We start from the raw sequence: 72,089 nt of genomic DNA on the forward strand, positions 1-72,089 counted from the left end.
GAAAAACCTCCCCATCAGGGATGATTAATAAATTGCATACATTAATTGTCTACAGATGAATTCTCAATCTGATACTGTGTATGGAGTTTCCTGTTTCAGAAAGAGAGTCTGATTCTTATTTCAACAGAACCTACAAAACCTGCTTGTTAGTCTAATTTCACAGCATGGATTTATTATCAAGTTATATCTATCCTCAGCGATCAATGCAAGAACAAAAGAATGGGAAAGAATAGAGATCTCTTCAAGAAAATTAGAGATACCAAGGGAACATTTCATGCAAAGATGGGTTTGATAAAGGACAGAAATAGTATGGACCTAACAGAAGCAGAAGGTATTAAGAAGAGGTGGCAAGAATACACAGAAGAACTGTACAAAAAAGATCTTCACAACCAAGATAATCACCATGGTGTGATCACTCACCTAGAGCCAGACATCCTGGAATGTGAAGTCAAGTGGGCCTTAGGAAGCATCACTACGAACAAAGCTAGTAGAGGTGATGGAATTCCAGTTGAGCTATTTCAAGTCCTGAAAGATGATGCTGTGAAAGTGCTGCACTCAATATACCAACAAATTTGGAAAACTTAGCAGTGGCCACAGGACTGGAAAAGGTCAGTTTTCATTCCAATCTCAAAGAAAGGTGCCAAAGAATGCTCAAACTACCGCACAATTGCACTCATCTCACACGCTAGTAAAATAATGCTCAAAATTCTCCAAGCCAGGCTTCAGCAATACGTGAACTGTGAACTTCCCAATGTTCAAGCTGAATTTAGAAAAGGCAGAGGAACCAGAGATCAAATTGCCAACATCTGTTGGATCATCGAAAAAGCAAGAGAGTTCCAGAAAAACATCTTCTTCTGCTTTATTGACTATGCCAAAGCCTTTGACTGTGTGGATCACAATAAACTGTGAAAATTCTGAAAGAGATGGGAATACCAGACCACCTGCCCTGCCTCTTGAGAAACCTATATGCAGATCAGGAAGCAACAGTTAGAACTGGATATGGAACAACAAACTGGTTCCAAATAGGAAAAGGAGTATGTCAAGGCTGTATACTGTCACCCTGCTTATTTAACTTATATGCAGACTACATCATGAGAATTTAGACGTACACTGGGCTGGAAGAAGCACAAGCTGGAATCAAGATTGCCAGGAGAAATATCAATAACCTCAGATATGCAGATGACACCACCCTTATGGCAGAAAGTGAAGAGGAATTAAAAAGCCTCTTGGATGAAAGTGAAAGAGGAGAGTGAAAAAGTTGGCTTAAAGCTCAACATTCAGAAAACTAAGATCATGGCATCTGGTCCCATCACTTCATGGGAAATAGATGGGGAAACAGTGGAAACAGTGGCAGACTATTTTTTTTGCCTCCAAAATCACTGTAGATGGTGATTGAAGCCATGAAATTAAAAGATGTTTACTCCTTGGGAGGAAAGTTATGACCAACCTAGATAGCATATGGAAAAGCAGAGACATAGAGACATTACTTTGCCAACAAAGGTCCGTCTAGTCAAGGCTATGGTTTTTCCAGTAGTCATGTATAGATGTGAGAGTTGGACTGTGAAGAAAGCTGAGCTCTGAAGAATGGATGCTTTTGAACTGTGGTGTTGGAGAAGACTCTTGAGAGTCCCTTGGACTGCAAGGAGATCCAACCAGTCCATTCTAAAGATCAGTCCTGGGTGTTCTTTGGAAGGATTGATGCTAAAGCTGAAACTCCAATACTTTGGCTACCTGATACGAAGTGTTGACTCATTGGAAAAGACTCTGATGCTGGGAGGGATTAGGGGTGGGAGGAGAAGGGGATGACAGAGGATGAGATGGCTGGATGGCATCACCGACTCGATGGACATGAGTTTGAGTGAACTCCGGGAGTTGGTGATGGACAGGGAGGCCTGGCACACTGTGATTCATGAGGTTGCAAAGAGTCGGACATGACTGAGCAACCTAACTGAACTGAACTGAACTATATCTATCAAAAATGATTAAGTATGTTTATCACTTCTAAAGGTAGTGCTGTTAGCAGTGAATTTAGCATGACTGTTTTGTGTGGAAAGAGTTTCCCTATGAGAGTCTCTTAAGTTATAAGTCATTCTGGGGGAAGAAGGAGTGGGGTGCTATTATTTAATGGATATAGAGTTTCAGCTTTTCTCTATTCATCTGGAGATAGATGGTGATGATGATTGTACAACAGTATTTAATTACACTTAAACGTATTTAAAATGGTAAATTTTATGTATATGTTACCATAATAAAAAATGAAAAAATTCATTTTTTTGTGATAAAAATTACATAGCACAGAAGGATAAAACAATAAGGTTTGTCTTTCTGCCTTTTACCATCAATTCATCTTCCCACTCCTCTGAGGCAACCAGAGCTGATACCCTTTTAGAAATCTGTTGTATAGCAAGTGTATTTATATAGTACTATGTTACTGTTGTTTAAAACACATACTGTTTGGTCCCTTGCTTTTATTATTTAGAGCTTCCTGGGTGGCTCATGGAAAAAATCTGCCTGCCAAGCAGAAGACAGGATTTGATCCCTGGGTTGGGAAGATCCCCTGGAGAAGGGCATGGCAACCCACTCCAGTATTCTTGCCTGGGGAATCCCATGGACAGAGGAGCCTGGCAGACTGTTGTCCACAGGGTTGCAAAGAGTAGGACCTGACTGAACGACTAGCACTTTCACTTTCACTTCGCCTGCTTATGGAATGCTCAGGCTCCCTTGGATGCACCTGCAAACTGAACCCTTTTTGTCATAGTGTTTTTCAGTGAAAATGCATTCCAAATTCTCAGCAATTGAGTTGTCAATGTCTGTTTTGGAGTAGAGCCTGTTTGTGAGCTGAAAATAACTGCTGCTTTCCCTTTTAAAAAATTTCGTTGGAGTATAGTTGATTTGCAAAGTTGTGTTAGTTTCAAATGTTCCAGTTGTTCAGCCCCAGTGTTGTTGCTCAGTTGTGTCCTGCATAGTAATTCAGTTATACGTATATTCATTCTTTTTTAGATTCTTTTCTCATATAGATTATTCCAGTATACTGAGTAGAGTTCCTGTGCTGTACAGTATGTCCTTGTTGGTTATCCAAGTTCCTGATTTATCCCTCCTGCCTCCCCTGTTTCCTCTTAGGTAATCTTAAATTTGATTTCAACATCTGTGTAAGCCTGTTTCTGTTTTGTAAATAAGTTCATTTGTATCACTTTTTAATGATTAAATTCCATGTATGAGTGGTATCATATGGTGTTTGTCTTTCTCTGACTTACTTCACTTAGTGTAATAATCTGTAGGTCCATCCACGTTGCTGCAAATGGCATTATTTTGTTCTTTTTTATGATCGAGTAATACTCCATTGTATTTATGTACCACATCTTTATCCATTTCTCTGTTAATGCACACTTCTTTTTCTAAAATATGTATTATCTTTATTTTTCACACAAAATCTATAAAAGAAGTATCTTGGATGATATAACTCAAATTTTATTGATAAGAAATTTGAGGTGTAGATGTGGAATGAGTTCTTTAAGGCTACATAAACTAGTTAGTGTTTGAATGACTACATTTTGCTCTTGAATCATTAGCCAACCGATTCTGTAAAATAAAATACATAGATTCAGCTGATCTACATACACTGAGCTTCCATTTGGCTGCCTTTTGTAACGTGTATTTTGTAGTGGTTGGAATTGGAGGTGATAACAAAGTGGATGTTGTTATTGTTCAGTCGCTAGGTCCTGTCCAACTATTCGTGACTCCATGAACTGCAGCATGCCAGGCTTCCTTGTCCTCCACTGTCTCCTGGAGTTTGCTCAAGTTCATGTCCATTGAGTCCATCTCATCCTCTGCCGACAAAGTGGATGGGCCAGTAATAATGTTTCTTGCATTAATAGGAACTTTCTCTCTCGCTGTTTTAAAGTAAGAAATGATACTCAAGGAAAACTGTTGTGAAAGGAAGCTCATTTGCTATTGCTGGTGTGTGGTGATTGTATTGGCCTTATCTTGTTCTCTCCAACTAGACCTGCCCACATGGACGTCATCCAAAGCCATGGGAAAGATAAATATAGGAAGAAAAACCCAACTGGGAAAATTCTCCCTGGGGAATATATAAAAAGAAAACCACAAAAATGAATGTTCTAAAGAGTGTAAAACAGTAATTTTGGGGAATATCTCAGGATTAGGACTTGAGGTTCTGTTATCCGAGGACTAGTTTTGAAACTCAGACTTCCTCAATAAGTTGTTTTTACTGCCCCCACCCCCGCCTCCTCCTTCTTCTTTTCTTTTTGAAAACAAAAAACAATTTTTGAAGGTCTTCAATCAGGGTGGGGTGAGGTAGCTACAGTTTTTGGATGTCAGGGGCTGTACTTGTCAAGAGCGGATGTGTTATTTAGGTTGATGTGGAAAGGACAGTACACTGATTATAGGTGACACGCTGAGGATTACAGGCTGAATTGGCTCACACAAAATACAAAATCAAAAATATGTTGAAGTCTGAGCACCAGGCACTTCAGAGTATTATTGTAGTCAGAGACAGAGTCTTTACAGAGGTAATTCAGTTAAAATGAGGTCATTAGAAGGAACTCTAGTCCAATACAACTAGTGTTCTTATAAGAAAAGGAAATTTGAGACAGACACGTCCAAAGGGAAAGAGTTTGATGACACAAGGAGAAGGCAGCCATCCGAAAGTCAAGGTGATAGGTCAGGAACTGACCCTTCCCTTACAGGCCTCCAGAGGAGCTAACCCTGCAACACCTTGATCTTGGAATTTTAGTCTCCAGAACTATGAGAAAATACATTTCTGTTGTTTAAGCCACCCATTTCTGTGGGACCTGGTTATAACAGCCCCAGCAAACGAGTACACTGATAATACCCCAATCCTTAGAGCTGGGGAGAAAATGAAACAGGACATTCAGCTTTTTGGTGAGTTAAAAAGGAGCAGATGACAGTCGATAGGGAGATGTTCCTAGAAACCCAAAAGGCCGGTTACTAGTTCCAATGAATTTCTAATCTTAAACCCAAACCGGCCACTAAAGGAAGCAGCTGATGGGCATTATCTGAAGTTCTAGTCTGATATGCTGGTGTTCCAAGGGCACGAAAAGAACTAGGTGAAATAATTGAGCTCATTTTCAGATCAATTTGACATTTAAGTTTTACAAAGTACTCATCTGTGAAATAGACCATTTCCTTCCACATCCCTGGGAAGAAGTTTATAATTAAAACACCTTGGAGAACTTCTATTAATTGTTGCATACCTGGAATATCACAAAAGAGAGTGTAGGTAAAACATTTATTGAAATCATTGTCTTTGCCTTTGTTTGTTACACATAACTACAGGAATAAATTCAATATCAGAGTAATCCAAGTCTATGCCCCAACCAATAATGCTGAAGAAGCTGAAGTTGAATGTTCTATGAAGACCTACAAGACCTTCTAGAACAAACACCCAAAAAAGATGTCCTTTTCATTATAGGGGACTGGAATGCAAAAGTAGGAAGTTAAGAAATACCTGAAGTAACTGGCAAATTTGGCCTTGGAATACGGAATGAAGCAGGGCAAAGGCTAACAGAGTTTTGCCAAGAGAACAACACTGGTCATAGCAAACACCCTCTTCCAACAACACAAGAGAAGACTACACATGGACGTCATCAGATGGTCAATACTGAAATCAGATTGATTTTATTCTTTGCAGCCAACGATGGAGAAGCTCTATACAGTCAGCAAAAACAAGATGGGGAGCTGACTGTGGCTCAGATCATGAATTCCTTATTGCCAAATTCAGACTTAAATTGAAGAAAGTAGGGAAAACCACTAGACCATTCAGGTATGACCTAAATCATGTCCCTTAAGACTATACAGTGGAAATGAGAAATAGATTCAAGGGATTAGATCTGATAGAGTACCTGAAGAACTATGGACAGAGGTTTGTGCATTGTCCAGTAGGCAGTGATCAAGACCATCCCCAAGAAAAAGAAATGCAAAAAGGCAAAATGGTTGTCAGAGGAGGCCTTACAAACAGCTAGGAAAAGAAGAGAAGTGAAAAGCAAAGGGGAAAAGGAAAGATATACTCATTTGAATGCAGAGTTTCAAAGAATAGCAAGGAGAGATAAGAAAGCCTTCCTCAGTGATCAATGCAAAGAAATAGAGCAAAACAGTAGAATGGGAAAGACTAGAGATCTCTTCCAGAAAATTAGAGATAACAAGAGAAATTTTCATGCAAAGATGGACACAATAAAGGACAGATATGGTATGGGCCTAACAGAAGCAGAAGATATTCAGAAGAGGTGGCAAAAATACACAGAAGAACTATACAAAAAAGATCTTCACAACCCAGATAATCATGATGGTGTGATCACTCACCTAGAGCAAGACATCCTGGAATGTGAAGTCAAATGGGCCTTAGGAAGCATCACTACGAACAAAGCTAGTGGAGGTGATGGAATTCCAGTTGAGCTATTTCAAATCCTGAAAGATGATGCTGTGAAAGTGCTGCACTCAATATGCCAGCAAATTTGGAAAACTCAGCAGTGGCCACAGGACTGGAAAAGTCAGTTTTCATTCTAATCCCAAAGAAAGGCAATGCTAAAGAATTCTCAAACCACTGCACAATCGCACTCATCTCACATGCTAGCAAAGTAATGTTCAAAATTAAACTGTAAAAGATCAGTTTTCATTCCAATCCCAAAGAAGGGCAAGGTCAAAGAATGTTCAAACTACCATACAATTGCTCTCATTTCACATGCTAGCAAGGTAATGGCTCAAAATCCTTCAAGCTAGGCTTCAACTGTATGTGAACCGTGAGCTTCCAGATGTGTAAACTGAATTTAGAAAAAGTAGAGGAACTAGAGATCAAATTGTCAACATCTATCGGATCATAGAAAAGGCAAGGGAACTCCAAAAAAAATCTACTTCTGCCTCAATGACTACACTAAAGCCTTTGACTATGTGGATCATAACAAACTATGGAAAATTCTTAAAGAGATGGGAATACCAGACCACTTTACCCATCTCCTGAGAAACCTGTATGCAGAACAAGAAGCAACAGTTAGAGCCAGACATGGAACTATTGACTGGTTCAAAATTGGGAAAGGAACATGACAAGACTGTATATTGTCACCCTGCTAATCTAACTTATATGCAGAATGCATCATTGGAAATGCTGGGCTGGATGAATCATAAACTGTAATTAAGATTGCCAGGAGAAATATCAAAAACCGTGGATATGTAGATGACACCACCCTTATGGAAGAATGTGAAGAAGAACTAAAGAGCCTCTTGATGAAGGTGAAAAGAGAAGAGTGAAAAAGCTGGCTCAAAACTCAACATTTTAAAAACTAAGATCATGGCATCTGGTTCCATTACTTCATGGCAAATAGATGGAAACTGTGGAAACAGTGACAGATTTTATTTTCTTGGGCTCCCAAATCACTGCAGATGGTGACTGCAGCCATGAAATTAAAAGACACTTGCTCCTTGGAAGAAAAAGTGTAAAGTGTAGTTGCTCACTCATGTTGGACTCTTTGTGACCCCATGGTTGTAGCCCACCAGGCTCCTCTGTCCTTGGAATTTTCCTGGCAAGAGTGATGGAGTCGGTTGCCATTCCCTTCTCCAGGGGATCTTCCCAACCCAGGGATCAAACCCTGATCTCCAGCATTGCAGGCAGATTCTTTACCGTCTGAGCCATCAAAAACCTCACCCAATGTGGGACTCATACCCATGACCCTGAGAGACAAACCTAGACAGCAAATTAAAAAGTAAAGACATCACTTTGCTGACAAAAGGTTCATATAGTCAAAGCTATGGTTTTTCCAGTAGTCATGGGTGGTTATGAGAAAGTGAAAGTTGCTCAGTTGCATCCGAATCTTTGCAGCCCTATGGACTATACAGTTTATGGAATTCTGCAGGCCAGAATACTGGAATGGGTCCTTTCCCTTCTCCAGGGGAATCTTCCCAACCCAGGGATTGAACCCAGGTCTCCTGCACTGCAGGCACGTTCTTTACCAGCTGAGCCACAAGGGAAGCCCAAGAATACTGGAGTGGGTAACCTATCCCTTCTCCAGGGGGTCATCCCAACCCAGGAATCAAACCTGGGTCTCCTGCATTGCAGGTGGATTCTTTACCAACTGAGCTATCAGGGTTGTTAGACCATAAAGAAGTCTGAGTTTCAAAGAATTGATGGTTTCAACCTGTGGTGCTGGAGAAGACTCTTGAGAGTCCCTTGGACAGCAAGGAGATTTAGTCAGTCAGTCCTAAAGGAAATCAACCCTAAATATTCCGTGGAAGGACTGATCCTGAAACTGAAGCTCCAATATTTTGGCCTCCTGATGTGAAGAGCTGACTGATTGGAAAAGACCCTGATGCTGGGAAACATTGAGGGCAGGAAGAGAAAAGTGCAGCAGAGGATGAGCTGGCATCACCAATTCAATGGGTGAGCAAACTCTGGGCGATAATGAAGAACAGGGAAGCCTGGTGTGCTGCAGTTCATGGGGTCACAAAGAGTCGGACACAACTTGGAGACTGAACAACAACAATAGTTGATTTACAATGTTGTGTTAATTTCAGCTGTACAGCAAAGTGATTCACTTTGAAATCACTTTATGTACATTCATTTTCATATTCTTTTCCATCATGGTTTATCACAGTCTACTGACTATAGTTCCCTGTGCTGTACAGTAGGATATTGTTTGTCCATTCTATATAGAATAGTTTGCATCTGCTGATCCCAACCTAGACAGCATATTAAAAAGCAGAGACATTACTTTGCCAACAAAGGTCCATTTAGTCAAAGCTATGGTTTTTCCAGTGGTCATGTATGGATGTGAGAGTTGGACTATAAAGAAAGCTGAGTGCTGAAGAATTGATGCTTTTGAACTGTGGTGTTGGAGAAGACTCTTGAGAGTCCCTTGAGCTGCAAGGAGAGCCAACCAGTCCATCGTAAAGGAAATTAGTCCTGAATATTCAGTGGAAGGACTGATACTGAAGCTGAAACTCCAATACTTTGGCCACCTGATGAGAAGAACTGACTCATTAGAAAAGACCCTGATGCTGGGAAAGATTGAAGGCAGGAGGAGAAGGGGATGACAGAGGATGAGATGTTTGGATGGCATCACCGATTCAATGGACATGAGTTTGAGCAAGCTCCGGGAGATGGTGAAGGACAGGGAAGCCTGGCGTGCTGCAGTCCATGGAGTTGCAAAGTGTTGGACACGACTGAGTGACTGACCAACAGCAAAGAAAATCTTTTTAGTCTTTTTCTACAAAGTTCAGAGAAAAAAATACATTTCTTTCTTAAGACCATTTGACATGCTGATATTTACAAATATCAGCATTCTATATAGTTTCTATTTATATACATTTCATAGTTCATTATGTGATATACATTTCCATGTGTATAATAAGTAAGTATCAAACATGAATATGATATTTTAAAATAAGGTTACAATAAAATTAATATTAAAGTAACAAGCATCCTATTTTGCTCTTAATCTTATTTAACTTAATGCTGTTTTACGTTATATACTAAAGTGCAGAAAAGTTATAGCCATGTTAAATATGGGTCTGGACAACTCTTTTTTTAGCTACACACCAAACAGTTATTTCTGTTTTATTTACTCAAATGAATACATTCATATGCTCTTTATTTCCAATATAATATCCTATTTATTTATAACAGATCCTCAACAAGATTAAATATGTGTTTATGATGAAATAATTTTATTATACTTTTATGAAAGGGGAGAAATTATATTGCTTATGTGTTAACATGTACACCTGAGCTATCTGTAATTGGGAAGACTTGAGCTACTATTCTAACTGGCTTTCTTGTTTATGTATTTATTTTTGATAAACATGGGTTTTAAATCATCAGTTTTAACTAAACGAAGATAGATAGTCTTAAGAATAATTAGATTAAGAAAGTTTTAATTGAGTCTGCATTCCTTCTTTTCGAAAATATAAGTTTAATAATATCTATCATACACTTATTAAATAGTAGTGACAGGCAGAAGAAAATAAAGATAAATAAATCATTCAATCAAAAATATACTAAAAATTTAACAAAGGGGCTTCCCTGATAGCTCAGTTGGTAAGGAATCCATCTGCAATGCAGGAGACACTGGTTCAATTCCTGGGTGGGGAAGATCCCCTGGAGAAGGGATAGGCTATCCACTCCAGTATTCTTGGGCTTCCCCTGTGGCTCAGCTGGTAAATAACTTTGTTAATCATTCAACATAATAGCACCCTTAATACATTTGCTAATTGTTTCCTATTTTGGAATGTGTATTTGGCTACCACACTGTGTACCATATGATCCTTCATAAACTACCAATATTTCCAAGGTTAAGAAGAAATGAATTCAGTGCCTTCTGGTCCCATTAAAATGTAAACATTTAAAGTACACAAAGGGAAATAACATACCATAGCTTCTCTGTTTGGACTAATTTCATCCATCCATCCATAAACACATCTTTTTAAAAATTAATTTATTTTAATTAGAGGATAATTACTTTACAATATTGTGATGGCTTTGGCTATACATTGACATGAATCAGTGATGGGTGCACACCCATCCCCCCCATCCTGAACACCCCTCCCACCTCCCTCCCTACCTCATTCATCTGGATTGTCCCAGAGCACCAGCTATGAGTGCCCTTCATGCAACAGATTTGCACTGGTCATCTATCTTACATACAGTAATATACATGTTTCAGTGCTATTTTCTCAAATCATCCCACCTCCACATTCTCCCACAGAGTCCAAAAGCCTGTTCTTTACACCTGTGTCTTTTGCTGCCTTGCATATAGAATTGTCCTTACTGTCTTTATTCCATACATATGCATTAATATACAGTATTGGTGTTTCTCTTTCTGACTTACTTCACTTTGTGTAACAGACTCCAGTTTCATCCACCACATTAGAACTGACTCAAATGTGTTCTTTTTATAGCTGAATAATATTCCATTGTGTATATGTACCACAACTCCCTTATCCATTTGTCTGCTGATGGACATATAGATTGCTTCCATGTCCTAGCTATTGTAAACAGTGCTGCAATGAACATTGGGGTACATGTGTCTCTTTCAATTCTGGTTTCTTTGGTGTTGTATACACATCTTTTTATCAAATAGATATTTATGTGTTCTCTATGCTTTTCTTCCTCCAGATGTTACACTAACATTGGGGATACTAATATAAACAACAACAGTAATGACAATAACAATATGATTCCTCCTCTAAGTTGCTTTCAGGGGATAATTAATTCAGTGGAGCCAAGAGCACTGAGGCAAACAACCAAATTGGAGTTGGTTGACCAGTGCAGTGAGCATAGCCGTGTACCAGATCCTGTGGATCTGTCAGCATTTCCTCTCTGGTGTGTCTGGGGTGGTTTATTTTCTTACCTTTTATGACCTTTAATGGGCTCTTTTTGAGCTTTTACTTGGTTTGATAACAATAGCATTCTTCCTGGTAAAAAGTCATATCAGTCATATCATTGCTTTCACTCTTTGTAAAAGGCCATTTTGTTGTTGTAGCATTAGTATAACCTTTTGGGGGACCTTTTGATCTACACTCAATAACCCCTGGAGTACCCCTCAGTGGATATTCCACTGCTACTGTTTTCTAAATTGTCGACCCTCCTCCTAATCCACATGTTCTTTAAAGACTTTGGTAGTTTTAAAATTTGTCCACAAGTTATTTTATACTCATTCTTTCAAGAGGTGGGGCCTATTTCCTTTTCCCCTGAGAGTGATCTGTACTTAGTATCTCTTTTCTGATGAACAGAATATGGTGGAAGTGACTGTGCTACTTTGGAGACTAGGTCATAAAAGACATTGCAGCTTCCATGTTGGTTACTCTCTTCTATCACTTGCTCTGGGTGAGGAGGGGGGGAGGTCAGGTGACATACATGAGGAAAGCTAGTACATATGACAAGGAACAGAGGCCTCCAATCAATAATTATGTGAGTTAGCCATCTTGGAAGTGGCTTTTCCAGCGCTAGTCAAACCTTCAGATGCCTTGCAGCCCAGAAAAACATCATGACTACATGTTTCATGAGAAAGCCTGAGCCATAACAACCAAGCTGAGATGTTTCTTGATTCCTACCCCTTGTCAACTCTAATTTTTGTTTTCAACCAGTTTTGGGGGTAATTTGTAATATTGCAAAAGGTAACTAGTATAACAATTTGCCTCCTTTATTAGACTATGTTGTAAAAAGAGTCAGCTCCACACATAAATAGTCTCTATTTAAAATTTTTTTGTCCACATTGCACTTGTATGACACCATTCTCCTTTGCACCCCAGGAACAAAAATATTCTTTCATTTTTATCTACTTATACTTTGGACTCCATTCTCACTTATCTTCTCTAAGATGTTTGTCTCAGATTTTCACCTTTAGTTTCTCCTTGGTTTCAACAAACTCTAGTCTCCCCTATCATCAAAACAAAACTCCCTTTGATCATGCTGCTTTTTTTTTGGCATGTGTATTTGTTTGCAAAGTCTCGAAGTCCTATCTATTCTTTTCTTCTCAGGTCTTACCTGCTGGTTTCTGCCCTTAGTGGAGATATTTTTGCTTGGAGATTAATTACCACTCTCTTTTCCTCATTCCAACTATCCTGATCTCTGGCTCCTTCAGTTCTCAGAACCCTGGGATCCTGAGACCTGGCATAACCCCCCCAGAGGCCACTTGCAGATTATGATGTGGAGGTGAAAGATTTGTGACATTTGTCCCAGATCACAAAGTGAGCTTCTGGCAGAGCCAGTGTTCAAGTTCAGCTTCCCTCATTCTCAGATCTGAGTCCTCAGCATACCACAAACCACTCCCTGATAATTTTTTCACCACATCTTCTTAGTTCTTCTCTCTCTCTCTCTTTTTTTTTTGTTTGACTTTTTCTTCTCAGTCTCTTTTGCTTGTTCCCTTTCCTACCATACCTAAAGCTCTGCTCATTGTTCTCGTCTTCTCTCTTACGATCTCACTCACATGCTTGTCATTAGATTGCACCTCTAAGCTTCCATCTCTAGTACTGATTCTATCATGGACTGAATTGCTGACTGCCCGTTGAGCAGCTCTATGTGGAAGTCCCATTGGTAACTCAATCCCATGGTCAAATGCCATGTTTCTCCATCTTGTCACAGGTACTTCTCCATTTCTTAACTTTTGGAGTCAATACTTAGAGACATCCAATAGCTACTGAGCCTGTCACTTTTCTTCTTCTTCATCTTCTCATTCTCCATTCCATTTATTCAACAAAAATGTCTTGTGCACGGTGGTGCCAGAAACATGCAGCCCCAAGGGCACACAGTCTGGCAAGCCTTCATTTTGGTCCTTTCTTGACTTTTCTGTGACCACAGCTCTAGTCGAGTTCTTCGTCACCTAATTCTGGATTACTCTGACATTGTATTTTTTAAATTATTTATTTATTTGGCTGCCCCAGGTCTTAGTTGCGGCGTGTGGGATCTTCTTAGTTACAGCATTCAGACTTTTGGTTATGGTGTGTGGGATCTTAGTCCCCTGACCAGGGACTGAACCTGAGCCCCCTGCATTTAAAGCTGGAGCCTTAGCCCCTGGACCCCCAGGGAAGTCCCTGACATTGTACTGAATTTCTCTTTGCTTCTTTTTCCTCTCCTGTCTGTCTGTATACTACTTTCTTCATGTTTTATTTGGGTACTATCACTCTCTGTTATCACCACACCGAGACGTCAATTTCTTATAACCCATTTGGCTTTGATTGTCCATTTGTTTTCCTCAGGGACCCTGTATTCCATGCTGTGCTCCTCTACTCTGTGTCCCTGTCAGATGCGCTTTCTCACTTCCACTGAGCCTTGCTTCTCTTTTGCTCCTTTGGGTCATGTCTTGACACTTCTTCAGTTGGGATGGAGTACATCCAGGGCCATTATTCTCAGTGGCTTCTGAGGATTGTTATTAGACAGGGAACAAACATGTGCTATGGGACTCAAAAGGCTGAAATAAAAATGACTACCAAAATATATTATCATTTTGACCTGTTTTAATATTCTTATACTGAACTGTTATGACTCTATGACATAAAACCCCCTTGGGGTGAGGTAAGGTAGGAAGAGAAACAAGTGACATCAATGAGGAGAACTGAGCAGAATATTTGCTTTTCCTGTTAACACTTGATCAGACTAAATATCAATGACTATTGGTGAGGGCTTTAGGGCCTTGTGATCTGAGCTAAACAAGATTTCCCCACATTTCACAATCATTTCTTAATTTAGTATGCTTGGAAGGCAGTGGTCAATGGGGTCATTTAACAGAAACCCAACAAGGTGATCTTTCCAAAAGGAACGTTCCCTCACGGGTATGACAAATCTTGAGGGTGACTGAATCTCTTTATGAAACCAAACAGGTTTAGAAGTAAGGAAGTGAGTAATCTCTGCCATGTACTGCCTTTTTTCTTCACTTATCTATGATTGTATCTTTTATATTAGAGTTATAGATTACTGTGTTTTTTAATTGTTGTTATTGTGAGATGTGAATTCATAATAGAATTTCTAGACTGTCAGAGTTTCTGGATGTACATAAATTGGATAAAGAGACCTCAACATTTTTTGGATGGACAGCTGTTCCTTTAGTGTCAAATGACAGAGACAATAAACTCACTGCTTCTTTTACTTATTTATTCAATGGCAGTATAGTTGATTTTCTATAGTTTATTTCTTCTGCACAGCACAGTGATTCAGTTATATATATAATTGAAAAAAATATATATGTATAGACACACACATTCTTTTTAATATTCTTTTCCATTATGGTTTATCCCAGGATATTAAAGATAGTTCCCTGAGCTATACAGTAGGACCTTGTTGTTTATCAAAGTCACTGCTTCTTGGTCATTTTCTGGCTTATTCATTAATTAATCTATTCAACCAATTTTTTTTTAAGCGAGTGCCTATTATATTCTTGGTAGAGTGCCAAGTGCTATGTATACAATGGTGAACAAGATGGACAAGGTTTTGACTCTTTCCTCATAACTCACAGAACCATCAGGCCGTAAACAAAGTGAAAATGAGGTATTCTCAGTTTTTGTCGTCAACTCTTATTGGTTCTCTGAATCCTGTCCGCTCCTTTTATCTGTTTTCCTTCCCATAAAAGGCCCTTCTCAAGTGGCTTTAATGTCAGTGATGGTTGCATGTCTTTCATGGTGAAGGCCAAGGAAAGTGGTCCTTCTAGCTGGGCATCTGGTCTGGTTCATGTACGTGAAACTTCATCCAATCCTTTCATGTCAACACTTTTAATATTCTGACAGATTCTTTGTTGCTTTTTGGCTTAGTGCCTCATTGCCTTAGTTTGTGTCAGTAAAGTATTTTTTCCTTTTAATTAATAAAAGTAAATTAAGTTTGACTTATTCTATAGTAAAGGCAGAATATAAATGACTGGGTATGGCACACAATGGTGTTTAATAAATATTTGGAAAAAGTGGAAGTGAGGAAGAGGTAGTTTACAATGAATCGCTTTTACAAGGTGTTGGAGAAGACTCTTGAGAGTCCCTTGGACTGCAGGGAGATCCAACCAGTCCATTCTGAAGGAGATCAGCCCTGGGATTTCTTTGGAAGGAATGATGCTAAAGCTGAAACTCCAGTACTTTGGCCACTTCATTCAAAGAGTTGACTCATTAGAAAAGACTCTGATGCTGGGAGGGATTGGGGGCAGGAGGAGAAGGGGACGACAGAGGATGAAATGGCTGGATGGCATCACTGACTCGATGGACGTGAGTCTGAGTGAACTCCGGGAGTTGGTGATGGACAGGGAGGCCTGGCATGCTGCGATTCATGGGGTCCCAAATAGTCAGACACGACTGAGCGACTGAACTGAACTGAACTAAAGATATAAATACTTGCTCCTCTTTTTTAAAAAAAATTTTTACCAGAGGAAATGATACATGGAAGAAATGAAGAATGAAAAAAGTAAGCAAGAAGCAAAGAAATCATCCAGATTTGATGGGAAATATTTCATATATATAACTTTTAATGGCCTCTTTACAGTTTTCCCAACCTATATGTTAGACAAGTTTTTCTCCCTCTCCCTCCCTTTCTGCCTCCTCCTCCTCCCTTTCACCATTCTTCTCCCTCACTTTCTCACTGAATGTTCTGCGGGGTACTTGACTTTCGAAGATCACAGCCATCTCAGATGATGGTTAAAAGACCAGGCTCTGTCATCAGTCAGACTTGCATCCCAGTGTTGGCTGCACCACTTACTGACAGGTGACCTTGGGCAAGCATTTCTAAGCAACTATTTCTTCATCTATAAAATGGAAAGAATAACAATTCCTATCTTAATAGATTTTGTGAGGATCAGAGGTGATAATCCATATAAAGTGCTTACCCCTCTGCCCTAGACTGACAATGTCTATAATGTCTGGACTGCTCCATTCTTTATTTCTCTCCCAGAAGACTATGCTATAAAATGCCATCTATTGCGGGTGATTTTTCTACAAAAATTAAATACATATGTAAATCGTACTTTTTCATCCTTGAATAACTTAAACATAGCCAAGGATGTTTTCTCCAGGCTTTGTAAGAGCATTCTTTCTGAGATGAGGTCAAATTTGAAAGATGTTTCAGAAGCAGAAATTTTCAGTAAGTCATAAACAAGAGACTCTATGGGATTATTATGTGAATCTGCATTCTTCAGTATCTGCTCTCATATCCCTCAATAAATATAATAAGTGCATACTGTTGGTTGAATTCCCAGCTAATTTTCTGGAATTAAATTTGTATCATTTTCTGAAGGCATTGCATTTTAGTCCCAAGAAATAGATTCTTTTAGTAGACACTAGAGTCCAAATCAGTGTTTTGGCATCGTTTTCAGCAATCCTGATTCACATTCTTACTGTTCTTACTGCATCTTGGAGAATAGGAGAAGACTTTTTCTTTTATATTGGCAGTTTGCAGGCAATGCTTCTGCGAACTTTAGCATTCTTGCCAGGAATTGTTCAACACTCATTTCCAGTCTTTCTTTGCTTGGAATACAGACTGATGGGAAAAGATCCAACACCACAATTATTGCTTTTTCAGTAGAAATGCTTCAAGTTGATCAGAAGACCAAACTGAAATTATATCTCCTTAGATGTGTCCTTGTACTGATAGGGAAGGAGAAGGGAATCTTAACAGGAGAAGAAAATGATGTTGCTTAGTGCTGAGCTCAGCTGAGTTGAAATTCTAACATTCCTAACCTCATTTTATGAGTGAAAGTTACTTTTAAATTAAAGAACACGATGCCTCTCTCTTGTACCCAGTGGGATCTGTAGAGAGTCAAACAGTACATCTATATCAGGAAATTCTATTCTAGCTTTTTACTGTGCTGATGGAGAAAACATCTTTCCAGATGAATTTCTGTTTATATAGCCTTTAAAATTTTTACTTGCACCCAGTTTGTCCCATTGGCAGTACTTCCAGTTCTTTTTTTTTTTTTTTTTTAAGGCCACAATAGTGTTTATAGAACAGGGAGAGAAGTGGCCCTGTTAGTGAGAGAAAAGAAGCTATAAAACTCCTTACTAGGGATATCTTTTAAAAGCATATTAAATGGTGCTGATGGCTTGTCAATAGAATTTTTAGTATTTTATTATGAATTGTTGAAGGAATTACATAGCGAATGCCCACATACCTGCCATCTCTATTCTACATTAGTATTTTGCTATATTTATTACTTTATCATGTTTCTATCTACCTCACTCCATTCCTCTATCCATTTATCATTCTATCTTATTGTTTTGCAAGGGAGGGGGGCACCTTTCAAGGTGAGTTGTGGACATCTGAAACAATTTATTTTGAATCACAAATGATACCAGCTTGCTATTTGGCGAATGGTATATTGCATCTGGTAGGACTAGTAATAGCTAGTTAAAAACAAACAAACAAACCCAACAGAACAGCTTGCTGTGTTTAAAAAGAGTTTGCTTTCTCTGGTAAAAGAAGGTTGAATGTAGGAGTTCAGTGTTGGTATGGTGGTTCTAACATCATCCATGGCTTAAGCTCTTTCTCCCTGGTCTAGCATCCTAGCGTAAGGCATTCATCTGCAAGAACTTTCATGGCCTGAGATGCTGCTAGAGCTCCAGTCATCTCATTTTTCACAGTAGGAAGGAGGAAAGGGATAAAGTCTTCTTTTAATGACCAGTCCCAGAAGAACCAATAATTTTTTATAATCAACTTGTCTACTCTAGGGAAAATAAAATGAAGGAATTTTATAGGGACTATATTGTTTTTATAGATAAACTTTGGAAAAACTGAAGTATTTATAAAGTTTATACTGAAAATATAGTATTATGTATTCTTTTAATTACATAGGTGGTTTATTTATTTCAGCCATTTCATTTTCCTGGGAAAAATCAAATGAGTTGAGGTTTCCTTTCCTAGCACATCTGTGTGGGTCCTGAGTTACTGTTAAAGACATTTGTGAAGGCAGAGAAGGTGAGTTTGAATAACTTTTCATGTAACTTGGGTTCAACAACATGATTTATTCAGTAAATTAATGGATTCTTATATTGAAATAATATCAAAATGATACTTTTTTATTGGATGATCACATCACTGTGATCACAATGCAATGCCATCAAAGCAAGGTGGTTCAACAGTAAAGAACCAGATGTTATCCTCAGGGATGCAAGCCTTGAGAGCTGCATGGGTTGAGAATTTGGCCTAATGATGATAGAAGTCCTGAAGGGTATTTTTGATAGCATTTAAAGGTTTTATATTTGCAGAAGAAGCTTTATTTTCTGGTCTTAAACATGATTCACATCTGGGGAGGTCTTGGGCAGAAGAGTATTGAAGGTTGATGGTATGGGGTGCCCAGCAGCAATAGGAATGTTTGAGGACATCTGTGAGGTGGTCCATGTGCCAACTATGACTAAGACATTTTCATATTTATGACCAAGAAATTAAAATGACTATCACAGGTGAAAAAATTAATCCATACCTCCATCCTTTTCTACTTTTGATTAAAGAGTATCAGAAATGGGAATCTCTCCCTATTCTCAACTCTTTGTATTCCAAGAATTTGTTTTCTAAATAAGAATGTTTTAACTATAGATTATATTGAAAATCTTAGCTGCATTTACTTTATTTTCTGTCTCTTAATAAAAGTATTCTCCTTTAAATTTGCCTGCAATGTAAACGATCTTTTAGAGTTTTTTTTTTTTAATTTAAATTTATTTATTTTAATTAGAGGCTAATTACTTTACAATATTGTATTGGTTTTGCCATACATCAACATGAATCCGCCATGGGTATACACGTGTTCCCAATCCTGAACCCCCCTCCCACCTCAGTTTTAAAGCCTGAAGTAGAAAACAGAATAAAGCAGCAACCACCAGTTCAGAGAAGCCAAAGTCCTTTAGTGGGAGGATAGGGGTGGTGGGAGGAAGGGCAGACTAAGTTAGAAAATTAAGTATGAATGAAGACATTCTTACCCTTAGGCTTTAAGAAAAAAGAACGAGTTTTGAGGAAGTCCCTGGAAGGTGCCTAATAAACGCTGTTGTGGTACTCCTGATTGCAAAACTACTGGCCTCCACTGTGCTGCCAGTTCCCCATTATAGAACTTGGAATATTATAGAACTTAGCGCACTTGCTTTTTAAAATTTTTAATTTATTTATTTTTGGCCATGGATTTTAGTTTGCTGATCAGAGATTGATTCTCTTGGACCCATGGAACTTTATAGAACTTGGAACATTATAGGACTTACTGAGCTTTTCAAAATTTTAAAGTTTATTTATTTTTTGGCTGCACAGCACATGGGGATGGAACCTGTGCCTCCTGCAGTGGAAGCTCAGAGTCTTAACCATTGGACTGCCAGGGAAGTCCCCTAGACAGCCTGTTTTTGCCATGTACAAGCCCAGTGAGCCCAGGCACTGGGTATCCCCAGGTGCATCTGTGCTTCTAGGAGAGCTGGGGGATATGGCTCACATGCCGCCCAGCAGCATCCAGAACCTGACTCTGCTCAGCGTTCAGGCTCCAAAAGGCATTCTAGAGGGTATGTCTATTGCTAGTTTGTCAGAGAACTCTCCATTAGTAATGGTTAATTTTATTTTGATTTGTGTGTGTGTATGTGCATGGTGTGGGGAAGGGGGAGACTTGAAATTTGCCTTCTGTCCCTCTCATTCTTCATTTCCATTTCCCATCTACTCTGTCAAATCTCCCAGATATGTCTCTGATATCTGATGTGTAGTCATGGATATGGCTTGAGAGAGTCCTCAGGATTTTCATTGGTCCCCATGTAAATTAGGGCTGCAAATAGTACTTGGGTGGGTTTGGGTATTACCTAATTCCACAAACCAGTGATACACAAATTTTGGCTCTGGACCATGGGTTCCAATCCCCATTCTTACAAGGTATACACCTTATTGCTACAATTCTATGGACTCTATTGGTCACTTTGCAAATCAAGTTAAAGAAAATCTTTATGAATATATATTCGATTTAGAACTACATAACATTTTCTTCTAAATGTTAGATTATCCAAATTCAAAGAAGAAAAAAAGAGCATGTATTTTGACTTAATCACTAATAAGTCATCAGGTAGTGAAGTATCTTTTAAGTGTGTGTTAGCCAGGTCTTGGCAATCTCTTTGTGACATTAATAATAGGAGAAAATAACAAAATTTCAATATTCCTCTTGGTGCTGGAGAATTTGAGGCACAGGCAGCTTCAGAGAGAGCTTCATGCTTCTCCTTCATGCTTGACCTTGCATTAGAATAACCTGGCTGCTGCTGCTGCTAAGTTGCTTCAGTCATGTCTGACTCTGTGCGACCCCATAGACATCTGGCAGCCCACCAGGCTCCCCCGTCCCTGGGATTCTCCAGGCAAGAACACTGGAGTGGGTTGCCATTTCCTTCTCTAATACATGAAAGTGAAAAGTGAAAGTGAAGTTGCTCAGTCGTGTCTGACTCTTAGCGACCCCATGGACTGCAGCCCACCAGGCTCCTCCATCCATGGGATTTTCCAGGCAAGAGTACTGGAGTGGGGTGCCATTGCCTTGGAGGGCTTGTTAAAACACTGGGCCCCACTCCTACATATTCTGATTCAGTAGGTCTGGGACAGGGCTCAGGAATTTTTTATTTCTAACCATTTCCCTGGTGCAGCTGATGCTGCTGGTACAAGGACCACACTCTGAGAATTGATGGTCCAGTAGATAAAAATAATCTCAGGTTGAAGTCTGATGATTATTTTGAGTCCCTTCCTCCAGGCCAGAGCTTGTTTCATGGCCTCTTCCCTCATTAGCATTGGTGTTTAATATAGCTGATCATTTTCAACTACATTTTTTAACTGTGTGCTTTTTATATTAAGTAGATAAAAGATTAGAAAGCAGGTGGAACATCCACATCCAAACCAGAAGAGGGCATTTTGGGGAAGAATTCCTAGTGTTCTACATCAGGGGTTGGCAAATGATGGTCCATGGGTCAAATCTGGCCCATTGTTTGTTTTTGTAAATGAAGTTTTATTGGGATGCAGTCACCTGTTGATTTTTTGTATTGTCAATGGCTGCTTTTGGGGCTATAATAGCAGAGTAGTAGTTGCAGCAGATATCTCATTATCCGTAGAGGCAAAAATGTTTAGTATCTGGCGTTTTACAGAAAACATTTGCCTACCCTGGGTCTGTGTGTTTCTCTGAACAACTGTTGGCTGATTTAGGGAAGCTTTTCTCTTGAAACCCAGCAGTAAGCAACATCAGTTTACTTAAGCAGATATGAAACTTGAATCCTAACACTTTCTTCCGCCCTTTCTCAACTCTTCTCCCTCAACATGGAAAGTGGCCCATTAAGTGAAATGAAACTTGGCCCAATCAGCGATATTTAGAAAGTGGAAGGTGAAAGTGTTGACATCTGCTTGTATTTTGTGGTCCGAGCTTCTCTGGTAGCGCGTGATACGGCAAGAGAGTTCTAGTTTGTGGCGCATCTCACGTTTTGTGAGAGATTGTCTTGTGTTATCTGACCTTAGTTGGATTTATGCCTACTAAGAAATGTGCTTTGATGAAAGATCTGCCTTTCTTCTTAACAGTGGCTGTCTAGGTGAATTCTTCCTTCCCTCAGTTTTGGTAATTTCAGTTAAGTGTATTCACTGCAATTCAATATCTGTATGTGTACATTAATGAACATGTAGGTATATTTTCAGTAATACTCAGGCACGTCCATCGTAGCTCTTTGCCTCTTACCTCCTTTCTGGTCTTATCTGCTCCTCTGCATTTGGTTCATATTACCAGAGAAGTGGCCACCAAGATAGGAGTAGAAGTGTAGGAGATATTTGGGGGGAAAATGCCTGGGAAGATTTAAGATGAAGAGGCAGGAGTGGTGGGAAGAATGTCACCCTGCAGAGCAGATCTGGCTGGAGAAAAGGAGGAGACAGCATACGAAGGCTTCCACACAGTGCTGTTCTCATAGGGTTGTGCCCCAGTAGCATGAATTCTTGAGCCTATGTCCCCGGGAGGGGTCAGTGCTACTTGCCAAAGTGATTGGTTGGGGGCAACTGGGAAAGAGTGTCCCCAGCATGAACACAGCAGTGGGCCCACAGGGGTAGCAGGTGGGTGCCGGTGAATGTGCTAGAATATGCAGGAGATCCGAGAGACATATGTTCATAGCCTCTGTACCCTTATACCACTCTTATCTTGCCACCAAAGTTGTCATTAAAAAAACAGAAAAAAACCCCAAAAGTTCACCCATAGACCTGTGATAGTTCTGCTTTCCTTGCAGAATAGTCTGGGTCACTTACGGTGCTCTGCCATCTGACCCCACCCGCCTTTCCTCCGCCATACATATAATATGGCTTGCACGTGCCTCCCTTCTCTGTCACTGGCACCAAGCCATGTGGTTCCTTTTTCCTCATCTGCCCTTCCTCTCTCAGCCACTCATTGAAATCTTATTTCCTTTAGAAATATTTCGCCCTGGAACCTTGAAAGTCCAATTTACTTAGGAAACATTATTTGAAGTTATATGCTAAATGCTGTGAAGAGTCCAAAGATGAATCAGATATGGATTCTGCTCTGAAGGATTAACTTTAATAGGAAAAGTGATACTCTATAAACAGTATTAAAAGGAACATGTAAGAAAAGGTATAAGAGCTGAGCACAGAAAAAAATATGGTGGGAATTTAAAAGAGGGAAAGATTACCTTCACAGCATAGAAATCTACTCTGAGAGGTGGGCCTTGAAGAATCAGTGAGAGTTGGGCATGAGGAGCTGAGAGGGACGGGAATTCCAGGTTAAAAGAATAACAAGGGCATAGGTATGGATTTCTGTAGAACAGCTTAGTGACTAGGGTTTTCAAACTGCACATAAGATCCATTAGTAGACTACTAAATGAATTTATAGGTCTTCTTACTGGAAAAACAGGAAGAAAATAAATAAAACAGAATACGATTGAGAATGTTTGGAGTCTATGGCATGTAGTAAGTATTTTGTGAAATGTGTATATGTATATATATATTTCCATGTATTTAATGGATCACTATAGAAATGTATTTCATTAAAAAAAACTTTTTCATCTTATATTAGAATGTAGGTCAAGCTGGAATCAAGATTACCAGAAGAAATAACAATAACCTCAGATATGCAGATAACACCACCCTTATGCAGCAAGTGAAGAAGAACTAAAGAGCCTCTTGATGAAAGTGAAAGAGGAGAGTGAAAAAGTTGGCTTAAAGCTCAACATTCAGAAAACTAAGATCATGGCATCCAGTCCCATCACTTCATGGCAAATAGATGCGGAAACTGGAAACAGTGGCTGACTTAATTTTTGGGGGCTCCAAAATCACTGCAGATGGTGACTGCAGCCATGAAATTAAGAGACGCTTACTCCTTGGTAGGAAAGTTATGACCAACCTAGACAGCATATTAAAAAGCACATTACTTTGCCAACAAAGGTCTGTCTAGTCAAGGCTACAGTTTTCCCAGTAGTCATGTATGGATGTGAGAGTTGGACTATAAAGAAAGCTGAGCACCGAAGAATTGATGCTTTTGAACTGTGGTGTTGGAGAAGACTCTTGAGAGTCCCTTGGACTGCAAGGAGATCCAACCAGTCCATCCTAAAGGAAATAAGTCCTAAGTGTTCATTGGAAGGACTGATGTTGAAGCTGAAACTCCAATACTTTAGCCACCTGATGCGAAGAGCTGACTCATTTGAAAAGACCGTGATGCTGGGAAAGATTGAAGGTAGGAGGAGAAGGGGACGACAGAGGATGAGATGGTTGGATGGCATCACCGACTCAATGGACGTGAGTTTGGGTGGACTCTGGGAGTTGGTGATGGACAGGGAGGCCTGGAATGCTGCAGTCCATGGGGTTGCAAAGAGTCGGAAATGACAGAGTGACTGAACTGAACTGAACTGAGAAAGTAGCTGATTAACATTTTGTGATAATTTCAGGTGGACAGCAAAGTGACTCAGTCATACACATATATGTGTCCATTCTCCTCCAAACTCCCCTCCCATCCAGGCTGCCACATAACATTGACAATGTCCCCTGTGCTATACAGTAGGCCCTTGGTTGTCCGTTTTAAATACAGCAGTGTGTACATGTCAATCCCAAACTCCATTACTATCAGTTTTCCCACCCTTCCCCTCTGGTAACCGTAAGTTCCTTTTCTACATCTTGGGGTCTATTTCTGTTTTGTAAATAAGTTCATTTGTATCATTTGTTTTAGTTTTGCATATAAGCTGTACTATATCCCTTGCTGCTGCTGCTGCTAAGTCGCTTCAGTCATGTCCGACTCTGTGCGACCCCATAGACAGCAGCCCATCAGGCTCCCCCGTCCCTGGGAATCTCCAGGCAAGAACACTGGAGTGGGTTGCCATTTCCTTCTCCAATGCATGAAAGTGAAAAGTGAAAGTGAAGTCACTCAGTCGTGTCCGACTCTAAGTGACCCCATGGACTGCAGCCTACAAGGCTCCTCCGTCCATGGGATTTTCCAGGCAAGAGTACTGGAGTGGGGTGCCATTGCCTTCTCTGACTATATCCCTTACTGTGGGCAAATTTTTGTTTTATTTGAGTTTATTCAACAATACAAATTTATAAAACATTTCTTATATACCAGCCACTGGGTAAAATTCTAGGTAAACAGTGATGAAAAAACTGACGTATGCTCTTCCTTCATGGAGATTATGATCTAGCACAGGGGTTCCCAAGCTTTAGCAGCATCAGAAACACCTGGAAGACTTAATAAACTACAGATCGCTTCAGAATTTCTCATTCATTAGGTCTGGTGTGGGCTCTGGAACTTTGCATTTCTATGAAGTTCTCAATCGATGCTAAAGATCCTGGTAAGGGACCACATTCGGCACTGGTCTAGTGAGCTACTTAAATAAATACAAATAAGTATCTGATGGCTGTTAGGAGAAAGAAGAATACAGAACTGTGTGTGAGAGAGAGAGAGAGAGAGAACTGAGAAAACTATTATGATTTGGGTAGTTAGGGATGATGTCTGAGAAAATAGCTTTCAGGCAGCAGGAACATCATATCAATGACCCAGAGGAACTGAAAGCATGAGTGAGAGAAAGATTTGAATTGAGACTGGTAAGTACGGGCTAGATCATGTGGAGTCTTTAGTCCAATGACATTCAAATTGGAATGTGTTCATTCTTAGAGAGTATGTAGACTTTCTAATGGGTATGCAGGCACATGTAATGTTTAGGAGAATCATCTTCTTCTGTGCTCTTTTTTTGTTGTTGTTTGTTTGTTTATTTTATTTTAAACTTTACATAATTGTATTAGTTTTGCCAAATATCAAAATGAATCCACCACAGGTATACATGTGTTCCCCATCCTGAACCCTCCTTTTAAAATGGATCTACCCACGGCCAATATTTTGGTAGCTCTCATTTACCTTTTCCTTTTATGAATAAAGCCTTATCTCCTTATCAACTTATCTCCTAGTGAATCTTGCTTAGGGTATAAAATACTTGGGGAATAAACTAAGGAATAACTTGAAATACAACTCAGCAAGATAAAATAACTCAATAAAAAAAACTCAAAAAACCTTGGTGTTGAAAGGGGGGAAAGTAAATTACTCTTATCATGGAATTAAAATAAAACCTGTTCTCAAGGCAGTTGGTCTCTAGTTCTTGGCTTTCAACAAAATTGAAGGAGGCCCTAAATAAGTTGTCAGCAGGTAGGGCATTAAAAGTAATTTTTGATGATGGATCACTTTGTTATTTTGATATATAACTAGAAAGGAGAGTCTAGCCTTTAATGTCATTCCTTAACAAAACTTTTCTTTCCTCGAGGTGGATAAAACAAGCACTTTCTCTTACCTCTATGAAAAATTAGAAAAAGAAATAACTCTGAAAACTGTCATAATTTAGTAATGTGAAGTGAAGTTGCTCAGTCGTGTCCGACTCTTTGCAACCCCATGGACTGTAGCCTACCAGGCTCCTCTGTCCATGGGATTTTTCAGGCAAGAATACTGGAGTGGGTTGCCATTTATTCTCCAGGAGATCTTCCTCCCAGGGATTGAACCCGGGTCTCCCACATTGTAGGCAGACACTTTATCTTCTGAGCCACCAGGTACTATCAAATCATAGATGCATGAATTAATTGGGATAAAAACAGGGTTGTGGAATTCATTATGAGATTAATTTCTGATACAGTGTACGTATTTAATCATTATCCATAAAATTTACAATATATTTACGTTATGTTGAGGAGCTTTATACTTGTGATCAACATAATACCTACACCACCCAGAATAATTTTTTGGGGTCAGTGTATCAGTTCTTTGTAAGATATTTAGGACACCAATTTGTGAGCAGAAACACAGAACAGAGGTAGCCCTGAAACTGAGGGATGGCTTTGATTTTTTGGCAGAATTTGTGAGTCCAGGTCTCTCAGATCAACCCTGTGCTGCTCTGTGAGCTTGAATTTCCCTTCCTCTGCATCGAAGGTCTTACCTTCCTGGTGTCTGGGATTTATGAAGCTGCTTCTTCTTGAAATAAGCCTCAGGGAGATGTTTGGGATTTCCACACCACTCATCAGTGATGACAAGTTTCTGGTGTGTTCTAACAGAGGAACTCGACTGAGGACCAGAGGTCCAGTCACGAGCAGCATGCTACTGCTCAGCTGCTTTAAGAAAACCACCGTCATGCCTCTGTGGTGCCCGGCGAGGATGCGTGGAATGGTGCTGGGAGTGATGCTAGCTCACAGCTTCCTCACATCTGATGGAAGGGTTTTCTCCTGAGGCTCACCAGCTTTCAAGGTGCATCTTCAGTGGAGCAGTATCCAGGTGTTCTGTGAAGCTTAGCCATTTGGATCCCATCATTTCTGTCACCCCCACCCAAACTAGTTTTGTGTGGTAGAAAGAAATTTCTCTTTAATTTCAGTCTTAAATGTAGCTTATGATTACTTCCTCTTTTCCACGACTTTGCTGGAACACAAAGCAGATGGGGAAAAGCTGCCAATTTCTCTGACTAGGATGGGGTTTTGGTTGTTGTGGGATTTCCCCTTTTGAGGTGTTTTGGCCTTGAGGTTACCCTTCTTAACCTTGCCCTGGCATCAGCCTTCTTGGCTTTATGTTTCTTCTTCTTATTATCCAGCTTCTCTGTGTTTTCATCCACCATCTTGCAAGATGGGCAAGAGGCAGAATAGTATTTTTTTAACATAGAACATTTATGTTCATGCTGCTACTGCTAAGTCACTTCAGTCGTGTCCGACTCTGTGCGACCCCATAGAGGGCAGCCCACCAGGCTCCCCCATCCCTGGGATTTGGGTTGCCATTTCCTTCTCCAATGCATGAAAGTGAAAAGTGAAAGTGAAGTCGCTCAGTTGTGTCTGACTCTAGCGACCCCATGGACTGCAGCCTACCAGGCTCCTCTCTCAATGGGATTTTGTAGGCAAAAGTACTGGAGTGGGGTGCCATTGCCTTCTCTGATTTATGTCCATAGAAAAACTTTAAAAAAAATTTTATCTCAATCTATCTCTGTCTTTATTAATATGGCTCTAACTCTATATATAGAACAGAAATATATATATATATATATGTATGTGTGTATACATATATATTTTTGCTGTTGTTTTTAGTCATAAAATATATATGTATACACACACACATATACATTTATATTTTTGCTGTTGTTTTTAGTCATTAAATGTGTCTGACATTTTTTTGGCCCCATGGTCTGTAGCCCTCTAGGCTTCTCTGTCCATGGGATTTCCCAGGCAAGAATACTGGAGTGGGTTGCCATTTCTTTCTCCAGAGGATCTTCCTGACCCAGGGATCGAACCCGTATCTCTTGCATTGGCAGATGGATTCTTCACCATTGAGCCACCAGGGAAGCCTATATTTATATAATAAAATGACCAACATAATAAAATGTTCATAATAACATTAAAAATCAACAAAAAGACTTTGAACCAGAAAAAGTATAAGGATAACTCATTGCTGTAAGTATAATGGAAATATGAGTTTAAGGAGAAAGTGAATTGTCCTCAGATACAGAAGAAGGAGTCCATGACTGTCTAGAGGAGTGGACTAGATTGGAATATAGGAGGTTTCTGGAAAAGAAGGGATTAGCCTTGGGAGGAGCAGAGATAAGAAAAGCCAGAGCTATGGGTGAGTGGTCTGAGGTGTGAGGGCTCCCTTTCTTTTTCTTTTTTTTTAAATATTTATTTTTACTTATTTATTTTATTTGGCTGTGAAGGGTCTTAGTTGTGGCATGTGGGATCTAGATTCCTGATCAGGAATTAAATCTGAGCCCCCTGCACTGAGAACATGGAGTTTTAGCCACCAAACCACCAAGGAAGTCCTAGGACTCCCATTGTTGTCTACACACTGACTCTGCTTCTTGAATTTTAAGGTAAAACTGCTTCCTTCAACTGATTGTCCTTTTCTGTCTCTCTTGCTTCTTCTCTCTTTCCTTCCTCCAATATCCCCTTCCTTCACTGACCACACAACAGGTCAAAGGGGTATAGGATGGAGATAAGCATCAGGGAATATGAGAAAACAACATGGTTATGTGACCATGGATGTGGTTAAGTTTGAGGGGGGTTCTTATTTAGGTGGGGGAGATGAAGGGGATGGAGTGAGAAAGATAAGTGCACAGGTGAAGTCATATCATGTCTGTTGTTTTTCTGCCCTTTAAGCCCCAGGATGAGTTCCTGGCTGGAGAGGCTTGTAGGGCAGGCGGTGGGGAGAACAGCTGCTCTACCCCTTGGATAAGGCAAGTGGGGTAGCCATGCTGGTCTCTGCCTCCTTCTAGAAGAGGTGGGAAGATTTTCTCTTTAGCAAAAGGAGTTTAAGTAGCAGAAAACCGTCTGGACCAAGAGTCAGAGAGTTGGATTCAGGCCATGCACTACTACTCTTTTCTGTGACCTTGGGAAAAGCATCTTGACTTTTGCCCAGTTTGTAAAGGACAAAAGTTGGATAAAGTGATCTGTGCATTTTCTCCCTACTCCAAAATAAGTGTTTGTGAGTTTTGAGAATTGGAAAGAGTTTATAAAAGCCTAGGAACTTTTGTTTTTCTTCATCATCCTTGATGAGAAAAATTACAGTGAACTTTCCAGTTCATTGTTTAATAAAAAAAAAAAAGAGGAAAAAAGGAGTCTTTTCTCTTTGCAAAAAACATCAAGATTTACTCTGCCCCCTAATAGTTGCCTGGGTAGAATTTTCCATCTTAGCACAAAGCAGCTCGACCTGGTTTCAACTAATCTCTGTACACCCCTGATTTAACAAGAGGAACTGGAAGAGTCAGACAGTGTGTGGGAAGACTGGAGAAAATAGGAAGGTATAGAAACCACTAGAGATGGAGATAAGTTAAACATTCTGGCAAATTATCACGGTGTATTGCTCATACTGAATGCTTAGGCAGTTGGGAAGGTAGTTAAGAGAATGGCTTTAAATGCTTCATCTAATTGCAAGCAGCTGTCGATTAGTGGAGCTTGACCAACTGTTTTTAATTCCACTCAGTGGTGATGAAGAGAATGAAATTTTTAAGGGAAACTGGCAGGGGCTGTGTGTGTGCATGAAGTTGCTTGCACTTTTTTTAGAGGTCAGAGAGTGCAGTAACTACTAAGAGATGCTCTTTGAAACCATGGCAGCCTTTCATGATAATGATTTTCGTAAATTTTACCAACATTTGTCGAAATTTTGGATGGAGGCAAACTTCTCTGTTACCCAAATTCTGGAATGATTTTTCATGGGGAGTGATTCATCCCCCGATGGTGAGTGACTGAATGACTTGTGCCAATACAGAAGCAATTGTTCAATGCAGGCAGTAAATTTCGAATGAGAGATCATAATGTCAGTTGAGTCTTCTCCTTAAGGAATGTTTCATTTCACTTTTTGGATTAGAAAAATAGGAAAAATAAGAAAGTGGAAAATTTTAGCTCGTTTCCTGCAGCTGTAAAACCTGCTACAAATTCAACTTGAGAGCTTTTCAGAAGACAAAGTTTTGAGTAACTGAGTCTAATCAGTTTGATACCGCTTTTGATGGAATTACGCTTCTATATTTTCTTTTTCCTAATAAGATTAGTAATCTTTTCTAGTATTTATTGCTTTCATTTCTTGTCATACATTTAAAAAACAGTTATTTCAATGTTTCTGCATTGCAAACTGGAGAGACCGTTAACTCTATTGAAAGCAAGGCTTCTGTGAATACATGAAGGCCTACAAGTCCTAAAAGGAGCTAACTCAACTCAAAACATGCAGAAAAAGACAATTGGCAGAAACTCTCAGGGAAAAAGGGGCTATACTCTTTCAATATCAATTACAATCCCTTTTATAGCCTGAATTTCAGTGCCTTGAAAGAGAAAGTAAGTTTTCTAAGTATGAACATGTGCAAAGATTTATCAACAAGGATATTCTTCACAGCCTTGTTTACAATAGTGCAGAATATCCCAAATGTCTACAATTGGCCTTAACTCAGTAATTTATAGTGTTCATATGCAGGCATAAAAATGTGGGAAAGAATATCAGTGACATGGGGAAATGGTCATATGGACTAGGTGAAAATCAGTATCAAAAGGAGTCATTTTAGTAATTCTTGCCTGGAGAATTCCATGGATGGGGGCTACAGTCCATGGGATCACAGAGAGTCAGATACGACTGAGTGACTAACACAGACGTATTTAAATACATATTTAAAATTGTGTGGTATGTATACGTGTATGAAAAACCAAAGTTGAGCTTCCCTGGTGATTCAGTGGTAAAGAATCTATCAGCCAGTGCAGGAGACATGGATATGATCTGTGATCCAGGAAGATCCCATATGCCATGGAGCAACCAAGCCCGTCTATTGAGCCTGTGCTCTAGAGCCTGGGAGCTGCAGCTACTGAAGCCCACACACCCTACAGCCTGTGCTCTGCAATGAGAGAAGTCATCACAACGAGAAGCTCATGCGCTGCAACTGGAGAAAGCCCGCGCAGCAACGAAGACACAGCACAACCATAAACAAATAAAATTATTTTAAAAAAAAGGAACATCCAAAGTCAAAAGAACAAAGGGAAAGAGTGGCAGTGGGATTACACATCATTTTTATTTTCATGGTTTTTCTGTGTTCCTTAATTTTTCCCTGAAGAACACAGACTACTTTTATAATTAGAAAGAAAACTATTTTCAAATAAATTTTCAAAAATGTCAATTCTGATATCATAAAGGATTTTACTCCCTGTCAGGATGAAGCCTAAAGAGGAGACTCATGTCCGGCAAGGGAGAAAAAAAAATCAAGAAGGACAGCACTCAATAAACACCTAATTATGTTTCTGATCTCGTGCCTGTTTGAAGCACTCACACTTGTTTTGACTCAGCTAGATAAGTCAGCTCCTCTATAACAGTCACAATTTCCACCAGCTGTTTTCGATGTTTGAGGTTATGTTTTTGTTTGAGTGAACTTCACTGCCTATCCCTTGAGCGAGCTTATGAACAATTGTAAAGGAAGTCTTTGAGGCCGACTCAGAGGAAAGCTGCTAATCTCATGACATCCACAAGGATTTGAAAAGGCAGCTCCATCTGTGCTGTTTCTGTTTTCCTTCCATGGAAGGTCTCTTGATGTCAGAAAAATGGGCCACTTCTGGGTCCAGTTGTTGGATGGAACATTCGTGACCACAGCTGTGTCCAGGGGTTCCCACAGACACATTTAACCTAGAAGCCATGAGTGACAAACCCTATGCAGGGTACGCTTCCAGCCCTTTCCTGGGTTTTGCTTCCCATGTGGTAGTTCTCTTCCAGGAGTTCAGAGTTGGGGAGCGCTCTGGCAGGAAGCTATTTATCATTGAGAACCACCAAAGGAGGGCTCCTGCCATCTGTGCCTGACACCTCTGAGACTTTCTTTTGAGCTGGAAGCCAGGGGGTTCTCAGTGCATGATGTGGCAGAGTTTCTGGAAACAGATTTGGGGAAGAGGAAGCTGACTTATGTGGGAGTCACCATGTCAGTTGTCATTCTCTGGCACCCCCTCCCTCATGATGTTTTTTTTTTTCCCAAAGAAAAGAAAAATGCTGAAGCTGTTAGTAGGAGTTGAGATTCAGTTAGAAATATTCTGGGGCAGAGTGAAGGTTTACCTGACTCTGGAAGCCCACCTTTGTGGGTTATTACCTGGTTTAGTTCATATTCCTTCCAGTGTACCTTGTCCTCCCCTCCTTTTTTCCCTTTAATTCATGCAAACTAACCTGACCCAAATTTGTTATTTTTCATTTAAATGCTGTTTGCAAAGTGAGCATCTGTAAGCCAGCTACCTTGCCTGGCAATCAAGAAAACTGTTATAAAGAACATATATTCAAGGAGCTCACAGAGAATGAAGGCAAGTAAGCAGTGATGAGGCTAAGAACTATGCTAAAGTGGGCTTCCCTGGTGGCTCAGTGATAAATAATCCATCTACCAATGCAGGAGACATGAGTGCAGTCCCTGGGCTGGGAAGAGCCCCTGCAGGAGGAAATGGCAACCCACTCTGGTATTCTTGTCTGGGAAGTCCCATGGACAGAGGAGACTGGCGGACCACAGTCCATGAGGTCACAAACAGTTGCACATGATTGAGTGACTGAGCACACATACACTGTGCTAGTGATTTGTTGGGAGAAAATCAGAATCCCAGAGGGGATGGCAAAGCTGTAGGTCTGGCACTTCTATCTATCTCCAGAGAAACTGCTAGAACAGATGGTTACTTGAACATTCTTGACCAGAGCAATGTATTGGTTTGCTAGTAGAATTCCATCAGTCAAGACTCTTTCAGTAGTGACAGAAACTCAGCTCAAGCTCAAGATATTGTAACTTTAGGCCCAGCAGGATTCAAATGATGTCATCAGAAGTCTTATTTCTTTCATTTCTTGGCTGAGTTTTCTTCAGTGTGGGTGTCATTCTCTGCCATGCTCTTCCCTCTTGGCACTGGCTACCAGAAGCCCCAGACGTGCTGCTTATCTGTCTTGTAATACCAGAGGGGAAAGGTCTCTGTTCCAATAGTTTCAGCAGTTGTTTGGGGCTGACTCTAATTAGATCACCCTGTGTCTTGCCAGCCAGTTTATGTGGGTTGGGTGTGTGCACGTTCACTGAACAGACCTATTTTGGGGGCCCTTCCCTGTGCCCAGTGAAAGACTGCTGGGTAAGCACTTCCATCCCAATGCCCCTGATATCCTTTTCTTGAAGAATTATTATAATTTGAACTGTCCTAAGTTATCAGAGCAGTTCTAGCAAACTTCAACTTTAATACAGAAGGGATTGGAGTTTTCATTTTTCTGATTTCTTATTTCCCAGAGGCTCTAGAATCCCTATGCAAATTTCCCTGCTCCCTGCCCAGCAGTGAGAGCTTCCTCTCCAGAGTTTAAGAAGAGTGCCTCTGCCCCAGGACAGGGGGTGCCTACTTCTCTTGTGTTTGTGTGACTAAGAGGGTGACTCAGATGTTTAGTGCAGTGGTTCTCAAGGTTGTGGTCCCCAGATCAGCAGCATCAATATCACCTGGAAACTTGTTAGAAATGCAAATTCTCTGGCCCCATCCCAGACCCACTGAATCAGAAACTCTGGGGGTCAGGCTCAGACATCTGTGCTTTGACAAGTCGTCCAGGTGATTCTGATTCAAGTTTTGAAACCACTGATCTAGGGTACGGTCCAATACAGTCTTCTCTAGAAAGACTCTGAGTTCATGTAGACTTTTCTGCTTTATATTCTGCCTTCCTAGGCTCCTGACACCAAAGGGAAAACTCTTTCTTTCTTGATGTCCCTCATTGGAAGTGAAGAGATTATTCTGTGCTTGGAGTAAGAACTTTGCAGTGAGCTGCAGCTGAGAATCCCTCAGTAGACTTCTGTTGGCCACACATCAGGGAATGAATGTTCCTGGAGATGCTGCAGCTGCCAGGCTCAACTTAGACAAAGGAACTTGAAAATCTTTCTAATTCTCTGAGGGGACCTTGTTTGATGTAGACCTAGAAGAGTTTTGCTGCTGATCAGAGGGCCTATAAATCCAATATTTTATATAATCATTTAAACAACATACAAAAAGTCTAGGCTGGGTGCTGGATGTACAATTTCCCACAAAACAGACATGTTTCCTACCCTCATTGAGCACAAGGTCTGGTGAAGGACAAAGCTGTATATGTAGGTATTAACCGTAGACAGTGATTTGATGGGGAAAAAATATAGGGTGTTTAGGAATTCACTGCAGGCCATTTAAAACAGACTAGACTGGACAGGGAAGGCTTGTCAAGGGAAGTTTTGTCTAAACTGGAACCTGAAGGAGAAATAGTCATCGTTTGGCAAAGCAAAGGAGAAGAGAATGCCAGGCAGCATGTACAAAAGTCTGTTGTTAAAGGAGAACTTGGTGGATTCAAGGAACTAGAACAAGCTCAACTGGACTGTAAAGGGAGGCATTGGCGAGGGGTAAGACAATGGGACGGGTCAAGTTATTCAGATGGTATTAACCGCTTTGGACCTTATCCTAAGAGCTGTAGTAACCCACTGAAGTGTTTCAGGCTGAAGAAGTGAAGTGATCGGATTTATTTCAGAAAGAGTGCTTTAGAATGGAATGGGGATGAAGTCAGGCAGAGTCAAGATCACAGACAGGAAGATGACTCAGAAAGCTGTTGTGATAATGAAATGAAAGATAGTGGTTCCTGAGTCTAGGCTAATGGAAATGGGGTTGGAGAGCAGTGGGTTAATTTGGGCCACTAGTGTGTGGGTGAAGTGTGGGCCAAGGGAAAGAGCATTCAAATGAGGGCTCCAGGTGGCCAACTTGGGTTAACAATAGCGAAGGCATGAGTCTCCAGGAGTCATGGGTTCAATTTTAGACAAGTTGAATTTGTAAAATGCACTAGAGGAGATATGCAATATGCAGTTGCTGTCCAGGTCTGAGCTCAGACAAGAGGTCTGGTTGAGAGTAAATATTTGACAGTCATCAATACATAAATGACTGTAAGGCCAACAGAGCAGATGGCATCCCCTAAGGAGAGTGTATCAGGAAAGAGGAGGGCTTAGAGCCCAGAGGAACTCTGGGATTAAGAAACAAGCAGAGGAAGAAAAACCTGTAAAAGTCAGGTTAAAGGGCAATCCACACGTGCAATATGCTAGTTGTCATGGAAGGGTTGGAAAGCAGATTTCAGTGCCTTTAGAAAGGCATGGTTGTAATGTCTCAGTTCTTTACCTTTCAGAGCTTGGGCCAGGTCATCTCCAAAGTCATGCAGAGCTACTCCCATCTGCCAGAAACCTCTGGTGCTATTCCAGAAGAGCTCATTCACAGGGACTTTTCAGGAAATACTGTTTTCCTGTAATTATTTTCTTAGGCAGATAAAATGGCACTTGCTGAGTCATAATTTATTTAAGGAGACCCCATCCATACTTTCTTTCAACTGGCTGTCTTTTTCTAAGTGAAGTCTATTAGATGCCTCACATATTTTCCTCTCCTAAGCTTATCTCAGTCCACTTTCAGGTCTATGTTTCACTGTGCCTCTGACCCTCAGCCTGCTTGCAGACAGATGGCCACAGATGTTCACTTTGCAGTTGTAAGTAACCTGAACGTGGTGGCGGCAGCACATTGTCTGGTCCCCAACTGTAATAGTGCTCTGTGGCCTATAGGACTCTTCAGCCACTGGTGACTTCCCTGACTGAATTACTGTCTTTTTTTCTGGTTTTCTTTCTCTCTCTACAGCTGGACACCCTGGGGAGTTATTTTGGCTAGAACTCAACACGCACAGCTGATACCTCCAGCTGCACATTCTTTTTGGCTCTACAAAGGCTCTCGGTGTTCTTACAACTTATTCAAGTAGAGAGCCATAGGGATAGTGGCCCACCCAGATATTCTTTAAAAGCATTAAAAATGGTTCTTCATTTTTGGGGCCAGTCCTGTCAGTTGAAGTGAGTAGGAGGAATAGTTCAAAATATATTGAGAGTCAAAATAAATTCATATCTTGGTATTCTTGGCATTTCATAGTTTTTTTTTTTTTTAATAATTAAAGGATCAATAAAGTGGCTGTGCTGTGGTGGACCTAATTATGCAGCCTCTACATAAGAAGGATTCAGTATGTTTTCAAAATATTTCACCCTGAGCTGTGAAATGCTGTAAAGACTCAAGATTTAACAGAGTCTAATATGGTGCACTATGGGAATTCATTCACGGCTTTAGGGATTGCCTGGAGGCATCCAAAGTCTCCTATTATCCACTGGCTCTTTTTACCTAAATGTCTTACTAGCACCATCTCAAAGGCCATAGGCTCCTACTGAGTTCTCTTCTTCTCCAAGCATGCTCATCCTCATTGTTTCTCTCTCCATCAGCTCTACTGACCTCTCACTCCAGGCCTCTGAGTCTTCTTTAATTCTTCCTGTTCTCTCAATACCCCATCAGCTGCCCAAGTTTCCCTGGTTGTACCACTGAATCACCTCTGCCCTTCTTTTCCTCTTTCTATGGTCATACCAGCCCAGATGTATGCATTTTTATTGTTGCGGGACTAGAAACGTCTCCTATACACTGTGACCTTTCTTCCTTCTATTTGTCTTCCTTGACTTCATCACCTAAAGAGATGTTGAAGTTAATTTTCCAAAAACACTGTTATCACAGTTCTTCCCTATCCAAAGTATTCTATAGTTTCTTATCATCTTCGGAATGAGTCCAACACTCCCCCCAAAGACTCTGAGATCTTCGTACAGTCTCCCCAGTTGCCTGCTGGGATAAGTTTACTCCAGCCACTTATATTTATCTTGCTTCATTTTTCCACCTGGTCAAAATAATTTTGATTCTTTCTGTCATTCAGCTTGTTTTGCATCAGAAGATGTTGTTTTCCAGCTTAGTTTTGCATCAGAAAATGTGCAGTATACAAGTATACATTTTTCATGTGATTTAGTTGTTGGTAAATGCTGTTAAATATTAAAGGATGAGAACACAAGGCTAAGCCATAAAAATTTCTCAAGGACTGCATGTTTTGAACTGGGGACTAAGATTGCCATTGATTGTGGAAAATAATCCTGTGCTCTCTGCTATATACTAACCTAAATATTTCACGGTTCTCTGGGCGATTCCTTTCATTCATCAAACATTGAGCACTTCTTTTCTCAAAGACAATTCTGTTCTCTCTCTGCCTGGAATCTACTCCTTCCATGAAGTGCTGAGGCCAGCTTTTACTTGTTTATTTGTTTGTTTACATTTGAGAGATTTGTCAGAGATAAAAGCTGTTGATGGGTATTGACTCTTGTGGAGGAAAGTTAGACACTTGTTTTGACACCTAAGAAATAATACCCATTTTTCCATATTGTTCAGGTTACCATTGCTACATAATAAACATTCCCTCAAACACAGAAGTGCAATGCAATATGTTTGTTTGTATGCTTTGGGGCAGGAATTCAGAAGGGGAACAATGGGGATGGCTTGCTTGCACTTCCCCTCCCCCATGTCTGGGGTTGACTCAGTAGCTGGGGGCTACAGTCATCTGAGAACTTGTTCACTCATATATTTGGCACTTGGAAAGGAGGACTTGAAGACTGCTACTGCCAACTCAAGCACCTTCTTGCAGCCTCCCTGTGTGACTTGGCTTCCTCACAGCATGGCAAGCTTCTATCAGACTTCTTACCTGCTGGCTCAGGGCTCCAGTGATGACAATCTCTGTGAATAAGATAGAACCACATTGATGTCAATAAGCAAATCCAGCAGAACCTCCAACACATGTTATTGGAGACAAGTGAGTCACAAAGTTCCCAGATTCAAAAGCAAGGGATACTGACCCCATCTGTCACTAGGAAAAATGTCAATAAATTTGAAGATATGCTTTAAAATTGCCATATATATGAATCAAGAAATCAGCTGTGGCTACTGCCTTTAGAAACATGGTCTAGTGGCCTGATGTTGTGAGAAATGTGCCAGCTTGTTCGGTGCAGGTCATTCATGGTAAAAGTAACCTAAAGCAGAAATGTGTTGATCGTTTGGGTGTATCATCTGCTGTGCTTTGCCTTTGCCTTTCCCTTCACCCTTGTTACCCTGGGATTGTACCTCCTAATAAAATCTTAGAACTTAAACTTGGGGAATTTTTTTTTTTAGATTTGAGTCTTTCTTTATAAAAAGAAATCTGGTAAGAACATATCTTCATTTCCTTTTTCTTTTCTTTAATAGGCTAGAGTTGATATTTAAGACTTAAAAAAGGTGCTTCTGAGAGTTTCAACATTTGGCAGTTGGTAATAACTGGGAAATGTGATTACATAAACTCCAGTTTGGGTGAAGAGGCAGGTGGTATTTTTGGAGAAGTCAGTGTCAACTTGAGGCTGCAGCCACACTGACCACCTCCAACCCATCTGCAGAGACATTTCTGTCTCCAGCTAGTAAAGCCCCCTCCTTCTGCCTGCTTTGACTGCCTTTCCAAGTTCCCCTTTTTTTTTGACCTTAAGTTTCAGCTTTATGAATTGTCAAAAGGACTGGGTCACTGGATTCTACCTGTAAGAGCTTCAGAGGCTGTGGCTTTGGAGAGGGGCAGTTTTCTGCTCTTCTCACATCTGTGTTGACATTCATTAAAAAATTACTTACTGAGAGCTTTCATGTCCCAAGAACTGTGCTGCTGCTGCTGCTGCTGCTAAGTTGCTTCAGTCGTGTCCGACTCTGTGCGACCCCATAGACAGAAGCCCACCAGGCTTCCCCGTCCTTGGGATTCTCCAGGCAAGAACACTGGAGTAGGTTGCCATTGCCTTCTCCAATGCATGAAAGTGAAAAGTAAAAGTGAAGTTGCTCAGTCGTGTCCGACTCTTAGCGACTCCATGGACTGCAGCCCACCAGGCTCCTCCATCCATGGGATTTTCCAGGCAAGAGTACTGGAGTGGGGTGCCATTGCCTAGGGGATATAATTACAAAAAATGAGCAAAACTGGACATCGTTCCCGCCTACATGGGGCTTATGTATCATGAAGACTGAGGTGGCAGTTTGTCCAACTACCCAGGAGAGATGTGAAGTGCTTTGAAGGCTTACTAAGAGAGTTTGATAATGGGAAGATTCCCTGAGGAAGCAGTAGTTGAGCTAAGGACTGAGGCAAGAGTACGTGTCAATCAGGAAAAGAAGGGAGAGTGACCCAGAGACAGGAGTCTGTGGGAGGAGGGGACAGGAGGAGGAGTTGACAGGATACAGGATGAGGAAAGGATGAGAAAAGCCACTGTGAGTGGGAGAGAGTGAGAGGAGTGGGATGGAAGGTGTAGCTGATGAGAAGCATAAGAGCCATGAAGCCTGGAGCCCATGACCATGGTGTGTCAGGGTTCTCCAGAGAAACAGAACCAATAGAAGACACACACACATTGTTTATATATATAAACAGAATCAATAGGATATATATATATATATATATATAAAATGTATACCCTACATATAATTCTCTCTGTAAATCCTATGTATAGTATAACCCGAAATGAAATATATTTAAATAAAGAGAGGAGGCAAGTCTGAAGTCTGTAGGTCAAGCAAGCAGGCTGCTATAAACTCAGGCAGGCGATGATGCTGCAATCTTGAGGCATAATTTCTTCTTAGAGTGTTTTCTTTTCTGAGAAACTTTGATTTTTGCTCTTAAGGCCTTCGACTGATTGGATGAGGCCTACTACTTTATCAAAGAATTTACTTAAAGTTGACTAACTGTAGATGTTGAAAGTGTTAGTCGTTCAGTTGTATCTGACTCTTTGTGACCCCATGGACTGTAGCCTCTGTCCATGGGATTCTCCAGGCAAGAATACTGGAATGGGTTGCCATTCCCTCTCCAGGGAATCTTCCCGACCCAGGGATCAAAACCGGGTCTCCTGCATTGCAGGCAGAGTCTTTATTATCTGAGCCACCAGGGAAGCCCTAACTGTAGATGTTAAGCACATCTAAAATGTCTTCGCAAAAACACCTCTATTAGCGGATAATTTCTGGGAGGTATAATGTAACCAAATTAACATATAAAACTACCCATCACACATGGTGAGGATGTGCCACACATTGGAGTAATGGGAAGCCCTTGAAGAGTTTTAGGAAAACATAATATAATTAAATTTGCATTTCCCAAATGCACTTTATGCGGACAGGAGGTTGGTGTATATCACCATCACCAGGGATCCTTGTGATGGTCATAAGACATAGATCATTCGGGGCTTTTCCAAGTGTCTGTTTCTGCCCTCCAAGGTGCCTTGGTACTGAATTGGTCAGATGTTCCTCCTGGGTGTGCCCCTATCATCTTGAAATTACCTTTTCTTCATCAGGATTTATCATGCTGTGTTTTATTTTGTGTTGACATCAATGAAGCTGGATGTTCTTCGGACACAGGAAGCATGTCTTGTCCATCAGAGCATCTGTAGAGCCTAGGGCAGTGCCTGGCGCTTATTTACCTAGTAAGCATTTGTAAACAAAATGAGTTCAGATGAGTTTAGTGTTTCCCCCAAAGTATCATAGGAAAGGAACAACAGTACTATAAGTAGTGCCGGGGAGCAGAAAACTAATATTAATATAAAAATTATTATGCTCTTATTTCTAGCTTCCTTTCACTGGCATGATACCTAATTGGTCCTCTACTTATTTTACATAGAGTGGTTATTTTAGAATATAATACTTTCTTAAACTTTTTATTTTGGAAAAATTATATATTTACAGAGAATTTGCAACGATAGCCCAGAGAGTTCCTAAATGTCCATTACTAGTTCTTCTAATGTTAATATCTTATATTACCATGTTATATTTGTCAAAATGAAGAAATTGACATTGGCACATCATTACTACCAGTCTAACTCTAGATTTTATTTGCCTTTCACCACTTTTTCCCACTAATGTTCTCTTTTTGTTCCAGAATTCATTCCAGGGAACCACATTGAAATGAGACACGTCTCCCTGGTCTCCTCTGGTCTGTGACAGTTTCTCAGTCTTTCCTTGTTTTTTATGAATTTGACAGTCTTACTGTCTTGAGGAATACTGGCTAGATACTGTATAGAGTGCCCCCCCAGTCTGGATTTGTATGATATTTTCTCATGATTAGACCAGAGTTATGGGTTTTTGGAAAGAATACGACAGTGGAGTGTTCTTGCCACATCATATGACAAGGGTACATGATACACATGTAATATCACAGAGGACATTAACCTCCCTGACTTGGTTAAAGTAGCATTTGCATGGCAGGTTTCTTCACTGGTATATTTTTCACTTCTCAACTGTATTCTTTGGAAGCCAGTCACTAAGTTTAACCTATTCCCCAAATAGGGAGGGATAAAGCTGTACCTCCTGGAATGAAGAGTATCCACATAAATTATTTAGAATTCTTCTATAAGGAAGATAAGTCACTTTTCATTCACCTGTCTATTTAATCATTTACTTGTATCAATGTGGACTCCCATATATTTATTTTATACTTTGGGTGATAATTCTGTAGAATGTTATTTATTCTGTTACTTAAATTATTCCAGCTTTGGCATGGAGCTTTTTCAGGTTGGCTCTTGTCTCCCTTTTCTACGTCTCCATCCTTTTGTTTTTTTGAACACATCTCTCTCTTCTGGTACTGCAAGATGTTTCAGGTATATCCCTGCCCCACTCCCAGAAATAGCTATTTCTTCAAGGGACTCTGGTTCCTTTGACTGGAAAAACTGGTGTTTAGAAACCAAGATCTTGGTACTGGGTGTGTTCATTGCTTCTGGAGCCCCATTGTTTCCGGGCTCTGTCAGCAGACAGAGCTGGGAATAATGTATGTGTATTAGCTGTATAAACACATATCTATAACTACTTCTGCATTTAACCATCTGTATACATGTTAAGATTGAAGGCAGGAGGAGAAGGGGATGACAGAGGATGAGATGGTTGGATGGCATCACCAACTTAATGGACATGAGTTTGAGCAAGCTCTGAGTTGGTGATGGACAGGGAAGTCTGGTGTGCTGCAGTCCATGGGGTCACAAAGAGTTAGACATGACTGAGCGACTGAAGTGAACTGAACTGAACTGATATATGTTAAGCTAAACATAGGTTTATAGCGGTGTCTCTGACTATAATACAGCACTGTAGGTTTCATTCTAGTCTTTCTTGCTTATCTATAACTCCTTTTCCAATAGTAGGAAACCTGGCTCCCACTGTTCATTGTCCATTTAATATTTGTTCAACCACAGAACTTCCACATGTACAAGCCAGATTTAGAAAAGGCAGAGGAACCAGAGATCAAATTGCCAACATCCACTTGATCTTAGAAACAGGAAGGGAATTCCAGGGAAACATCTACTTCTGCTTCACTGACTACGCTAAAGACTTTGACTATGTGGATCAAGACAACTGTGGAAAATTCTTAAAGAGATGTGAATACCAGACCACCTTACCTGTCTCCTGAGAAACCTGTATGCAGGTCAAGAAGCAACAGTTAGAACCAAACATGGAACAATGGACTGGTTCCAAATTGGGAAAGGAGTACATCAAGGCTGTATTTTGTCACCCTGTCTATTTAACTTTCATGCAGAGTACATCATGTCAAATGCTGGACTGGATGAAGAACAAGCTGGAATCAAGACTGGGAGAAATATCAATAACCGAAGATATGCAGATGACACCACCCTTAAGGCAGAAAGCCAAGAGAAAGTAAAGAGCCTCTTGATGAAGATGAAAGAGGAAGATGAAAAAGTTGGCTTAAAACTCTTCATACAAAAAACTAAGATCATGGCACCGAGTCCCATCACTTCATGGCAAATAGCTGGGGAAACAATGGAAACAGGGACAGACTTTATTTTCTTGGGCTTCAAAATTGCTGTAGATGGTGACTACAGCCATAAAATTAAAAGACATTTGCTCCTTGGAAGAAAAGCTATGACAAACTTAGACACCTTATTAAGAAGAAGAGACAATACTTTGCTGACAAAAGTCTGTATAGTCAAAGCTATGGTTTTTCCAGTAGTCATATATGGATGTGAGAGTTGGACCTTAAAGAAGGCTGAGTGCTAAAGAATTGATGCTTTTGAACTGTGGTGTTGGAGAAGACTCTTGAGAACCTTGGATGGCAAGGAGATCAAACCAGTCAATCCTAAAGGAAATCAGTCCTAAATATTCATTGGAAGGACTGATGCTGAAGCTGAAGTTCCAACACTTTGGCCACCTGATACAAAGAGCTAACTCATTGGAAAAGACCCTGATGTTGGGAAAGATTGAAGGCAGGAGGAGAAGGGGACAAGAAAGGATGAGATGTTTGGATGGCATCACCGACTCAATGGACATGAGTCTGAGCGAACTTGGGGGGATGGTGAAGGACAGGGAAGCCTGGCGTGCTGCAGTCCATGGGGTCACAATGAGTCAGACACGACTGAGCGACTGAACAACAACAACAACCACCGCAGCATAAATGTAAAACAGTTTCAGAATTGTTAATCTATATCCCCATGAGAAACAAATTTAGCAACTAGGGCACAGTGTTTAGGTACAGTTCCTTTGTTTTAAACATAACCATTTTTATAGAGAAGAGGCATAACATAGTTGAGAATACCATCTATAAAGCCAGATTGCCTCAAATCCTGGCTCCATCATTTATTAGCTGAATGAACCTGAATGGACTGTTATCACCTCAATTTCCTCATCTGTAAAATGAGGATGATAATATTATTTACTTCAAAACTGAGGACTAAATAAGTTAATATTTGTAAAGTGCTTAGAATATCATGTGGCATACAGTAGACACTATTTTAGTTCACTCTTATTGTTAGAGCAGAAAGAAAATCTGTTGCAACTGTTACCAGTTTAATGCCAGGTACACTGAGGCACACAGCAGAGGGATTTATGTATATAACTCCTTTCCTGTATCTTCTATTGTCATTCATGTTGTTTTTCTGTCTGGAGTTAATTATTCATTTCTCTAGGAGCTTTTTTGTGATTCAAAAAACATAAGCTTTAAGTTTAAGACTTTTAACTCTTTGACTGACCTTCTTGAGAACATGAATCATGCCCTTATTCTAACTTTGTATCCCCAGTTTCTAGTGCATTGCTGCAACAATGAATGAAAGATTGAATCATAGTGACTGAGCAGTCCAATAGTCTAAGACATATGTTCAGTTGCTGGTTTCTTATTCTGTAATTAAGTCTGGTTTCTCTGTGGTTACCACTGCCTGGAAAATCATTGATTTTTGTAAACCTTGAAATAGAGGTTGGGGGCTTCACTCAAAACATTTATGATAATGTTCTGGCTGCTGTTGTTATTAATATTGTACAGCCAAATGGCCCTGGTTTCTGCCTGGCGGTAGTCAGCACTTCTGGGCAGGATCATGTGTTACCGGCATTTTAATTAGGCTTCAATGAGCCCAGCTGCAATTGCGTCAGCAGTCTTTTAAACTATTTTTCACATTTGGGGTTTGATAAAATACAATATGTATTTCCCCCACCATTTTCCCTTTATACTAAAAAAACAACCCCCAAAACAAAAACAGAAGACCCACATAAACCAAAACCACTACACACAAAGGTGCTTCTGAAGGTAAAAGCACCTGATTTGTCTACTCATTATTTTCGTGGCTAGTAACTTTTGAGTCATTAAAAGGTAAAATCAAACCAAAACTGATGCCTGGTCCTTTCAGTCATCTTAGATCTTTTAGAAAATACCTTGCCTCTTAAACATAGAGCAAGCAACACTTTATTTGGCAAAATAGTGGAAAGCAGGAATTCCTAAGCCTCAAATGTCTTTTTATTCTAATTACCTTATGACACAGTAGATTGCAGGATTAGTGTTTGGGATCACGGACAAATACAAGGTGAGATGATCAAATCCAAAGTGGATGGAAGTCTTTCAGCTGCCCGGGAAACCTGCAAGGGGTAAACGGCCACTAAGACTGTTATCCAAATAGCCTGACAATTAAGGTTATAGTGGCCCTATCATTCAACAATAACCAATGAATTTTGCTGATGTCTTTCTCGTTGCCCACTCTCAGAGACTCAGGCGCCAGTGTCTTCAGCAATAACTTTGTTTTAGGTGGATGATTTTTTTCTATAAGATATGCCACCTTCATAGATCTCCATTTCTTTTCATGAGAAAGTGGTTCTGAATATTTTCCTGGGTTTTTTCTTTTTCCTCCCAAATTGGATCCCTACCTATTCTTATAGCTGAAGAGGCTGTGAAGGGTGGATGTACTTCTGGTTACTGTCATTTGAGTAGAACTAAGAAGAGACCAAGAATAGGCAGCATACAACACCCTAGTCTCTAACTGCCTGAGAACAGATCTAGCGGAGCACCCGCCGGGGCTGTTTAGGTGTGAGAGGCCACCCCCACAGCTGTGCCGCCACAGTGGTTAACCTACCACTAGGGAATTGGTGTGCGGTGGGCAGCCTTAGTTACCAGGGGAAATGATTTGGCCATTTCTGGGGGAATTTGCTGTAAAATAGAGCTGTGTATAGAATACTTTTTATTGAATTGCTCAATACACTTCACAGAACAGGAAACCTTCCTGTCAAGGAGCAGGTGTCTCTGTGTTTCACCAATAGAAAAATGAATTAAGTTTGCTTCAGGCCTCATTGGGCTTCCCTGATAGCTCAGTTGGTAAAGAATCCGCCTGCAATGCAGGAGACCCCGGTTCGATTCCTGGGTGGGGAAGATTCACTGGAGAAGGGATAGGCTACCCTCTCCAGTATTCTTGGACTTCCTCTTGTGGCTCAGCTAGTAAAGAATCCGCCTGCAAATGGGAGACCTGGGTTCAATCCCTGGGTTGGGAAGATCCCCTGGAGAGGGGAAAGGCTACGCACTCCAGTTTTCTGGCCTAGAGAATTAGTCCATGGGGTCGCAAAGAGTCGGACACGACTGAACAACTTTCACAGGCCTCACAGTCACTCAGATTGTGGTGATGGTGGTGGGGGTATAGCTAGAGGAAAGCAGTTCTCACAACTCCCAGCCTATGAGCTCCCCTACCTGGCTTGCTGACTGGATCATTTCCTTGATGGCCAGTTTCAAACAGCTCATTCTGCCCTCTTACCTCAAGAGGCTCCCAGTGCCAATAGCCCATTCAGATGGTTGTTTGAAATCTCTTTTCTCATTGGCTCAGATTCCCAACTTTCCCCTGGCTTTAGCGTCTGCCCCAGCCCCCTTAGAGAATGCTCTTCCCTCTTTATACTTCATCATGGTTGCCGTGTCATAGCTTCTGCTGTCATATGGAGGGAGAGGTAATCTTGGCTGTTTCTTCCATAATTAAATAGTTTTTTGTGATAAGAGTTCACCCTTCCAAGAACCATAACTAAACCATAGGGAAATTGCTATCTGAGTATTATTTGGAGAGAATGGTCATATTCCAATATAAATCAGAAGTCACTGGTACATAGAGTGCTGGGATTACATTCTCTCAGCACAGGGGAAGGAGAAACAGGCTAGTCTAGTCTGTCTTGTTGGCCAGATAGTGATTAATCAGCTCCATCCTGGCCGGACCGAGACTACTGGGCAATATGGGTCGTGACAGCATAGGGAAACCCAACACACAGCCGGAGGTATAAGCCTCTAGTCCCAGTGTTTCAGGGATCTGCTTCTGGTGCTTTCTCACTCTAGAAGGTAAGAGCTGAGAGGCAGGAGGTCAGGTGTGATGGACCAAGACAGGCTTCAGAACCAGCAGGTCTGAGTTCAAAATCAGTACAAAATCATCCAGATTGCAGGACTGTTGTAAAGATTAGAAATAACCTATGCCTTGCCTGGCACGTGATAGCTGTTAATAGTTACCTTTCAATACTAATAATTGGAAAAGTACTGCTAGACCAACGACAACACAGACCAAAGACTTAAATTAGTCCAGTTCTGTTTCTCTAAAGCCCATTAAAAAAAAAGACTTCTAAAAATATTTTCCAAAAACAAATTCATGTTCAGTGTCCAGTGTAAAATTCAGAAAATTAATTCCATGGTTTTCATGTTAGTGCTTTTCCTTCTTCTATGTATGTATTTACATCAAATTCCTTTTTAAGATTCAGTTGTGGTTTTATATCCTATTTTTTCCCCTTTAATATTGTAACGAGAAAAGAATCTTATGTCTCTTATTTTCATGGAACAAGAAATTCTTGAAAGCATTCTCTTCAGTGGAACTCTGCCTACTGTTTCTGCTTACTCTACACAGAAGTTCCTAGGAAAGTGAGAATTCTTTGTTAAAGTGAATATTCAGTTTTGTAACCAAAAGGAAGCCCCAAACCTAAGAGTGTGCATTTAGTGATGGGTAAGGCCAGGGGAAATGATGTGTTAACTTGACTTCATACAGCAGAGACTTTGTTTTGTGTTATGGAAAATTTCAAACACATACAAAAATAGGATAGTACACTGAGCCTCGGCTCAGCCCTCCACTGGCCTCAACCGTTATGAACACGTGGCCAGTCTTATTTCTCCTCTCCTCCCACTCACCACCCACCACCCCCCAGGTGATGTTTGACATAGATCTCAGATGTCATTTGGTTTCACCCAAGGTGCACTTTGGGGCAGGCTCCTGTACTGTGCTGTGGTGTCTGGTTCACGCTCAGTGGTGCTGTGGGAACACGCCCAGGATGTAGAATGAGACACAGGTGTTAAATCTAAGCCTTATCGCTCCTTCACTGCGACTGAGGAGAAACTGAGGTTCAGGCATCTCTGCTGTGATGTGGAGATGCTACCCAGAGTTACTTTAAGGATTAATGTTGATGACATGTAAAGCATCTCCCAGTGCCCTGCAGTTGGTAGATACTTGACAAACGTGACATCTCTCCTCTCCCATCCAACTCCTGCAGCTTCTCCCCGGGACTGACCTCTTTGACCTCTGTCCATCCAAGTCCCTGGTGCTCAGACCTTGCCATCTTTATCCCTTACAGCAGGTTGCCTGTTGCCAGCTCCTACTGCTGCTGGGGATTTAAGCTGCCGTATTCGTGAGCCATGCTTGATGAGGCAGGAAATTAACAACACCTCTGCCACTCTTCTTGCCTCCAATCTGTTGTGTGTGGTCCAGCTGAGAACCCAGGATTCTGGTGTAGCCTGCATCCTCCTCCTTCCTTCATTGCATTGAGCTGATCTGGCCTTTGGAATAGTTGATCTCCTTTCCCTTTATTTTCTCCATTGGGTCTGGATTTGGGTTTCCTGTTGATTAATTGTGTGATTGAAGCAGAATCCCATAACAGGGGTGGTGAGGGGCCATCTCCTGGGGTGCCCAGGGGTTGCTGGAATGAGGCTATGAATAAAATGAGTGAAGCCAAAGCTGGAAGCTGCTGGCAGGCTGAAGTGGAGAAAGGCTGGGGCAGGTTCGGGTTCAGGTTGAGGTTATCAATCCTCAGACTTCCCTTCTGGGGAGGATGGGTGCTTAGCTGGCTCTCAGACATACAGACACGTACTATGGGGGAGGGGCAAGAAGTTATGCAACAGGACTGGACGTGTCCAGTGTGGCCGGCACTCCAGGTTGAGCTGAGGTTGGGCAGGTTGGGCCTCTCCAGTCCAGGAGGCTGTGGTAGGGGTGCCTGCTCTTTTCCCCAACAAATCCAGCTTACACTCCCTAGATGTGATCACGGGAGAGGTCTTGCAGGGCTAAGCTCTCTGTCCAGCACTGCTCTTTCTACTAACTGCAGCCATTGGACAGCTGGGAGCCACGTGGGTCAGTCTTGAGCTCTGTGTTTAAAGAAACACAGACAGGAATTTTCATCTTTCTCAAAGCTTCTTGCTAACATTTGAATGTCTTCTAGAACATAGCTCAAAAATCTTTCTCTCTCTCTTTTTTTTTAAATTTAAATTTATTTTAATTGGAGGCTAATTACTTCAAAATTCTTTTTACATTCCCTGCCCTCTTCTCAAGTCCTCCCAAATGTTAGGGAGCTCCTCACTCTCCACCCTCAACTGCTGGCTACATTCACTTGGTACTTGCTGTCTTGTTTCACGAGCCCCTCTCCTGTCTGCCTCAGACCCTGCAGTGTCTGCCTCCCCGTTTGTCACACTGCCTACCCTCCAGCCACTCTAATTAGTTGTTCTGCTTTTCCCTAGAGAACATCAACTGGTGTGGCTTTTTGTCTTTCTCTCCTCACATGAAGAAACACTTTAAGGGTCTGTTAGCCCCAGGAAGGAAAAAATCCTTTATTTTCTCCCATCACAGGACTCTTCACCTGCTCTCTGGCCTGCCCCTCTCCCTGCCCTCCTCACTGCACTTGTTGGGATGAGGAGCTTTGCTCTGCCAGCTGCCTCTGCAGGGTGATGGCCCCAGTGACTCGCTACCTAGGTCCACCCAGCCCCACCATTTCAGCTGCTTTGCAGTCATTCTGTGGCTTTCACCTGAGTCAAACCGATTTATGACAAAGACTGACGCTGACGCTCTCTGAAGAAGGTGCTGGGGCTCTAGGCCCTGTCCTTTGGGGGTCACTTATTTTGAGCTGTTTGACATCTTGGCTTCTGTCCTATTCTTTGTTCCTAAGTCTCTGTCTTTGGAAGAAGCTTGCTCCACAGTCCTCTGTTCTGTTTTAAGGGACTGGAATCCTGCTGTGGATTCTAGTGGGGTCACCAAAGGGGTCACCCCGGCGTGGCTGCCTGCTGCTTTTTTGGGTTTTGGTTTGAGTTTTATTTATTTTTGACAAATAAAAATTGTATATATTTAAGGTATACAACGTGATACTTTGATATATGTAAACATTGTAAAGTGATTTCCACAACCAGATTAATGAACATATCCATCACCTCCCATACTTATCTTTTTTGTGTGTGTGTAGAGGCTACTTGAGATTTGCTCTTTTAACAGATTTCAAGTGTATAATACATTATTAACTATAGTCACCGTGCTATACATCTAAAATTTATGTATTTAAGTCCTTAGATTGAGCTTTTAAGCTCTTTGTAAGACATGGCTGTAGGTAACTTTCCTATCAGAATTCCAGGTAGCCAAGTTGACCTAATAGTCTTTGTGTTTATTTCTTTACCTCACATAATCCCAATAGCTGTGGTGGAATTTAGAGGTGAAATAGGCAAGTAAAATGAATACTTCTGCTGTGAATGTTTTACAGAAAGAAATTCTAAAGATTTTGTAAGTAAAAGCAAGCTACATACAATGGCGAATATAGGTATTGGGTTTCTTTCTTCCAGTTTTATTGAAATATAATTGACATACAGTACTGTATAAATTTAAGTATATAGAATAATGATTTGACTTACATACATCATGAAATGATTATCAAAGTAAGGTTAGAGACCATTCATCATCTTATATAGAAAGTGAAAAGTGAAATCACTCAGTCGTGTCCGACTCTTTGTGACCCCATGGACTGTAGCCTACCAGGCTCCTCTGTCCATGGGATTCTCCAGGTAAGAGTATTGGAGTGGGTTGCCATTTAAAAAAATTTTGTATCTTATATAGATACAAAATTAAATAAGTAGAAAAAATGTATTTTATGAGAACTCTTAGAATTTAGTCTCTTAACAACTTTCCAATATAACATATGGCAATGTTAATTATATTTATCATGTTATATGTTGCATCCGCAGTGCTTGTATATCTTATAACTGGAAGTTTGTACCTTTCTTGACTGTCTTCTTCAGTCTCCCCTTCTCCAGCCCCATACTGCTGGTAAGCACAAATCTGACCTTTTTTTTTGAGTTTGTTTATATGCTTGTTTAACACAATGTTCCCATTACACAACATAGTGATTTTCTTCGTATGCATTCGAAAATAATCACAAGTCTAGTTTGACATGTCATCACAAAGACACTGCTTGGTTATTGACTATATTCCCCACGTTGTACATTTCATACCTGTGACTCATGTATTTTTCAACTACCAGTTTGTACCTCTTTTTCTCCCTCATCTATTTCTGTCCTCCTCCCATCCCCTGGGTATTGGCTTTATTCTACACTTGATTCTTAATATCAATCAGTCAACTTCCATATATCTGAAAATTTGTACCTTTTGATCAATATTGATTAATATCTCCCTTTTCCTCCTATCCTCTAGTCTCTTGCAATTCTACTTTCTGTAACTATGCTGCTGCTGCTGCTAAGTCTCTTCAGTCAGGTCTGACTCTGTGTGACCCCATAGATGGCAGCCCACCGGGCTCCCTCGTCCCCGGGATTCTCCAGGCAAGAACACTGGAGTGGGTTGCCATTTCCTTCCCCAATGCATGAAAGTGAAAAGTGAAAGTGAAGTTGCCCAGTTGTGTCCCATGGACTGCAGCCTACCAAGCTCCTCTGCCCATGGGATTTTCCAGGCAAGAGTACTGGAGTGGTTCTGTAACTATAAGTTCAACCTATTTTTTAAATTACAGATATAAGTGAGATTATGTGATACTTGTCTTTGTATCTCTGGCTTATTTCACTTAGCATAAAGTCCTCCAAGTTCTTCCATGTTGTCAAAAATGGCAGAATCTTTTTTTATGGCTGAATATGTATACATGTATACAGATGTGTGTGTGTATATATCATCACATATTCTTTATCCATTCATCTGACAGATGTTTAGATTGTTTCAAATCATGGGTATTGTGAATAATGCAGTGGTATTATGGGAGAGGAGATAGTTCTTCGAGATAGTGATTTTATTTCCTTTGGATATAACCCCAGAAGTGGGATTGCCAGATCACATGACTTCCTGCTGCTTTGAGGCTACTTGTTGGCCTGGATTTCTGAGACTTTCGGATTCCTTGCTTCTGGTCTCCTCCCTCTAGTCCCAAGGGCTTCTCCCTAGGATGTCCCAAGACATCCCTGCTCTTTCCTGTTGTGCTTCTCATGCTGACAGCTGGACCTGCACTTGGATGCTGACAGCTATGCCTGTTGGGACGAATGGCGTCCAAGCACCTTCAGGGGAACCTGCCCCTCAGTGTGTGAGCCGGTGTTGTGCTTGGTCTCTCTTGGTTTCCTTCCTGGCCCAGACACATGGCCATTCTCATTTGCATTGCTCCTTTATTATTGTTGTTGATAGCTCCCAAGTCTAAAGTGGCTACTTTGTGTCAGGGAGTTCCCTCATATCATCTCATTTATTCTTCACTAAAATCCTAAGTTGTGTCTATTATAAACGTTTGGCAGAGAAGGAAACTAAGGCTCAGAGAGGTTCAGTAACTTCCCCAGTGTATGTTCCTAAGTAATGGCAGAGCTAAGATTCTAGCTAAAAAGGGGAGGGGGGAGAAATGCCCAGAAAAGTTAAAAAAGTATAGGTTTTTGGATCTCGCCAAAAAAGTTCTAATATTTGTAGGTTTGGTGTGGGGACTAGGGAATATATATTTTGAATAATTGTATAGATTTTGAATCAGTTGAATCAACTGGTCCAAGGACTGTCCTTTGGGAACATTCTTTACTGTTCCCAAAGGACAGTATATTATTGGTACACTACAGGGTAGCATTCTTTACTGAGACAAAGTTAACTATAGCCTTGGTGGGTCTGATTTCTCTTGTTACACAGTGTAACTCATTTAAGAATGCCTAGTTGTGTGTGTCCGGAGAAGGCAATGGCACCCCACTCCAGTACTCTTGCCTGGAAAATCCATGGACAGAGGAGCCTGGTAGGCTGCAGTCCATGGGGTCGCTAAGAGTCGGACACGACTGAGTGTCTTCACTTTCACTTTTCACTTTCATGCATTGGAGAAGGAAATGGCAACCCACTACAGTGTTCTTGCCTGGAGAATCCCAGGGACGGGGGAGCCTGCTGCGCTGCCGTCTCTAGGGTCACACAGAGTCGGACACGACTGAAGCGACTTAGCAGCAGTTGTGTGTGTCACATGTTAGACCTGTTTTGGTTCTCTTTCATGCCAAAAGGCTTGCCTACACAGTTAATCTCTTGGAAAGTAGCAGGCTCTGAAGGCAGACTCTCAAAATTTGGGGCTCTATTGAGAAAACCTGTCCTGTGAAACAGTAGTTGGAAAGGATCAACAGGAAATGAAGGAGACTTAAGAGATGGTTTGTTAAAATGCTGCCAGTGATTTTAAGATGTTATCAGAAAAATCCAGAAATGTAGCACATTGAGAAAGTGTGAACTACTCAGCTGCATTTCAATTTGACTAATTGTTAGGCTTCACGAGTAGAAGGGTGTGCTATGTAGAAGGGCTGCTGCTGCTGCTGCTAAGTCGCTTCAGTCGTGTCCGACTCTGTGCAACCCCAGAGGCGGCAGCCCACCAGGCTTCCCTGTCCCTGGGATTCTCCAGGCAAGAACACTGGAGTGAGTTGCCATTTCCTTCTCCAATGCATGAAAGTGAAAAGTAAAAGTGAAGACGCTCAGTCGTGTCCAACTCTTCGCGACCCCACGGACTGCAGCCTAACAGGCTCCTCTGTCCATGGATTTTCCAGGCAAGAGTACTAGAGTGGGGTGCCATTGCCTTCTCCAATGTAGAAGGGCTAGGAAAAAGCAAACCAAGGAAGAAATCTATCCAGCTGAATTCAGATAAGAATGTGTTTGATTTCAGGTCAGCCAGCCTCAGTTCTTGGTATAGAAAGCTTCCTTGGAGGAGAGGAGCAGTTTCTATAAGAGTGTTTCCAGTAGGAACTAGTTCTTGACAAAGACCAGCTGCTCTTGATGGAAAATGGAGTTTGCTAAGTGGGAGTTTCCTTGTGAACCCACTGGATGGCTAACCATCCGGGAAAGGGAAACCTCCACAGATGCATGGACTCATTCGTCACACAGGGCCACCTTACCAGCTCATTTGTGTGCTGTTGGAGAAGTTACTCTTCATGGGTTTAAACAGCCTGAGCCCACCATCTCCAGCAGGTCCCTGTTGGCTCAGCTGATTGAAGCTGAGTTTCTGAAGGCTGAGCTCTGAAACCACAGTGTATCTATCAAGGACTTATGCCTGTGAGATTCAATCTGGAACTCCCAGCCAGGCTTTCGAAGCTGAAAAAAATCATTTGCCTGGGCTTTAGGGGGCTCAGGGTTGCTCAAGGGGTCTCTGGGCTTCTATTCCCAAGTAACCCTATTCTTTAAATACTAAGAGGATTGCAGACTTAATTTTTCTCCTAAGAAGTAAATATTCCACCTCCCTTCTCCCCCGCCAAATGCTGCTTTTCACACTAAAACCACATATAAAACTTGGTCCAAAAAATGTGGATAACTTTGTGTGTCTTAGATAGGTAGGTAATTTGAATTACACCATGGAGAGATTGAGGCAAAGGGGATGTGAACAGGTGCCCTGTGAATTGATGGCAAAGTGGGATTCAAATGCCCATATCTCTTAACTTCTTATCCTGTGTTCAGCCCCATTAAATCTCAATTATTCCAATCAGCAATGTGGCTCTATCTGCATTTTGTTCCTTTAGACACTGTCTTTTTATTGCCTTGGTTCTGATTGGCTCATGAATTCCTTTGTGTCGGAGATGTTGAGATATCATTTTGCGTATGGTAGACCAGAGTTTGTGAGACATGCTTGCTATGATCATAAAGAGGTAAAGAGATAGAGATCTCACCTGGTCAAAGCTCTAAGTCAAAGAGTAAAAAGTTTTTTCCCTCTCCTGTCATCAAAAAAAATGAAAAAGATATTCATGGGCTTTGTTGAGGTTGGTGCTCTGCAGAATGATACAAAGTATAGAAGGTAATTTGTGTCAGCAGCAAAACCCAACAATGGTCAAACGGAGCTGTTGGTAAAGCTTATGGGGAAGATTGTGGTGAGCGTGTGAAAGATGGTGAGACTGGAACCTAGGCTGGAGACAGAAAGGACATTTTATGAATGAGAATTGAGGACACAAATTAAGCAAACACACAAAACAGACACAAGTCCCAAACCCCTGTAGTTCATTAAATAAATTCTTTAACAAATATGTATAAAATACTCATAATAATATGACAATTATTTTACAGTATTTTTTTCATCTTTAAAAGTCATGCAACTTTTATCCAAGGATTGCATAATCCTTTAACTTTCCTTTCTACAAGGGTGCTTGCCCTGCTCCTGAGTGGTGAACACTCCTGGGAGCAGACTTCCCTTCACACCTGCTTCTTGTCTCCATTGCTACAATGCCTGCCCACGTGCTTGCCAAAATGGCTCTTTAAGGGCAGAGTCCGCAAAGCCAAAATAAGCTTTCATTCCACTCCACTCCCCCTGAGTGGCCACCTTGTGAGGTTATACATAGCCAGTGGATGACGTTTCCAGCTTAGAATATAAATAGAAAGACTATGCCAAACACAGGCTCTTCATCTTTGAATTTATCCCCAAACCTAGAATTCTCTGGCCAAAACAGATAATATTTACTGGAAAAGCAGTGAATTCTGGTATGTCAGGGATTGCTTTGAAGTTTTTCCTGCTAAGAGGAGAACATCCTTTTATATATCACTTTGGCCTCTACTGGCTACGTGCAGTTTTTGAAAACAAGCTTACAAAAGGCTTTTGCTGTTAAGAAGTTACGTGCTCCGTGAAGTTGAAAGGTTGCCTGGCTGGCCTGAAAACATTTTGTCTGTGCAGACTATGAGGGGAGACAGAAGAGGTGGTCAGGGAGATATAAACACAGCTGGTTTCAATATTAGAAGCAGAGATAGGCATTCGGCTCTTTATTGTGGTACCTGCTTTGGGAATCAGATGAAGCCCACGGAGGAGCATCCATAAGCGTGGGGGCACATGTGGGGCTGGCATGCAGGCTGGGAAGGGAGGCTGGGGCTGGCTCTTCTTCCCTTCGCCACGGTGCTGTGGTCACATCATCTCCCCGCCAGCCCCTCATGTCAGCACTCTTGGTTTTCACTAATTGTGAAAGTTCCTCTTTTTGCAGAAGGATCTACGTCTTCCTTGCCTCATAAAATCATCCCGAATTTAAGCTGCAACTATAAAAACCCCCCAGCAAACAAGAAGCAGTCTTTCTGATCTAAGTTATGGGAAAGTGGACTTTTATTTTCTATTTAAGGAAATGTGTGTCTTTGTAATGTGTTAGTAATTTCTAGTAAAAAATGTTTGATATGGGCTAGATTTCATAAAAGAAGGCAGTCCTTAAAATGCTCATCCATTTCTGCTCAGAAGCATCACTTTCAGTTTTTATGAAAAGTAAAAACAAGTTTGGAATTGTAAGTGAAGTAACTTGTCAGTCTTAATGCAGTGATTTCCACATAAAGTTTAAGAAAAAGGGAAACATAAGTATATGTGTATGTATATATATAAATTTCTGTATATATGTATATTTTTTACCTAGAAGAGGTTTACCAAGTTTCCTAGACAGTGAAAATTTGGTATTTATACTCAAATACAGTAAATCTGAGCAGAAATCTACCAAGTCCTTGAGTGGACAGTCTCTTCATCTTTGGTGTTCCTTTGGCATTCCCATTTTTATCAGACTTTTCCACTAGACTCTTCTCTAGTTAAAAAATATATTCTGGGTGCCTCTATGCTGAGGCTCTGCCCAATTTTGGAAGAGATGAGGCGCTGAGATATTTATTCAGTACTGACCTCTCTTCTACATTTCAAACTTGAATGAGCCACAGGAACCTCAGACTCAAAATATCCCAATCTCGACTCATCCTACACAACCCCCTCAAAACGTCTCCCCTGTGTTCCTCTTCCAGCACCCAAGAACTTGGGAGTCTTTCTAGATGCAGTTCCTCCTCCTCATTCCTCAACTCCTGCCATGATTCAACCTTGTAAACCTGACTCCAGCCTCTCTTGTTTTCTCCATCTCCATGGCCACTGCCCTAGCACAAGCTCCTGCTGCTTTACCCTGAGCTTGTGCCATAACCTTCATTTCCCTCAGTCTGGCCCTGCTCTGGTCTGCTCTCTCCTCCTCAGCCAGAGTGATCTTAGTAAAGCACATTGCAGATTCAGTGACTCTCTTGCCCCCCAGCTTTCTGTGGCTCCCCAAGACTGTGAGTTAGAGCCAAGATTCTTTAGCCTGAGGTTCAAGGGTCCCCATGGCCTGGCTTCCTGCATCTAGCCTCAGCACAGATAGCCATCCTGAAGGCCCTGGTGTTGCCCAAGCGCTCCGTACTGTTGTACATGCCGGCACTTTCCACGGATTGTTCCCTCTGCTTAGAATTTTATTTTCTCATTTTGCCTTGGTGGGTTCCTTTTTTATTCTTTAAGGTCTGGCTCATATCACCAAAGCCTAGACACCTCCCCTTCCCCTTCCTCCCATCGCAACCACTCTTCTCCCACCCAGGTCAAGGTAATCTTTTTCTCCTTTATGCCACTTCTACACTTTATATTCTCTTCACATCAGGTTAGGATGAGCTTTTATACTGTTCATTTTTGAATGTGCTTTCTTATGTATTTGTTGTACCAGATTCTCAGCAGCTTGAGGCTGAGGGCTTTGTCCAATTCACATTTCCAACCCCAGAACTCACCCCAGTGCCAGTTCCATAGTAGCTGTGTAGTCAGGGTGTTTACTGAGTGAACAAAGCAGTGAATGCTCTGGCTTCCTGGGTACCAGCAATGAGCCTAAAGCACCCCCACTGCTATGTTCTCCCTAGTGCAAATGTGGGGTATATGGGGGAATGGACCCTGCCTTCCTCACTCTTACTACTCAATGCCCTGAGTACTCCCTGCCCCTCAGAGTTTCCCATGTGTTCCCTTGCATCTGTATAAAAGCCCAAGATGAAATGGAGGGGAAGAGAGGACAGGAGGATGTGAACAGGCTTGTCTTTTGTCAACTTGCCCACTTCCTGCTTTTTGAGCCACTCAGGTAGCCCCCCAGCATCTTAGAGTTTTGCTGTATATGCGTGCTTAGTTGCTCAGTTATATTGGATTCTTTGCGACTCCATGGACAGGGTTTTGCTGTAAGAGCCCCTTAAAGTGAAAGTCATTGGTTCTCATTACCTCCTTTGCCTGTCTCAGAGAGACTGTGTTTTGTAGAGGGACCCATAAGGTGTAATTTCCCCCAGTTTGTAGCAGGAACACTCACTTTGAGGGACTGGTATACAAAAATTCATATTAATGTGATGGAGAAATTAGAAGTGATTGCTCATGCCACCAGAGAAGAGTTTTCAATGATTCTCTGCCTTCTTCTCTGTGTATTGAACTCTCTTAGGTGTTGAAACTGTGATGCCCTTATAAAGACTGATTTGCCTGCAACTGTTTAGCAGACCATAAACAGCTACTGTTGCAACGTGGAGTTGTTTGCGCTAAGTAGGATTTTTCATTTTATAGGAGTTGAGTTTTACTGGTTCAAATGGAAAAACCTATTCCTTAGGGAGTTTATTTGTTACAACACTTATTTGTAATAGAGAATAGGAATTTCAAGGACTTTTTTTTTTCATATGGTGACCCACCAAAAGGCCTGCTCTCAGAAAGGTTTATGTGTGGGTTTTTTCAATCTCATTACCCACTTCTCAGATTAGCTTGGAACCAGTGGCTGCTGACTCCGACTATTTACCTGGCACATTCAGGTTACTGGTTGCTAGCTGACCTGAATGTGAGAATGTGGCTGAGTTAGTTACATCAGTATGTGCATGTATGTGTGTGTGTGTGTGTGTTTATGTGTGTGTGTGGCCCAGGAGGGGCTGCCACTGATGAAGGTGAGTGACCCACGTGGCAACCAGACTGAAACCTCAAGGCCTACCACCATCAGGCTTAACCAAGGGAAGCTCCCACAGGCTCTGCATGGTTGGGGTAAAGGCTGGGACAACACTGGGGACGCTGATCAGTTTCCTCTGAGAACGTGAACTCAGTCCTTTTGTAAGCTTTTTGAGTACTGTGATTGAAATTTTGGACAGCTTGCAGTGGAAGTCACATTTGACCACCTCCAGACTCGAGGCTGTTATTTTTGTGAAAGTCTATTTTAACCAGAGGAAATCCTGTTTCCCCAGCAGCACTGGCAACAGCCCTGAGATGCACGGTCGTCTCAGGAGCGCTGTGAGGATACAGGCTCTCTTTAATCTCAGAATAAAAATATTTGATGTTTACAAGGTGTATTAGCGTAATTGGAATGTGTCTGCCTGTCTTCCGGCCTTCCTTCCACGGGGGACCTCGTAATTAAAGAGCATCGTGTTCATGTGGCGGCCTGTTTAGCCTTTCATAGCTTCTCCTGAGCAGTTATGGGCAAGACCGTTAGCCTGGGCTTTTAGAGGGCTCATCCCCTTACAGACAGCTGCGGCCAGAACAAGGGGAGGCTGCACCCCACTTGCCAGTCTCCTGAGTGCTGTGAGGCAGAGTGGGAACTGAGGGTGGCTATGTGTAGAAGGGATGCCTGGAATCCCGGAGAAACTGCCAGGGTGTGCTGCGGATGTGTACTTTTATAAAAATATAAACAAGCCAAAGAGTGATTTCCCTTCTCTTCAAGTAAGAGGCCAGGAAGAGAAATACTCACTAGATCTCTTTATGTGTATCTATGTCTTAAAAATTGAAGTATACTTGATTTACAATGTTATGTTAGTTTCAGGTGTACAACAGAGTGATTCACTATTTTTGGGGGTTGTATTCCATTTTAAGTTTTTACAAAATGAGGCCAAATTTCTCTGTGCTGTGTAAATACATCCTTGTGGCTTATCTATTTTATTCATAGTAGACTTTTTCTCTTAATCCTATACCTTGTCTTGCCCCCATCTCCTTCCCTCTCTCCACTGGTAACTGTTAGTGTGTTCTCTACGTCTGTGAATCTGTTTCTGTTATCTATATTCATTTGTTCTAGTTTTTAGATTTCAAGTATATGTGATAACAAAGAGTATTTGTCTTTCTCTAACTTCTTTTCACTAAGCATACTTTTTTTTTTTTTTAACTTTGGTGTATCTAATCTGATGTTAGCTATTAAGACTGCATTCCTGATTCCTGAGGTCCTCACTTGGCAAAACTATGGTTGATTTTATACTTATTTCTATTCTTTCCTGTAACCCTAGAACCTCTGACAGTGCCTGGGAAATAGTAGGTGCTCAGCAAAGACGTTTTGGGTGAAAGAATGACTCTCCCTGCAGGGTTCTTCTCTCCCCAACCAGTCTGGAAGTCCCCAGCAGGGTGTCGACCATGTGCTCAAGTCCATCTGTCAACCACAGTCCCCTTGTGACCTCTGGCTGTTCTGAGTCCCCTGCCCTGCCTCCCTGGAGGTTGCAGCAGCTGCCCCCAATGTCTGCGCTGCCTCAGCATGCTGGCTTCCCTCCATGTGTCACAATGTCTCCTCAACCTTCCCACCTCTGCCTCTGCTGTCCTCATGGGAGCCCAAACCATCTTGGGAGCAGGGCAGAGAAATGTTTTCAAGCCCTTTTCTCTCCCACTCAAAATTTAAAGGATCTCTGCCACAGACATCTCTCTTTCTTGAACCTGAAACTAAAAATGTCCTTATTTCAGTGTTTTTCAGCCCTGGTTGACTAACTATGTCTACCTGGAGGCCTCCCCCAAGTGCTCTGATTAGGGAAGTCTAACGAGGAATATGGGCATTTGTATTTTTTTGAGGCTTGTAGAGGATTCAGAGGTCCACACACATTGTGGAGGACACTGCCTTAGGTTATCCACTTATACCAGGGTATACCCAGAGGAATCATCAACTTTGGGCTCAGGGATGATACTCAGCTAGAAAAGGGCCTCTTTAGGGAGGCAAGGAGAATGTCTCAATTCATTTGAACAGTACCGTATTTGAATAAAGATATAATTAATTCTTTCTTATTTCCCATGCTAACATAAGGGTAGAAATTGTAGTAGAAGTTCTGAGTCCCCATCACTGGAAGCATCCAGGAGGGGCTGAATGATTGTGCAGATGGGATGCTGCATAAGGATACCTGCCTATCCTTTAGTCAGACTCTAAGATGCTGTGATTTAATTCATTGATACATCACACATTTACTGAATCCCTACTGTGTATTTTTCTGACTTTAGAGAATCATCCCATAGGCATCCTGCCCCTAGAGAGTAGAATCTGGAAGGATGGCTCTGTGGTTCTTCTCCAATAGTTTGTTCATTCTCTTTGCCAGGTGGTGGTTAACTCTATTGAGTACTTACTCAGTACCAGGCACTGTGCCAAGCTCTGGGGCTGTGATGGTGAGGAAAACAAAGGCCCTGCCCTCATGCAGCTTATGTTCTAGTGGAGGATATGGACAGTGAACTTGCAAACAGCACCTCCCTGACAACAGTGATTGGAAAGTATAGAGAAGGTCAACATCTGGTGAGAGTTCTAGATAAGCTCTCCTGAGCATTCAGAGAACACCTGTGTAGGCAGGTTAATCCTTTCTGACTAAAGTAGTAAAATTCAAATGATGAATAAAAACACTTAGCTTATCTAATGGCATTTTATTTTTTAGAACAGTTTTAGGCTCACAGCAAAATTAGCCGGAGGTAGAGATTTCCCCTAAGGCCCCACACATGCATAGCCTATCTTATTATCACATCCCCCTCTAATGGCATTTTTTATGCATGAAAAAAGCAAGCTAGAGTGGCTAAGATAACCAGATTGGCTGGTGTCCCTGTTGCATAGGGGCACCAAACATGGTTCTATGTGGAAGTGAGTCCACTGGGGAGATGGGGGTGGAGGCTCTGTCTTCATTTTGTATGTATCACTTCAGCCCTGAGAACAGATCTTTACATGGCTTATGGGACTGAAATGAACTGAAACAACTGTTCAGCTGATCTGTACCCGATGCTTCAGAAAAGGCTCTGAGGAACAAGCTACTTGACAATTAGACAGCATTTTCTACTTGAAACTTGCCTTTAACAACCACAAATCTGGAAGTGTGTCAAAGCAACAATTTTGTGATTCATTTGGGTAACACTGTCTTTCCTGGAATGAAAGGATTCCTTTCTTCGTGTAGAAATTGAAAAAGAAGAACACTCTTATTTTGAACTTCTGGTTGACAGAGTTTTGTAAATAAGATCAGTTCCAAGTTGCAGAGATGTTTTCCCACCCTGTTGTTTATAAGGGGGTAGATACAAGAAATAAACAATCTTAAGGATGGACCAAATACAGCGTTTTTTGACGGGCAACCCACACCTGCCCCCAGATATCCACTAACCTCTGTGCACCCTTCTTAGAATGCACTTGGGACTCTAACTTTCATTGCTTTTTATTGGTCAACTGATGTTTAAAGCTTTATTCAGTTATTTTGTACTACATATCTGGTTGGTAGCAAATGTTTTCTGAATTAACAAAAAGCAGAATATATACCTGTCCCTCTTAGTAGACTGTGAATGTTTGAGAGCAAGAGTTTCTCTCTCTAGTTTTTTTAGATACTCACCATTCCCCACTGACTTCACTTTCACTTTTCACTTTCATGCATTGGAGAAGGAAATGGCAACCCACTCCAGTGTTCTTGCCTGGAGAATCCCAGGGACGGGGGAGCCTGGTGGGCTGCCGTCTATGGGGTCGCACAGAGTCAGACACGACTGAAGCGACTTAGCAGCAGCAGCAGCAGCATTCCCCACCGTGTAGTGCAAAGTCCAACATGTGACATTTTTATTTCTTAATAAGCACTAATTTATTATTTGAGCAACTGGCTCTTTGTAGATACCAGAATGTCTAGTATTAATTTTCTGATTAGTCAGAAAACTCTATGAGAACTTAGATTCATAGATGATATTTTGCATAAGTAAAATGTTGTAGAAACAAAGGAAAAAATCCCCGATATGAAAAGTTATGGATCCTTGTGATTCTATTTTTATTTATGCTATTTTTTCCTTTACCTTCTTTCCCCCTAAGGAGGTGTGATTATCATTTTTCATTACAATGGGGTTTAGGACATTGCCAAGACATGAATGTCAACTTTCAGTTTAAGGACATACTTTGAAACACATTCAGTTCTTTTAAGATTTACTTGCTGCTTTTTCCTTGAAACAGAGTTCTGGGCTTTCTGACACTTCCCTTTAGAAGTGAGGTTTTTTTTGAATAATTGAGGCCTTAAGAAAAGTTACAACATCACTGTCTTCAATCCATCCACAAGACTGTCTTTGCACGCAAACACACCATTGACGTCAGCAGAACTTGGGTGAAGTTCTTTTTTTTTAATCACTGGAAACTGGGGGGTATAGGTTGTGGGGTGAGATGCATGGTACTTGTCTGTGCACTCAGGATGAGTTGACTGTGATGAAATATGGAATGTTACGGTTGTCTAATAATATTGAGTCTTGTGTTGTCTTCCCATAGGACAAGAAAAAAATATACCCAGGATGATATTTATGCCAGGAACTTTAAAATTTCTTCCATCATATTTGATAGACTGACGGCTGTTTTATGGTTTCGGAGGACTGGCTGATATGAAAGGATTTGGCATTTGATTTTGGAAATGTGTAACTCTGAGTTGAACTTACTAGACTCTGACTCTGCACTGCAAATACAGATCATTTGCCTTCTCCTTAGAGCCGATGCTTCAACAGAGAAGCTGGTGTGTTCATATATGCATCTTAAATTTATCCTGACTACTTTCAGAAAAATGTATGAGCTCAAACATTTGTGAGATGCAAAATCACTTATCATTTTTATCCCACATTCCCCAATCTTCACTTTTATCATTCAGGACTTTACTTCCAAAACTTCCTGTCTTACTACATATAAGCAAATAATTACTTTTCTTTAGTATATCTATTTGATTAGCAAATAGAATTATTTGCGATAGAATTATCGTATTTGATTGGCAAACTTTTCTTGTGTGCCTATGTGTTTAGCTCTATGTGTTAAGCTCTCTACAGATACACCAAATTTTTAAAAATATAAGGACTAAATGTAAAGCATTTATGAGAACAAATACTCTTTATGGTAGTATAGAATCTTAATTGCAGTTTGTAGAAGACAGAGGTAGTAGTTACCTTTAGGAGTAGAAGAGAGCTTGCTGGAAGAAATGGGACTTTTAATGGATTTTGAAGATTTAGTTCAGATGTATAACTATCAAGAAGACAACAGAGGATGGGAAACTTTAAAATTAATTTTGGGCTTTTTGGGGTCGACCATGGAGTCATGTGTAGACAGAGTTTCAAGTTGAGCTGTGTCTTCTTAGAGGTCAACATGTGCTTGTGAATTCTTATTAGACTGTGTTCCTTTTATTTATAGCTTCCATTTGATTGTGCTCATAAGGTTGTTACTAATACTGGTAAGATTTGTGGGCACAGAAACACTTTGAAAAGAACCTTTCTTAAATTGTTTTAGTTCTTTAGCAGATTTGAAGGGGAAACTGAACCAAAAAAGAGTTAACCAAATACTGTGAAACCCCTAAATTTCTTAACCTTAGGCCAGGTGTTCATTGTGAATCTTATTAATTCCAATAATTTTCAGCTTCATTTAAATTAAGTGATGTGAACACTTTTCATATCCTTGCTTATTCATTGCAAGTGGAGTTTTTACCTAGCTGACCAAGCCACAAATGTGTTTTTATTAGGTAATTATTATGTGCTCAGAATTATCTTGTATCTATAATTTAATATATAATTTATAAATATAAAATATATTTTTTATATTTAATTTCATGTCTTTTAGAGACTAGCATTTTAGCAGCAAGAATGACAAGGTTGAATGCGTGAAAGTGTGGGTTAGGGGTGTGATGCTATCTGTATGGCAGTGCTAGTGTTAAAAGTCCAGGAAAGAAAAAAAAGAAAGAAGTAAAAAAACACCTTGGGGAATCAGAGTTTTGACAACCAGAGAGATGGGAAAGCCTTTTAGGTGACTGGACAAATAAAGGGAAAGCCCTGAGGAACAAGAGTGGGATATTAAAGTAGTGAAGCGCTTGGAACTGATAAAGTGGTTTCCAAACAGTTCTTACTTTCCTTGCTGTTTGTGCAAGAAGGAGAGTCCTAAAATAGCTTTATTTAACATTGCTTGGTAAACAAAGTTTCTCTCCCTCTCTGTTTCACCCATCCCCCCAAATAAATATAAATCTATATAAAGTTCTCATGAATTCCCTTGATTATCTCTATAGTTGATAAAAAGGAACGCATACCTGTGATATAACTGGTAGAAAACTTTTTTGATAGTTACATTCTTAATTTTTAAGAATTCAGTCTGTGAGGTTTTATGGGTAAATCAGATTTAAGATTATTATTTTAGACAATCTTAATAAATATTCTAAATACGTGAAATCCAAGGTTAAAAGTTTCATAAAATTTTCAAGAAAAGTCATAGTGATTGAGACTTTTTTCCCTTCAATAGGCTGTTTGGAAGTAAAAGTAAAAAAAAACTAAGTATGAGAAATGCAGAAGTTATAAAGGGAACTTGAGAATTTTATTTTTAGATTATTACCAGACACACTTTTCTTGGCCAGCTTGAGACTCATTGAAATAGGGCTCATCCAGAGAAACTGTGATGAAATCTAAATGATTTTTTAAAAAAGAGTACCTATAAAATATTTGCAGATTTATTACCGTGGATAAAAGGCAGCCATTTCTCTTAAAACTGTATAAGAGAACCTTACTTCTTGATGTGCATGTAAATCACCTGGAGTCAGAATGCGGATTCAAACAAGGCAGGTCTGCAATGGGACCTGGATTCTGCACTTTAAAAAGCTCCCAGGTGCTGCTGCTGTCAGAACCGGAGCCTTACTTTGAACGGGAAGGGCCCAGAGAACAGACCTTACCAGTACATTGGCATCTATTTTATTATTTTTACTTAAAAAATAAATGCAGTGTCAGGATGGGGAGGAGCATTTATATGCTAAGCGTGGTCCAGGGGTGTCGACCATTAGATGACTAGACGATAGAGAGCTGCTGCCTGGGGCGTGGGGTAGGGGGAAGGGATCGTACCATTCCTGTTCTTGACTGTGTCCTAATGACTGAACAACAACATATCCTAGTGGCAAGCATGGACTAGATGGCCAGTAAATTTAGTGAGTAAATGAACAAATTTAGTGTTGGCCTGGGACTGCCATTAAGGTGGATGCTTTTCCTTGTTACACAAGCAGAATCTGACAAATCATAAAAGTTTTCCAACCTAATAATAAAGATGACCTCAGCCTTGTAAGTATCATAAGAAAAGCAGCTCAAACCTAGGTATTATATATCATAAGCCACAGAACCTAGAAGAATGCAGAAACCCAGAGAAAACAGAATCAAGTTAAATCCTACCTTCCCCCAAAACTTTAAGATAGAGTTCTTACCCTGTACTGAGGTCTCCCAAGCACCTTCTCCTCTCATTCTCTGTTCTGTCCAGAACTCCGGCTTCCTCTCCCTGTGTGGACTCTAGCTTCTGATGCATTTTAGGGCCCATCAGTCACCCCTGTGTGAAGACCTTTCCTCCTGCTTGCCTTGCCTATGTCTTCTGAGTTCCCCAGGGGCATTTCTGACAAAGACAGGTTTGTTTTGTCATTTATGAAAGCAGTATGCAGCTCTTTCTTCCTGACTGCTTTTAGTATTACTGTACCTTAGACTTACCTTAGCATTTGAAATATTATCTGCCAAGCGACTTACTATACTTTATTACCTAGTGCATCAACATTACTGGAGTACTTAGGGGTACTCCACCTGGAGAATCACTTCTACTGAATGTTTTCTGTTTTTTCCCCCCTCTCATTAGCTTACGACAAAAAGTACTACCTGTCACCAGTGTGTCTCTAACTAGAAACAAAGATAACACTGGCATTACTGGGTAGTATTGGATTTTAAGGAGGTCATGAAGTTAATCCAAAATAAATTTATGTTAATTTTTACAATCATTATTGAAGTGGAAACTCGGAATAAAAAATTCCTGTTGAGAACTTGGAGACCTCTAAGAATGCTTCTTCAGATCTGTAGGGAGTTTTAATGCCCAAACTAGAGAACTTGTCCAGACCTCAGAGCACCACTTCTAGGCAAATAGAAACTTCTGTCTTCACTTTGTCCAGCCCATTTTACCAGAAGAAAACAGTAGGCATCAAGGCAGAAGGCTTACAAATAATGATGTTTGTTTGTGCTTTTCCTTGATATACCTCCCTTATGAGCCCATTGTAGGGGCTGGCTGGTTCAGGGTTTGTTAAGCATCTCTAGTCCTAGTCAAAGTTCAGTTTGCAAACAACCACTTAGAGTAAGAGCTGCAGCTTTCCTTAGAAGGCAAGGAAGTTCTGCTAGCTGCTTGAGGGCATCTCCAAGTGTTTCTGCCGTTTGCTAACAGCAAACAGGAAGCAGTTTGAGTTATACCTGAGATATTTCTGAGCCAACTTACTAATCTACAGGATCTCAGCAGTGGGTCCTCTCCCTACATCTGGCCAATCAATTCTCAACAAATCAGTTCATCCTATCAAATCTGATTCTTGGCTTCTACCCTGAATTCACTCTCACCTGTGGTGCCCACTTGGTGATATCCCATTGACACTAATCACTCTCTTCTATTCAGTTCTCCCTTTGCTTCCTTGCCAGGAGGTTCTGTTCTGCGGATTGACCAACAACTAATTTGCCTCTCCCTAGGTCTCTCCCTAGACTGTAATCAGTTGGTGCCTCTGGTTAACTGCCTTTCAAGTCCTCTTTCCTCTTAGATGAAATGAACTAGGAAACTCGTAAATTCCCCCACTATAAGAAACTAGAATGCTGAGCTTCCTCTTAACTGTGGTCAAGCTTCCTGATGATATTATGTTATGTTAGTCACTCAATCATGTCCGACTCTTTGTGACCCCATGGACTGTTACCCACCAGGCTCCACTGTCCACAGGATTCTCCAGGCAAGAATAGTGGAGTGGGTTGCCATTCCCTTCTCCAGGGGATCTTCCCAACTAGCAGCACTATAATTTTAATTAACAGAATTTGTAGTTTTGAAAAACAAATGAATGGTTCTTTCCTGACTTGGAAGCATCTTCAATCATATATTTTTGTTGTTTAGTTTCTATTGTGTCTGATGCTTTTGCAACACCATGGACTGTAGCCTGCCAGGCTCCTCTGTCCATTGGATTTCCCAGGCAAGAATACTGGAGTCGATTGCCTTTTCCTTCTCCAGGGGATCTTCCCTACCCAGGGATTGAACCCACGTCTCCTGCATTGGCAGGTGGATTCTTTACCACTGAGCCACAAGAGAAGCCCCAATCATATATTGCAAAGTAAAATACTCTTTTCTGTAACAGTCATCTGGAAACCTAGGAGTCACCTTTTGTTTCTTATTTCCCTCTCATCTTGATTTTCATCTTTTTTTCTCCATTTCTAATGCTTCTAATTTGGCTTATCACCAAATAAGTGATTTGGCTGAGCACCATGTGATCACCATGGTCTTCTTGAAATCACTACCCACCTCTATACTCAGTCTCACCTCTCAAAACTGGTTTTTCTAAACACAAATCTGATCAATCACTCTCTGGCTTTAAATTCTTCAGTGATGCCCTATGGTCCACAGGATGAATTCCAAACTGCTCAGGTTGGCTTAAAAATTCTCATGGTCTGGATTCTGTTTACTTCTCAATAGCAAATCTTGCCATGTCCGCACACACTGCGTGCTCCAGCCAGTATTGAATACTTTCAGTTCTCTTCATGTAGGATGCCCTTTCCGACAGCTCCTCCTTGGCATGTGCTGACCCCTCTGCCTGGGAGGAGTGTTTCTTCCAGACTCCTATTCCTCCTTCAGGAGCCCAGTTTAGACATCACTTCCTTAGTTAAGCCCAGGCTACCACGATACTTTGCATTATGTCTTTCATAGTCCTTAGCATTCTGATCAAATTTATGTATTGTCTTCCTCAGGGGCTTTCAAGGTGGCTCAGTGGTAAAGAATTCTGCCTGTCAGTTCAGGAACTGCCAGAGATGCGGTTTTGATCCCTGGGTGGGGAAGATCCCCTTTAGGAGGAAATGGCAATCCACTCCAATATTCTTGCTGGGATAATCCCATGATAATCCCATGGACAGAGGAGCCTGGCAGGCTACAGTCCAGGGGGTGGGGTTGCCAAGAGTCAGACATGACTGAGCAACTGAACACAAAGACACACTGTCTTTCCTACTCAAGATGGTGAGCAACTGGAAGGCAGGCACTGAATCTTACATTCATCTTTGTATCTCCTGTGATTTCTCAGAATTTTAGGACTTTCCAACAGCCAATTTTATGGCAGAGTAATTTTAGCAAGGACAAGGGGAAACCAGTCATTCTGACTTTAGTTCACACCAGAGCACCAACTATTGTATTATCTATTCCATGTAAGAACTGAATTCTTCTAGGCTGGATCTAGCACCCTGGTAAAATCAATGTATCCTGCCTTTATCTAGTTAAGGGTTAACCCACTGCCTGGCATATAATACATTATTAGTATACGGTAGCTGCTAAATATTATCATTAGAATTCTATTTATTCTATTCTGTTTCTACCAAGGTGTCAGAAAGTCATGCCATTTATTTACTAATTAGCTCATTTTCATTGAAATTCACTCTACAATTGGATTTCCTATTTCATTTCTTTGAATCTCAGTATAATGCACAGTCTGCCTTACACAAAAAGGAAAGGATACCATTAGGAGATAAGAAAGTCTTGTGGGAGTAAGATTTCTTCAAATCATTGGTTAAACTATCTGCATTTAAGGGCCTTAGAGCACCTTCCTAAACAGAGAAGTCTCCATTTATAAGGACAAACCAAGTGAAACCAAATTTAATTCATCCTTGCCTGGGAAAAACAAGCTGCCCATCCTATATTTAAATTCAAAAAGAGCTGAAAGTAAAACAAATTTTGATGGTGTTTGTGTGCGTGTGTGTGCATGCAAAATCAGCAAAGCAACATGTCACATGATGCCAACTAAGACTATCTGAGACACCACTGATTCAGCCCCTTACACAGACAGTACACTTTTTCAAGCAGTTAGATTTCAATGGATCCCAAATGGGATGTCACAGGGACATCAGTGAACATTCACCCTTTCATTCAAAAAATATTTACTGAGCCCCTTCTTTGTGTCAGGCATTGTTCAGTGCTGGGCACACAATGGTGAAGGATATGGGCTATCCTGGCATGGATTGCCCCCCTGACTACTTCATGTCAGGATCACCAGAAAACTGAGCAATAGGAGCGTGAAGACCTTAACTGGCTGCCAGTGAGTGCGTGAGTTGGGGGATGGGTGGAGCAAGGAACGTCTGTGTGGCTTCCCCGTGACTGACTCAGAGCCAGGAAGCACAGAGCTGGAGACGGAGACTCCCAGTTCAGTTGAGGGCAGGAGTTTGAATCCTCAAGTTCAGAAAGAACAAAAGAGGATTTTGGAGGCATACTTTTCCCTCAAGTTTTGTGTAGCAGCACTTCATTAATTCTTACTGCAGGATACTGCAGTATCCTCTTTTATGAATATGCCACAGTTTATTCATCTTCTGTTTCTGGTCATTTGGTTGTTTCCAATTTTTGTCTTTTACAAATAGAACTATAAACATTAAAAAAAAAAAACAAACCCGTGTGGTGCACATATGACAAATTTCTTTGGATGTAAATAGAAATGAAATTTCTGGTCAGAGATTAGCTTAAATTCAACTTTAGAAGATAATGGCAAACAGTCTTCCAAATAGTTGTGAGACAGTCTGGGACCCTTTCCTGCACTGCTGCAGTGCTTGCACCTGGACAAACATCTCCTGGAGCTACAAATTACAAAGAAACTATAAGAGACTAAAAATAACTGCATGCATGCACAGTTGGGGCACATTATGAACAAAAGACACAAAAAGACCAAAAAACCCAACTGCCACATCTGAAGAGCCCAGAGCTAAAACAGGGTGTTGGGAGCAAAAGCAGGGTGCTGTGCTTGCCCCTTGCTCTCAACAGCACCTAAAGGGTGGGCAAACTACCTAAGCCACCCCTCCAGTCCACCCCTGGACACACCACCTATTTTTACCCCATATAAGGAGCCAGCCCACCGCCCCCACTCCCCACCCCCTGCAAGCCCCTTGAGGTGAACAAAGGAAACTTACTAGCTCTTATTTCCCACTGCTGCACCAGGAGCCCCAGAAAAGCCTTGCCTGAATTTCTTGTCTGGCTTCTAGTTGATTTCTGTTGATTGGGGAAGGCCAAGAACCCTGGTCCATATCAGCTATACCAATTGACACTCCTGCATCAGCATAGTAAAGTTCTAGCTGTTCTTATATTCTTCCTAACTCTTGGTAAAATAGTTGTGTGGATTTCTTTTTTTTTTTTAAGTCTCTGATGGCTAAAATTGTTAATTGTATTGATTAGTAATGAATTTGAGCATGTTTCGTATATGTATGGATTTCTTATGTATTAGATATATTTGTTGGATGTGTTCTTTTGTGTAATGACTGTTCCATTCTACTGCCCATTTTTTATTGTTTTGACTGTCTTTTTCTTATTGATATGTGTGTGCATGTGTGTGTGTGTGTGTGTTTAAGGAGGAAAGAAGGGAGCTTTTTATATATTCTACACTACTACTTATCTATGGATTTTTTAAAAAGGAATTCTTTTAAAAAATATCTATCTATTTTTGGCTGTGCTGGGTCTTTGTTGCTGTGTGGCCTTTTTCTAGTTGCAGGGAGCGGAGGCTGCTCTCTAGCTGCGGTGTGTGGGCTTCTCATCGTGGTGGCTTCTCTTGGTGTGGAGCAAGGGTCTTCAGTAGTTGCGGCTCCCGGGGTTTAGAGCACAGGCTCAGCTCAATAGTTGTGATGCACAGGCTTAGTTGCTCCTCAGTATGTGGGATGTTCCTGGATGAGGGATTGAACCCCTGTCTGTGTCTCTTGTATTGGCAGGTGGATTCTTCACCAGTGAGCCACCAGGGAAGCCCCTTATACATGGTTTTAGCCTTACCATGATTGGTGCTTTCTTGTCTCAGTTTAAATGTCATTTTCTCAGAGAGACTTTTCCATTCATTCAGTCTAAAGAAGCTATCTGGTCCCTCTGTATTACAAAACTCTATTATTGTAACTCTTTTGTTGTTTTTCTTATTTGCTTGTTGTTGAGTGTTTCCACACATTTAAGAGTAAGCTCCATGAGGGCAGGACCACATCTGTATTTTCTTCATAGACTCATGGATGAATCTCATGAACACAATATGTGGTGAAAAAAGTCTGAAAGTACATATTACATGCTTCCATTCATGTAAAATTCAAATGTAGATAGAACAAATCTGGTTGCCAGGTTTCTTTGTGGAGAAGAAGCACTTGTGACTAG

The 72,089-nt window shown here is 41.0% G+C and overlaps 1 pseudogene; it reads right to left on the reverse strand.

Annotated features, from left to right (window-relative positions):
* Positions 1-24,954: 24,954 nt before the first annotated feature.
* Positions 24,955-27,517, reverse strand: LOC133253897 (large ribosomal subunit protein eL6-like; annotated as a pseudogene).
* Between the last annotated feature and the right edge of the window lie 44,572 nt (positions 27,518-72,089).

Source organism: Bos javanicus, chromosome 9 (assembly GCF_032452875.1).
Source record: "Bos javanicus breed banteng chromosome 9, ARS-OSU_banteng_1.0, whole genome shotgun sequence".
Classification (NCBI taxonomy): Eukaryota; Metazoa; Chordata; class Mammalia; order Artiodactyla; family Bovidae; genus Bos; species Bos javanicus.